At 43.9% G+C, this 60,433-nt stretch overlaps 1 protein-coding gene and 1 pseudogene across 2 annotated transcripts; one reads left to right on the top strand and one right to left on the bottom strand.

Moving 5' to 3' along the window:
* Positions 1-18,215: 18,215 nt before the first annotated feature.
* NANOG (Nanog homeobox) lies at positions 18,216-22,615 on the bottom strand. Of its 2 annotated transcripts, none has more exons than XM_046010619.1 (4): positions 22,465-22,615; positions 19,611-19,876; positions 18,773-18,859; positions 18,216-18,635 (listed from the first exon to the last, which is right to left on the bottom strand). In XM_046010619.1, exons 1-4 carry the CDS (start codon positions 22,613-22,615, stop codon positions 18,216-18,218), a joined length of 924 nt encoding a protein of 307 aa, XP_045866575.1. The 2 variants fall into 2 exon arrangements, with proteins under 2 accessions (XP_045866575.1, XP_045866576.1); XM_046010620.1 differs by having other exon boundaries at positions 18,216-18,587; positions 22,465-22,543.
* Positions 22,616-30,213: 7,598 nt separating this feature from the next.
* LOC123946462 lies at positions 30,214-37,814 on the top strand (annotated as a pseudogene).
* Positions 37,815-60,433: the final 22,619 nt, after the last annotated feature.

The following is a 60,433-nucleotide window of genomic DNA, read 5'->3' as shown; positions in this document are numbered from 1 at the left end:
GGGTGGCTCAGTGGATTGGGCCGCTGCCTTCGGCTCGGGTCATGGTCTTGGGGTCCTGGGATGGGGCCCCGTGTTGGGCTCTCTGCTCCGCGGGGAGCCTGCTTCCTCCTCTCTCTCTGCCTGCCTCTCTGCTACTTGTGATCTCTCCTCTGTCAAATAAATAAAATCTTAAAAAAAAAAAAAAATCTTAGGATTACTCTATCTAAAACGTTTCCTTCAATTTCATCTCTGTTTCTCTGTTTACAGAAGTCTAGCCCTGCTGAGCCTTCTAATTCTCAAATACTTCAAGTTCATTATTAGTAGGTGCTTTGCACTCATACCCCTGTGCTTAGAATATTCTGCCTCGGGCGCCTGGATGGCTCAGTGGGTTGACTCTGAGGTCATGATCTCAGGGTCCTGGGATCGAGTCCCATATCGGGCTCTGCTCAGTGGGGAGCCTGCTCCCTACTTTCTCTGCCTACTTGTGATCTGTGTCAAATAAAATCTTAAAAAAAAAATTGTGCCTCAGAATTTTGTATGGCTCAGTCTATCTGGTGAGTTAGGTCTTAGTTAACAACCTCTGTAGAATATAAGCTTAAAAGCAAGTACCTTGTCTGTTTCGCTCCTGCCCGGAACACTGCTGGACATCAACTGATTAAGTGTTATCGAACTGGTTGGCTCCTATCAGAAGACAGAAACTACACAATGGTTTAAACAGAGAAAGTGTAATACAAAGAATGTTAAGCTGGGCCACCTGGCTGGCTTAGTCAGAAGAGCTTGTGACTATTGATCTCACGGTTGTGAGTTTAAGCCTCACATTGGATGTAGAGATTACTTAAAAAAAAAAGTCAAGGTGTAATAAGTAAAAAATAGCAAGGGTACGGGCTGGATCTGTCAGTGGAGCAAGTGACTCTTGATCTTGGGGTTATTTCAAGCCCTACACTGGGTATGGAGCCTACTTTTTAAAAATATAAAAAAAGGAAAATAATAGAACTAAATATGGTATTCTAGAGCTGAGGTAGAGTATCCAGGGAGAGACACCCTTGGAAGAGGGGCCACCTCCCCAAAGCTGAGGCTCAGTTTTTGTTTTTGTTTTTGTTTTTTTTTCAAGATTTTGAGAGAGGGAAAGATAGAGTGTGATGGGGGGGGTGGGGGGGGAGAAGCAGCAGGAAAGGAAGAGGAAGGCTCCCCCTGAGCAGGGAGTCCAAGGCAGGGCTCAATCCCAGGACCCCAGGATCATGACCCCCGCCAAAGGCAGTCACTTTACCGACTGAGACATCCCAGGCGCCCCTAAAGCTCAGATCTTTGAAAAATGCAGTTGTAGTCTACTGAACAGCAGAGAAATTTGCTGGATTGCACAGGCCAGAGCTGGTGTGGCCTGAGAAGTAGGGGACAACTGCTGGTGAGCCACAGCTGGTGGCCAGACATGTGAGTGTACAGAGGGGGTCAGGGCACCAATGGGGGGGTTGGGGGGCGGTCCTTGGAGCCTGTGGGAAATGATTGCCAGACATGGACTGGGGCTGTGAGGTGACTGATGGAGCTTGTATTCTGGGTGCATGACTGGGGCAGGGTGCCACCAGATGTTTTGTCATCTATGGTATGGCCACTGGAAAGAGCAGGAAAAGCCCCATTCTTCCTAGAGTATCCTAACAGCACCATCTACTGAGAAAACTTCACTGTGATTAACACTCTCAAGAGGAAATGATCTAAAGGCATTCCACCATTACCAAAAGGATGAATTTGGAGCCGAGAGGCAAAAACTCAGTAGCTGGCAGAATAAATGTGAGATGGCTGGCTGAAGTGGTCCTGGGCTGAGAGAATGACTCTTTCCACACCTCCCAAAGTCTACCTGTGCTTTTGATAAAATTCAAGTTAAACGTACAAAGGTACCACCTTTTTCAAGGTTCCAACTGGATGGCTGCAGGGGAAGTTAAGCTGGTGGCCCCCGCCCAGGGTTGAGAAAGGGAGACGGGGAGAGGTAGAAGTGCCCCTGGGCCTGGAGCCTGGCGCTGTGAGATGCTGGGGAGTGGCCGCAGGTGGGGACCAGACCACAGGTGAGCCCCAGTCCTCCAGCTCTGGCTCTACGTTCCCGGGGCTTCCCTATGCCATCCTATCCATCCTATCACCAGGGAGAACTACTTTTGTGTATCCCTTTCGATTCCCAACGAATCACCTAGTGTCAAATTTGTGTCCTGGATCCGGGCCCTGGTTGCGATGGCACTGATGTAACCGCCGTCGCGCGGAGCGCCGACCTTGCCTTAAGTCGCCGCCGGGCTCGCTATGGGACCGCTGCCCGAAGCTGGCTTCTTGAGCTCGCAGGTTTCGGGCCTGAGCCTCTACAGCCACAGGCGTGGCCCTGTGGCGGCCACCGCCCACTTCCTCCGCCCTTCCCCCCGCCCTCCCCCGCCTGGCGCCAGAGAAGCCGCAGACCCTGCGGGAGGCGGGGCTTCAGACGCGTCTTCACTGCGCAGGCGTGGATGGGGGCAAACCTCTAGTCCGTGTCCCGTTTGGTTCAAGATCTTTGAAACCATTTCTGGTTTTAGTACAGGTCGTAACCCAGAAACCTTCCAAAGCAGGTATTTCTCACCTGTCTTATTATGAAGTGAATTTAATTACCCTTCCTAAGTTGCTCTAGTGACTTAATTGATATGCCCGAATTACATGAGTCACATTAGATAGATTTCAGAAATTAAATCCAAATATATATATATTTTTTTAAATGAGGAAATTGATAGCAATGACTGAATTGGCAAAACTGGAGCTGGCATGGTACCTCTGTCTCTTGACTAAATGCTCAGGGACTGGAATAAAGTTAAGTAGCCAATAAGGTGTAAGGGTGCCAGTTTCTACATATATTTACCTAAATATTATAAAAAAGTGTTTAATTTTTTAAAGGTTTTATTTATTTATTTGAGAGAGAAAGCATGGGCGGGGAGAGGGACATAGGGAGAAGGACAAGCAGGCTCCTGCTTGGTGGGGGGCGTTCTGGAGCAAGGGATAGGGCTGGGGCCAGGGCTGCCTACCTCTCCCTCCTCCTGCCACTCCCCCTGCCACTCCCCCTGCCTGTGCCCTCTCGCTCGGGCGCTCTTTGTCTCTCTCTCTCACTCTCTGACAAAAAGAAAAAAAAAAGAAACTCTTTAAATATATATATACATATAAAGCAAAACTGAAAAAATTAGCAAATCAACCTATCAATTTCAATTAACCATAGGCTAAGCAGATTAAAAACCTGCAGTAGTCGAATACTTTACCATGGACTCTCCTCCTCTGTATATGAAAGAAGTTAACATTTCGTTTGCCATATATTTTGCAGGGTTTTTTTCCCTACAGAATTAAAAAAAAATTTTTTAAGATTTTATCTATTTATTTCAAAGACAGAGATCACAAGTAGGCAGAGAGGCAGGCAGAGAGAGGGGGAAGCAGGCTTCCCACGGAGGGGAGAGCCCGATGTTGGGCTTAATCCCAGGGCCCTGGGATCATGACCTGAGCTGAAGGCAGAGGTTTTAACCCACTGAGCCACCTAGGCGCCCCTTAAAAAAATTTACTAATCAAATTAAACAGTCTTTTCTAACTTTTCAATCTTTTCTAACCTTCTTAAAAAACTTTTTCATCCCAGTATAAGTATTAAATATTAAATATTAATGTTTCTTCTAGTAACTTTATAGCCTTCACTTATGTTCAAATCCTTGATTTCTATGGGATTTAATTGTGGGTATGCTGTGAAATAAGGATTCATCTTTGTGTTTTTTTCCTCAATACCTAGACTCAAAAATCCATCTTTTATTCTTTGATTTGAAATACCAACTTTGCTGTATATTAAATTTTCATATGTACTTGGGGCTATTTGGGGCCATCTTTGTCCCATTGATCTGTTTTTCTGCAGAACCAAATTGTTTACATATTTCAAAGATATCTGCTGGGCTACTCCCTCCTCACTTTACTTTTTTGGAATTTTCCAAATTAATTTTTTCAACTTCCAAAAAGAAACCTGTCCTAATATTTTCATTGGGATGACATTGCATAGAAATTCATTCGAGGAGCACTAACATTTTTATGATATTAAGTTTTCCTATCTGTATATTCCTCAGAAGAGTTTTGGGTTTTTGGGTTTTTTTGTTTGTTTGTTTGTTTGTTTTTTAAGATTTTATGTATTTGAGAAGGAGTATGAGCAAGGGGAGGGATGGGTGGGGAGAGAGAATCTGAAGCAGACTCTACATGGAGCAAGGAGCGTGGAGCCCGACTTGGGGCTCCATCCCAGGACTCTGAGATGATGACCTGAGCAGAAATTAGGAGCTGGCCGCTTAACTGACTGAGCCACCCAGGCAGCCCCCTCAGAAGAGTTTTATAGTTTTATTCATAGAACTTCTCAAATAAAATACTTAGAAGATATTTTATATCATTTTATTTTATTGGTGCTTATTGCAAATGGCATCTTTCGTATTGAAAAATAGGTTTAGGGGCGCCTGGGTGGCTCAGTGGATTAAGCCGCTGCCTTCAGCTCAGGTCATGATCTCAGGGTCCTGGGATCGAGCCCCGCATTGGGTTCTCTGCTCCGCAGCGAGCCTGCTTCCTCCTCTCTCTCTGCCTGCCTCTCTGCCTACTTGTGATCTCTCTCTCTGTCAAATAAATAAATAAAATCTTAAAAAAAAGAAAAATAGGTTTAATAGAACCTAGAAAATAGGGGCACCTGGGTGGTTCAGTGGGTTAAAGCCTCTGTCTTGGGCTCGGGTCATGATCTCAGGGTCCTGGGATCGAGCCCTGCATTGGGCTCTTTGCTCAGCAGGGAGTCTGCTTTCTCCTCTCTCTCTGCCTGCCTCTCTGCCTACTTGTGATCTCTGTCTCTCAAATAAATAAATAAAATCTTAAAAAAAAATAAAAAATTAAAAGTACTATTTTAGTCTACTAGTGCATCCAATTAATGTGGGTGGAAGGGTGGATTTGTATGCCTTCTGTTTTACAATGCTAATAGGGGAAGCATTTCCCAGTCAGGCACAGTATTTATTCCTATAAATATATTCAGGTAAAGGAGACACACCATTTCACGTAAAGCCTCTTCAAACATACTGATTTCTATCCAGATTTTCACCTTAATCTCATCCCTTGAATTCTTATATCCTCCCAAGCGAACTGTAGCCCCCATTAGGGCTTCACCAGCAGATTATAGAAGAGCATGGGGCTACCGTGTCAAGGATCCTACAAATGTCATTTCTTCACCCAATGACTATTTTGCCTACTCATGTGCATATGGCTCTTGGTTCCCAACTGGGGTCAGGCCAAAGAACCTAGGCCCTCTAATCATTTCTTATTTTGATGAATTGCAAGAACATCACCCCAGGAAACTAGAGGTCAAGTTTCTTGAATTCTTCCAAACTAGGACAAATAAAGCAGGTTTGTTTAGGGCCCCTCGATTTTGAAGGACCAATAGTAGTCTCATATACTGTTCTTACAGTCCAGGTCCTCCCAGTAATATGCCAATTTTCTGTAGAAAAAGACCATAGAAGCAAATTAGAAAGAAAACATTAACTTATGAGAATTATAATGTAGAAAGTAAGGAAAATGCTTACAAGACAGGATCAAAGTACCAGCACCCCAGGCTTTAAAATGAAAATTGTAGGGTCTCCTTTTATATGTTAATATACCAAAAACCCACTCCCAGGATTTGCTGGGGCTAAGTAGAGAAGGAAGGACTTCATGACACCTGTATGGAAGATTAGACACTTTTGACACTTAGCAGGTAAGGAAAAGGTGGACCTTACTATAAATTAGCAATATCCAAAAAGGTTACTGAAAAGGCATACTGATAACATACACGTGAAAGAGATACTGATTACATATCTTTGAAAACAAAGATAACACTGCTTAGAATAACAAAAAGAATATAATATTTAATTTCTGTAAATGTACTATGATGTTTGTCCAAGGGAGTTAAACATTTACCATCTTTTCTATTAATTGAATGCTTATCTTAATAGGTGACTTGGTTATTTTTTATCATGGAAAGGGTGATTTCCTCCTTATAGTCTAGTTAAGACAAGGGCTGAGAATTGCCATTGTGTTTAGCAATATGGAGATCATAAGTGATCTTGAGAAGAACAATTTTGGTGGAGTGATGGTATTGAAAATTTGATTGTCGTGGGATCAGAACAGAATGGGAGGATTTCAGACAAAATATACTTCAAGATAAGAGAGTATTATTATTATTTTTTTAAAGATTTTATTTATTTATTTGACAGAGAGAGATCACAAGTAGGCAGAGAGGCAGGCAGAGAGAGAGGAGGGGGAAGCAGGCTCCCCGCTGAGCAGAGAACCCAATGCGGGGCTCCATCCCAGGACCCTGAGATCATGACCCGAGCTGAAGGCAGAAGCTTTAACCCACTGAGCCACCCAGGTACCCCTAAGATAAGAGAGTATTAAAGAATAATAGAGGGGCACCTGGATGGCTCAGTCAGTTGAGCAGCTGGTTACCTTTGGTTGTCATGATACCTGGGTCTTGGGATCCAGCCCTGTGTCTGGCTTCCTGCTCAGCAGGGAGTCTGCTTCTCTCTCTCTTTCTCTCTCTCTCTCCCTCTGCCCCACACTACTGCGTCTCTCTCTCTCTCAAATAAATAAATAAAATCTTTAAAAGAAAAAGAATAACAGGATGATAAATGATTTTTAAAAACAACAAAATAAATCAATATATCAGGAAGGCCTGGGGTGCCTGGGCGGCTCAGTGGGTTAAAGCCTCTGCCTTTGGCTCAGGTCATGAACTCAGGATCCTGGGATCAAGCCCCGAGTCCGGCTCTTTGCTTGGCAGGGAGCCTGCTTCTCCCTCTCTCTCTCTGCCTGCCTCTCTGCCTACTTATGATCTCTGTCTGTCAAATAAATTAAAATAAAATATCAGGAAGGCCTAATGCCTTAGTCTTGGATCAAAAAATTATTTAAGAATACATAAAGTATGGGGCGCCTGGGTGGCTCAGTGGGTTAAAGCCTCTGCCTTCGGCTCAGGTCATGATCCCAGGGTCCTGGGATCAAGCCCCACATCAAGCTCTCTGCTCAGCAGGGAGCCTGCTTCCTCCTCTCTCTCTGCCTGCCTCTCTGCCTACTTGAGATCTCTGTCTGTCAAATTAAAAAAAAAAAAAGAATACAGAGAGTAAAAATGGACAGAACTAAAGAGAGAAGTAAACAAAAAATATTGGAGGGGCACCTAGCTGGCTCAGTCCGTGGGGCTTGTGACTCTTGATCTCAGGGTGGTGAATTCGAGGCCCATGTTGGGTGTGGAGCCTAATTCAAGAAAGAAAAGTAAAGAAATATATATGGGGCACCTGGGTGACTCAGTAGCTTAAGCCTCTGCCTTCAGCTCAGGTCATGGTCTCTGGGTCCTGGGATCGAGCTTCGAGTCAGGCTTTCTGCTCAGCTGGGAACCTGCTTCTCCCTCTGACTGCCACTCCCCCTGCTTGTACTCTCTCTTCCTTTCTCTGACATGAATAAAATCTTTTAAAAATTTATTACTTATTTATTTGAGAGAGAGAAATAAGATAGTGAGAAGAGTGCATGAGTGGGGAAGAGAGGGTGAAGCAGGCTCCCGCTGAGCAGGGAGGCTGGTGTGGGCTCATCCCAGGACCTTGGGATCTGGACCGGAGCGGAAGGCAGATACTTAACTGACTGAGCCACCCAGGAGCCCCCAAACTGGCTTATTTTTCTTTATTCTTTTGGAAAATGCAAGTGGCATAAGGAAAGACACAGTGAAGAGCCACTGATGGAGTTAATAATCATCATCTCTCTCTTATCCTGATGAAGACTGTGGAGTCCGAATAGATAAAAAAGAGCCCTTGGCACTCCTGGGTGGCTCAGTCCCTTAAGCGTCTGCCTTCAAATCAGGTCATGGTCCCAGGGTTGTGGGATTGAGTCCATCAGGCTCCTTGCTCAGCAGGGAGCCTGCTTGTACTCTTGCTCTCTCTCTGGCAAATAAAATCTTAAAAAAAAAAAAAAAAGAAGAAGAAAGAAAGAACCCCTTTTCTTGACGTAATAAATAAGAACCAGTGGAAATTAGCTTATTTGTGCTTAAGGGTTCCTCGGGCAGCACCCAAGGGACCAGCAAAACCTACACAGTTTGGGGAATGTTAAGTATGACGGTAGGATTAAGTGGCTGAGGAAGGGTTTGAGATTGAGGAAATGAGATCTGGCATGTAGAGAAGGCTGAGAATCAAGGAAGATCTAGGGTTGCAAAAAGGACAGGAGCCGTGTGGCTAATCTGGTTTAATGTGCAATTACTATATTGTTGAGAATGTTCACTTCAACCGTGGGAAACAATTGGAATGTATGTAACACAGGAAGCACATTAATTAGAGGTAAGTCAGGGGGCCGCCGTGCCTCAGTGGGTGCAGCATGTGACTCTTGATCTCCTGGTTGAGTTCAGCCCCCATTGGTTGCGGATATGACTTAAGAAAAAATCTTTAAAAAATTATAGATCAATTAGTAACCAGTAAGACAGATTAGATTTGGATAGGCAGAGGACAGGTGCAGAGAGCCCAGAAAGAAATGGAAAGAGGCACCTAATACTCTTCTTTAGCCTAACCGTGAATACTCTTACACAGCTGTAACTATGAACTTAACAAGGCCAGCCATCCTTGATCCCCCATTCCAGCCCCCCCAAGTACTCCGCTCAGGCAGTGAAAATAAGTTCCATAGCTGTTCATCAAGCTAAGGAGAGCTAGGAGTGCTGGCCGCGGTGTCTGCCAAAGAGGAAGCCCGTTGGATTGTGTGCAGGAACCTTCCTTCTGCAGAAGCCCGGCGCACCAATGTCAAGTTCTCGTCCTCCGCCCTGGCGCCCGCGTCCTGCACCAGAGACCTGTCCTGGGAACATCACTTGCAACCGTCCTGAACGCGTGTATGGCATATTCGCATACCCCGTGCCCTGAGCATTTGAGGAGATGGATTGAAGACCAGTCTAGCTGGTCTTCATTTCATCCGTGAGCTTTTCTGATGGCTTGCAGGCTCGTACACGGGGAGGTGGCGCGACCGCTGTATTCCAGTCCTTTCTTACCTTCACCTTGCAAAATCCCCAAGAACGCGTTCTTCTAGGAGCACAGAGTGGTCCATCAACCACCCAGAAACTAGGACTCTTTTAAGGAGAGACCGGCCACCAGCTGCTGCTGTTGCTTTTCAATGGGGTTTCACTTCAACCCCACACAGAGGCGCCTATTCAAATGCCTACCTTCCAGCATCCTTAGTCAACTAACTTCCTGCGCCTTAAGCTTTTGTCTGCCCCAACTGGCTTCTTTATTTAACAAATTCCCTTATCTACCGCTTGAGGCGAAGCTCACTGGGCCCCAGGAGGCAAGCAATATTTACTAAAGTTCCTCCCCCACTTTCCTGCCCCGTCTGGCGGGTGTCTGCCTTTACCTTTAGGTTTGCAGTCCTGGCCTGTTTTTTTCCCTGTAGACATGAAGTTTTCTGAATAGGATTATTCAGAACAGAATGAAGCGTGTCCTTTACCCCGAGAACCAGGTGCTTGAAATTCAGTAAGCAAGGCTTCTAATCCTCCCACTCGAGAGCTTTGAAGCCAGACTGTGAAATTCAGGAGAGCCAGGCAGATCGACCCAAGGGTGCTTTTCCCTTTCAGGTAGAAACTGAGAAGGAAATGCAAGCCGAACATGAAGAAAACGTGAGTTTTAAAAACTAAAATATGGTAAAGCAAGTAAAATAGGAACCGGAAGTAACAACCACCTCCTTTTGGAAGATGGAGAGAGCAAGATTTTCCGAAAGAAAGGGATGTGAAAAGATGGAGGGTATGGCTGGTGAGGTTATAAGTAATTCACCTTTGTGCCTTATCTCTATTTTGCTAGTATATATTCTGGGTGAGTCTGTGACCAAAAGGATAAGCTCAACGGCCTTAAATTGAGTTTGCAACCTCTTCTAATTCTTCTTGGCAACTTCTTCAAGCTTTTATGTGGCTTACTTATGAAGATAGTGAATTTTTTTTTTTTGCTTTTATTAACTTTATTCTCAAACAGCCATCTTCTACCTTCCTAGGTATTTATTATATAATACATATATATTTATGTATATTTCTGTTTATATTGTTATATATTTTTATATATGTTATATATGTTTATATATATTTTTTTAAAGAACCGGATTTTTTATTTTCTTTGTATTTTTTTTTTCCTTTTTAATCAGAGAGAGAGTGGCACAAGCAGGGGGAGAGGCAGTCAGAGGGAGAAACAGACTCCTTGCTGAGCAAGGAGCCCCATGCGGGACTCGATTCTAGGACCCTGGATCATGACCTGAGCCACCCAGGTGTCCCTATATATAGTTATATATATTTCTTTTATATATATATATATATATATGTATATATATATATACACACACACATATATATAAACACAAACATACATATATATAACAAACATTTATTTTATATATATAATAAATATATATACATGTTAATAGCAACATGGTTTATAGTGGCAAATAACCAAAATGGGAGCAATTTTAAATAAGTTGTAATGCATCTGTAATAGGTAAAATTATACAACAATTGAGTCAGATCTTAATTTACTCACGTGGAAAAAATCTCTGATACATTCTTTGAAAACAAAAGAACAGGGCACTTGGGTGTCTCAGTCATTGAGCGTCTGCCTTCCACTCGGGTCATGGTCATCGGGTCCTGGGGTTCCCTGCTCAGTGGGAAGTCTGCTTCTCCCTCTCCCATTCCCCCTGTTTGTGTTCCCTCTCTGTCAAATAAATAGATTTTTTAAAACTGTTAAAAAAATTAAAAAAAAAACCATAAACAACAACAAAAAAACACTTGTTGGCTCAGTTGGTTAGCTTGCTATTCTTGATCTCTGGGTCGGTGGATTTGAGCCCCACTTTGGGTGTAAAGATTACTAAACAAACAAAAAAACCTATAAAACAAAAAACAAAACCCACTCATGTTTTTGTGTTCACACGCACCATCCTTTTGATCTTATTTATTTATTGTAAGTAAGTTCTCTGCCCAACCTGGGACTTGAACTCACAAACCTGGAGATCAGGAGTCACTCGCTCTCCTGACTCAGCCAGCTGGGCATCCCCTCTATGACATACGAATATTTTTTTTTTCCCTGATATATTCTTAAGTAGAAAAAGAAGGTTTCAGAACAAAATACATGATGGAATTCTGTATTTGGATAGGAAAATTGTGTTATAATTCTATTGTTTATCATGTATACACATGGAAATGTCTGCAAAGATAATTTGAAAGTTAACAATGATGTTAAAAAAGTTAACTTTAGGGGGCGCCTGGGTGGCTCAGCGGGTTAAAGCCTCTGCCTTCAGCTCAGGTCATGATCCCAGGGTCCTGGGATCGAGCCCCGCATTGGGCTCTCTGCTTGGCTGGGAGCCTGCTTCCTCCTCTCTCTCTCTCTGCCTGCCTCTCTGCCTACTTGTAATCTCTATCTGTCAAATAAATAAATCTTTAAAAAAAAAAAAAAAAGTTAACTTTAGGGGCACCTGGGTGGCTCAGTGGGTTAAAGCCTCTGCCTTCGGCTCAGATCATGGTCCTGGGGTCCTGGGGTCCTGGGATTGAGCCCCACATTGCCCCTCATCGGGCTCTCTGCTCAGCAGGGAGCCTGCTCCCCTTCCTCTCTCTCTGCCTGCCGTTCTTCCTACTTGTGATCTCTGTCTGTCAAACAAATAAAACCTTTTTTTTTTTTTTAAGATTTTATTTATTTATTTGACAGACAGATCACAAGTAGGCAGAGAGGCAGGCAGAGAGAGAGAGGAGGAAGCAGGCTGTCCGCAGAGCAGAGAGCCCGATGCGGGCTCGATCCCAGAACCCTGGGATCATGACCTGAGCCGAAGGCAGAGGCTTTAACCCACTGAGCCACCCAGGCGCCCCAACAAATAAAATCTTTTTAAAAAAAGTTAACTGAAGAAAAAAAGTTAACTTTAGGGGTGCCTGGGTGGCTCAGTGGGTTAAACGTCTGCCTTCAGCTCAGGTCATGATCCCAGGGTCCTAGAATCTGATCTCCTGTCAGACTCCCTGCTTAGCTGGGAGCCCGTTTCTCCCTCTCCTCTCCACTTGTGCTCTCTCTCGGTATTTCTGTCTGTCTCTCAAATAAATAAATTTTTAAGTTAACTTTAGGGGTGCCTGGGTGGCTCAGATGGTTAAGCATCTGTCTTTGTCTCAGGTCCTTGGGTCATGGAAGTCTGCTTCTCCCTCTCCCACTCCCCCTGCCCGTGTTCCTGCTCTCACTGTCTCTCTGTCAAATAAATAAATAAAATCTTAAAAATTTTTTAAAAATAGGGGCACCTGGGTGGCTCAGTGGATTAAGCCGCTGCCTTCGGCTCAGGTCATGATCTCAGGGTCCTGGGATCGAGCCCCACATCGGGCTCTCTGCTCCGCAGGGAGCCTGCTTCCTCCTCTCTCTCTGCCTGCTTCTCTGCCTACTTGTGATCTCTGCCTGTTAAATAAATAAAATCTTAAAAAAAAAAAAATTTTTTTTTAAATAGGGGCGCCTGGGTGGCTCAGTGGGTTAAAGCCTCTGCCTTCAGCTGAGGTCATGATCCCAGGGTACTGGGATCCAACCCCACATCAGGCTCTCTGCTCAGCGGGAAGCCTGCTTCCCCCTCTCTCTCTACCTGCCTCTTTACCTACTTGTGATCTCTGTCTGTCAAATAAATTTAAAAAAAAATTTTTTTTAAATAGAAGTTAACTTTATGTAATAATCTTGTTTTAATATTGTATGAGTAGGGTTTTGTTTTGTTTTGTTTTTTAAGGGAATAACAAAGCCACACCGGGAACTTAGGAAGAGTCCCCAAAACTAATCTTTCTCTTAGTTCAACTACCTCAACGTCACCTTTATGTTCTTCATATCAGAAATGTTTTGATAGAGAATATTCAAGAAAGAAACTATCTCAACCTTGGCTGATACATTTAGGAAAATAAATCTTTTTTTTTTTAAGATTTCTTAAAATTTAAAAAAAAATTTTTTTTTTAAGATTTTATTTATTTATTTGACACAGAGAGATCACAAGTAGGCAGAAAGGCAGGCAGAGAGAGAGAGGAGTAAGCAGGGTCCCCGCGGAGCAGAGAGCCTGATGCAGGGCTGGATCCCAGGACCCTGAGATCACGACCTGAGCCGAAGGAAGCGGCTCAATCCACTGAGCCACCCAGGCGCCCCTAAAAAATATTTTTGACAGGGGCGCCTGGGTGGCTCAGTGGGTTACACCTCTGCCTTCAGCTCAGGTCATGATCTCAGGGTCCTGGGATCGAGCCCCGCATCGGGCTCTCTGCTCAGCGGGAAGCCTGCTTCCACCTCTCTCCCTCTGCCTGCCTCTCTGCCTACTTGTGATCTCTCTCTCTCTGTCAAATAAATAAAATTAAAAAAAAAATAAATAAAAATATTTTTGACAGAGCCACAGCGAGAGAGGGAACACAAACAGGGGGAGTGGAAGAGGGAGAAGCAGGAAGTCCGATGAAGAGCTCGATCCCAGAACCCTGAGACCATGACCTGAGCCAAGGCAGAGGCTTAACCCACTGAGCCACCCAGGTGCCCCAAATTCTTTTTTAAAACATAATTATCAGGGTGCCTGCCTGGCTTCATTGGAAGAGCATGTGACTCTTGATCTTGGGGTTGTGAGTTCTGGTTTCATGTTGGGTATAGAGATGCCCTAAATAAATACATAAATAAATTTTTAAAAAAGTAATTATCAATATTTAAGATTCTTCCAAATAGATATACATTCTAAATTCTGACTTGCAAAGAGGTTGAAGATATAATGCTAAGTGGAAAAGATACACAACAAACTTTTAGAGGAGAATGTATGGCATGCGTAAAAATTCATATAAAACCACGCATATTATACATACTAAATACCTGTAGAAATTAAATAAACTGTGCTTACTAGGTTCACTTTATGATTCATTTCTCTATTACTTAAGTTTTTTTTTAAGTCTTTTTTTTTAAATTTTATTTATTTATTTATTTGACAGAGATCACAAGTAGGCAGAGAGGCAGGCAGAGAGAGAGGAAGGGAAACAGGCTCTCCGCTGAGCAGAGAGCCCGATGCGCGGCTCGATCCCAGGACCCTGAGATCATGACCTGAGCTGAAGGCAGAGGCTTTAACCCACTGAGCCACCTAGGCGCCCCTTAAGTCTTTTTTTTTTTTTTTTTTTTGGAGATTTTATTTATTTGACAGAGCAAGAGAGCACAAGCAAGGGGGGACAGTGGGGAGAGAGGGAGAAGCAGGCTTCCTGCTGAGCAGGGAGCCCGATGTGGGTCTCAATCCCAGGACCCCGAGATCATGACCTGAGCGGAAGGCAGGCGCCCAACCGTCCGAGCCACCCAGGCGTCCCTTAAATTTGTTCTTAATAGCAAGTTTTAATTTTGCAATCTAAAGAGTCCAGGAATCTTCTTTCTGCCTGTGGTCTCTGTCCCTGTGCTTTCATAAAAACACCCTTTTTGGCGGGGGAGGGAGGAAGAGGTCCAATCTTTTATTAATTTATTTATCTTTTGTTTATTTATTTAACATGGATTGAGCGAGCAAGCGACAGAGAGAGCAAGCACAAGCAGGGAGAATGGCAGGCTAGGGAGAAGCAGGCTGCCAGCTGAGCAAGAAGCCCAATGTGGGGGGGCGCCTGGGTGGCTCAGTGGGTTAGGCCGCTGCCTTCGGCTCGGGTCATGATCTCAGAGTCCTGGGATCGAGTCCCATATCGGGATCTCTGCTCAGCGGGGAGCCTGCTTCCCTCTCTCTCTCTCTCTGCCTACTTGTGATCTCTCTCTCGCTGTCAAATAAATAAATAAAATCTTAAAAAAAAAAAAAAGCAGCCCAATGTGGGGCTCGATCCCAGGACCCTGGGATCATGACCTTAGTCAAAGGCAGCTGCTTAACCGACTGAGCCACCCAGGTGCCCCAACTTATTATATCTTTCTTTTTAAAAGATTTTATTGATTTATTTGACAAAGAGAAATAAAGCAAGAGAGAGAACACAAATAGCGAGAGTGGGAGAGGGAGAAGTCTCCTCGCTGAGCAGGGAGACTTACGTGGGACTTAATCCCAGGACCCTGGGATCATAACCTGAGCTAAAGGCAGCTGCTTAATGACTAAGCCACCCAGGCACCCCCAACTTATTATATCTTTTAAAGATTTTATTTGAAAGAGAGCACAAGTAAGGGGGAGAGGAGAAGCAGAGTGAGAGGGAGAAGCAGGCTCCCCACCTAGCAGAAAGCCCAATGGGGGGCTAAATCCCAGGACACTGAGACCTGAGTGACCAGAGTGGAAGACAGATGTCTAATTCAGAGAGCCACCCATGCGCCCAAGAGGTCCTATCTTTTGAAAAGATAAATGCAGACTCTCTCTGGTTCCCTCCCTGATGACCCTGGGTTTCACTGTCTTCTGCCTTTGGGGTTTTGTCTTTACCTAACACTCACCTGTTGGGAAGAGTGGGTGAACAGCATTTCCAGAATTCCTTATCTCCAAAAGAGAAGGTGGAACACCAGAAATCATCTTTCTCCTTTTTCCTTCTTTCCTTTCAATCTTTTTTTTTCCCCTTCTTTTCCTTTCCGGTATTTTTTAAATTGGTGTTGGGAGCGCCTGGGTGCCTGTCGGTTAAGCGTCTGTCTTTGGCTCAGGTCGTGATTCTGGAGCCCCAGGATCAAGTCCCTGAAGTCTGCTTCTCCCTCTCTCTGCCCCTCCCCTAGCTTGTTCTCTCTTGCTTACTCTCCCAAATAAATAAAATCTTAAAAAAGGAAAATAAAAGTGTTCTTTTTACTGCTCTAAATCTTTTAATTCTTAGCCATTTCCTTGCCTATTCCCAATGTCTTGTAGCTGAACTTAATCCAAAGCAAAAACAAGCAGCAATAAAGGGTGTTAAAACATCACTTGCACAGGGAAGGTTCAGTACTGGAGAGCTAACTTTAAGTTTCCCTAAGATTCTCACTATGTAATCACTGTTTTCCCATTTCTACGCTCTGGGTCACCATTTAGTATTTCCTCAGATGTATTGGCAATTCACTACATGCAAAGAATTTTGTAAAAAAGTAATGTTTTTTTTTTTTTAATTTTTTAAAGTAAGCGCTATTCCTGATGTGGGGTCTGAACTCAGGACTCTTCAGATCAAGGGTCAGGGCTCCACCAGCTGAGGAAGCCAGGGGCCCAGTGACACAGTATTTAAGAAAAAAAAAATTTTTTTTTTAAAGATTTTATTTATTTATTTGACAGACAGAGATCACAAGTAGATAGAGAGGCAGGCAGAGAGAGAGAGAGAGAGAGAGAGAGAGAGAGAAGCAGGCTCCCTGCCGAGCAGAGAGCCCGATACGGGACTCGATCCCAGGACCCTGAGATCATGACCTGAGCCGAAGGCAGCGGCTTAACCCACTGAGCCACCCAGGCGCCCCAAGAAAAAATTTTTAAGAGAAAAAAAGTGGCAGAACAGTGAGATGCTATGAAATATCATACTCAAATCTTGCTGAATTATGAAACTAAAATGTGGGGATTTATAAGTGATTTCATGTACTATTTTAATTGTTGGATCAGTGCTTTTTGTTTTTTAAAGATTTACTTGACAGAGAGAGATCACAAGTAGGCAGAGAGACAGGCAGAGAGAGGAGGAAGCAGGCTCCCTGCTGAGCAGAGAGCCCAATGTAGTCTCCATCCCAGGACCCTGGGACCATGACCCAAGCCAAAGGCAGAGGCTTTAACCCACTGAGCCACCCAGGCTCCCCGTGATCAGTGCTGTTTTTATTATCTTCTCCATTCATAATATAGTACTTGGCACAAAACTCAAATAGCAGACAGCTGAGATTGTGTTGTCCTCAGGTCTTGGCAGAAATTATCCCCGATTTCTTGTCAAATGTCTAGACAGTTTGATTGGATAAGGTTTCACAACATTGGACAATTGGGGGAACCATGAGGGAAAGGACCAGGAAAACTGCCTGGTTACTCTCTGCTGCTTCGGGAAATGTATGTTCCTGTGGAGCTGGAAGGCACTGAGGAAGGTGGACTGACTCAACTAGACCAATTTAGGGGTGAGCCAGAATGGGAAAAGATAGTAAAAAAAAAAAAGTTTTAGTATCATTCATAGAGGTCTGCCTAGCCTATCCTAAGGTGAGAACATAACTTACCTGGACAAAAATATCTATTGCGTATTTGCCTCAGAACTTATTACATATTAGTCTCTGCAATGGTCTATGTTAACATTGATTTATACTTTCAAACATTGTGTTTTGTAGTTGGCCTGTAAATTTAATAAGGTCTTTTTTAAAATAAAAGCTGACATTTATAGGTCTTAAAAATCTTAAAACAAGGGGCGCCTGGGTGGCTCAGTGGGTTAAGCCGCTGCCTTTGGCTCAGGTCATGATCTCAGGGTCCTGGGATCGAGCCCCGCATGGGACTCTCTGCTCAGAAGGGAGCCTGCTGCTTCCCTTCCCCTCTCTCTGCCTGCCTCTTTGCCTACTTGTGATCTCTGTCAAATAAAAAAAATAAAAAACAAAAACAAGACCCATGTTGGGCACCTGGGTGCTCAGTCGGTCAAGCATCTGCTTCCTGCTCAGGTCATGATCCCAGGGTTCTGGGATCTACTCTGGCGGGCTCCTTTCTCAGCAAAGAGCCTGCTTCTCCCTTTCCCTCTGCCAAGTAAATAAAATCTTTAAAAACTAAACAAAAAACCCATTTTAGTCCAGTTTTTACTCACTGAACTACTGGTGAAAATCAAGGTAGAGACAACAAAGGGTAAAGTGGGTATTTTTATTTATTTGTACTTAAACCTATCCAACCAGCCAAACTGGTACTATTATCATGATACGTTAAAATACAAAACATCTTTCTACAAATACTAGAATTAACAGTTCTAGTAAAACTTCGCAAGGGGCAGAGGAAATCAATGAAGCACATTGTAGTTTTACCCTTCACCATTAAAAATTAAGGTTGTTAACAAGAAAGCCTCACAATCTCAGAAAATACCATTATCCTTTATCACATGTCTTTGTATCTTTACTTCCTATTCTTGAGGTTAGATTCTAGAGCCTGAAAATACACCAGTAGGACTGTATCCAGTTATCTACAGTCAGAAACACCTGTTCCATGTTGTGCACAACCAATGCTACTGAGAGCTTTGACTCCAATCAAACCCCCTCAAAAGGTACAGTAAGAATAACGGGAAACACAATATTAAGGCAAAGATACAGGACTCTAAAAGACAAAGCCTAGGAGACGTGATACAGCCATTGCCCAAACCAAGATCGAGTAATACTCGTCGTCACACATCTTCAGGCTGTATGTTCAGAGTAATTTGGGAACAAATCCATGATTTGCTGGGTACTGAAATACTTAGCGGACTGCTGTATTACACTATAGCTTTCCCCAGAAGTTTCTAAGAGGGACTCCAAATCACTGACGGAATTTTGCTGGAACTGGATCTGGGGTTGCAGGGATTCCTCTCCACAGCTGTGGAGCTGACTGTTCCAAGCTTGGGGGCACCAGGTCTGACTGGTCCAGGAGTGATTGCTCCAAGACTGGCCGTTCCAGGAGTGGTTGCTCCAAGATTGGCTGTTCCAGGTCTGGTTGCTCCAATTCGGGTTATTCCAGGTCTGGCTGCTGCTCCATATTGGAAGGTTTCCAGAAGTGTTCATCAGGTGTCCCTGGTGGTAGGAGTAGAAGGCTGGGTATTCAGTGGCTGCCGTGCTATTCTGAAAGGGAATGGCAGATTACCTGAAAAGCCTGGAGGGAAATCAGAACTGTCTGTGGCTGGGGTTGTCCAGTTTAACAATGAACAAAACTAAGAAGTCAGTGAAAAGAAACCAGAAGAATAAAAGCTTCCCATTACCTGAGTCACACTCTTGCTCTCCTTTGGCCAGTGGTTTTTCTGCCACCTTTTACATTTCATTCTCTGGTTCTGGAACCAGGTCTTCACCTACAAGAAAAAAAAAGTGACAGGAAAACATAAAATACTGGTAGTGTGCATGTACCAGGGATCAAAGAGTATTGTTAACGTTTTTTTCCCCTCTAACAAGCACAACTACCTAAAAATGGAGACTTCTAGAGTCCTTTCTGCAATCTGGAAACAACGCTCTGTGTATGAATGTCAAAACCCCTCAAGTTAGTTGGCTTTAAAGATGGTCATGAGGAGTGCCTGGGTGGCTCAGTTGGTTAAGCGTCTGCCTCTGGCTCAGTCATGATCCCAGAGTCCCGGGATCTAGACTGCTTCTCCTTCCCCTTTTGCACTCTCTGTCAAATAAATAAATAAAAATCTTTTTTTATTTTTTGAGATTTTATTTATTTATCCGACAGAGATCATAAGCAGGCAGAGAGGCAGGCAGAGAGAGAGGATGGGAAGCAGGGTCCCTGCTGACCAGAGAGCCCGATGTGGGGCTCGATCCCAGGACCCCAGGATCACGACCCGAGCTGAAGGCAGAGGCTTTAACACACTGAGCCACCCAGGTACCCCTAAATAAATAAAAATCTTAAAAAAATAAAATAAATAAATAGATAAATAAATAAAGACAGTCATGAAATCAAGATCCCACTTTCATATTAAAATTACTTGTGGGGGCACACAAACACAGCACACAGATGTTATTACTGCTCATCTGCAAACAAGGCTTTTTTTTTTTGCAAATAAGCCTTTTTATTTGTCACTGCAAGGACAACAAAACACACCTTACCTGCTTATAGCTAAGGTTCAGAATGTTGGAAAGTTCTTGCATCTGCTGGAGGCTGAGGTATTTCTGCCTCTGAAATCGATCATTGAGTACATAGAGTTGGGTCTGAGAGAATACTGTCCTGATCTTCTGTTTCTTGCCCTGGGCTGTGTCTTCCTTCCTCCCTGTTCTCTCCTCTGCAGAAGTAGGCGGTAGTTTCACCTTGGGACTGGTGGAGGAATCCGGGCTGTCCTGAACAAGCAGATCCACAGAGGAAGGAAGAGGAGAGACTGTCGGGAATAAGACATTTTTCTCTGAAACTTTCCGAAGATTAATTCATACTCACAAATTTATTGTTTTCAAAGTATTTTTGAAGTTCTCACAACCTCAGAATTAGGAGTAAATAAAAACTCTTAGAGACCCTGAAACACTTGGCTCACCTTTGTATGATGCCAACCCACTAAGTGTATACTAGTTGTGGCCATTTCACATCCAATGGACATGGCCAATAGCTTACCTGCTGGGAAGCAGAGTGGGACTCAAACTTTTTTTTTTTTTTTAACGATTTTATTTTTAAGTAATCTCTACACCTAAGATGGGGCTCAAACTTACAAGATCAAGAGTCACATGCTGGGGCGCCTGGGTGGCTCAGTGGGTTAAAGCCTCTGCCTTAGGCTCAGGTCATGGTCCCAGGGTCCTGGGATCCAGCCCTGCATCCATCAGGCTCTCTGCTCTGCAGGGAGCCTGCTTCCTCCCCTCTCTCTCTGCCTACTTGTGATCTCTGTCAAATAAATAAATAAAAAGTCACATGCTCCTCTCACTGAGCCAGCCAGGAGCCCCCTCGAACCTCTTTGACAAAAGCTTTTTACTGCAAATTAATGCTTCAGAGCCCACACTGTGACTGCTTAGAAAGCTGGGAATGGTCACTGCACTCCTTTCTGTAAAATTAGTCGTTATCATCTACATCAGATTCTGGGGACCCTCTAAAATCCAGTTTAGGGGCACTTGGGCAGCTCAGTTGTTAAGCATCATCTGCCTTCGGCTCAGGTCATGATCCCAGGGTCCTGGGATGGAGCCGGGCATGGGGCTCCCTGCTCAGGGGTAAGCCTGCTTCTCCCTCTCCCATTTCCCCCTGCTTGTGTTCCCTCTCTTGCTGTCTGTCAAATAAATAAACGAAATCTTTAAAAATAATAGTAACAGAATAAAATCCAGTTTACCACTGCCCAGTTCCAAATACCAGGACTAGCAGGAACTGAGAATTGACAGGCTTCAGTTTCAGTACAAACTCTACCTTTACTAGATCTGGGACCACATTTCCGAAAGTGTTTCTGTCCTTCATGGAGTTCCTTCATTGATTAACGCAAAGTGACAGAGAAAACTGCTTAGCACCAGGACTTCGCATATATCGACTTACTAACTAAAAATTTCTTTGGGATGCCTGAGTGGCTTAGGTCATGATCCCACCATCCTCAGATGGAGTCCTGCATCAGGCTCCTTTCTCCAGCGGGGAGCCTGCTTCTCCCTCTGCCTTCCACTCTTCCTGCTTGTGTGACAAATGAAGTCTTTTTTTTTTGTTTTGTTTTTTGGTTTTTTTTGACAAATGATGTCTTAAAAAAATAACAAAATAAGTAAAAATGAATTTCCTGTATTACCTATATTTGGCAGCCTCTTAAACTCTCAATTGCACAGAGGTATTTATTCCCCATGCTCAATTTCAGTTGTCATGGAATAAAGACAACCTGTATGGGGCAAAAATTCACAAACTTATGCTTCCTCTAAGTAGATCTAGAAGGAAAGAAAGTGGGGCATCTCCTAACAACTCTCTCTACAAACTTGCACTTGGCTTACTAAGGAGGGCATGCCCACCTGCTGACGCCTACTTGCTCATACCCAAGCTGTTTCTCACGACTCAGCACTTTATTTCCAACGTTTGAAATTATGAAAGGACATCAACCTGAAGTTTAGGAAAACAGGGTAACATTAAAATCTAACATTCCATTAAAGTAGTTTCCTACTTCCTCCTTCTGCACAGCTTAATTTTAGGGACAATCATCATGTAAAGAACTTTTAAGTCTTAAAAAAACGATTTTTACCACAGATCTTTAAAAAAAATGGTAAAGATTTACATTTTCATTTTCAACCACCCCTGCCCGATTTACAAAAAGTACTACCTTTACAGTGTCCTGAGCACTGTCCCCCCCCCCCCCACCTGTGGTCACCATTTAGAAGGCAACCAGAGTTTCAAATTTGGGCTCTAGGCACTCGGTCAGCAGAGTAAACCTAGAATTAGCTACCATAAAATGGAATGAACATCTCCCCGGCATTAGGAGACGTGGGCATAGCAGGCTCCCAGAAACTCGAACTGCCCGGGTTAGTAACTCGCAGAGCCCAGGAGTGGGAGAAGAGCCGATGACTAGTATCGCACAAAGGCAAAAACGTTTCAATAAGGCGAGATTCACAATTACCACGCCGCTTCTGGCAGTCCCCTGAAAGAGCCTAATCAGAAAGCTCAGAATCTCCCCGCATCCCCCGGCTGCGATGCCAGGACTTCTGGCTCTAGCAGTGACACCCCTCCGGCGTATGCTCTGCATCGCGAGCAGATTAAGACGATCAGCTCATTTATTCCGACACATCTGCGCTTCCACAGTGCTAGGCACCTCTTCGTTCAAATACGCAGTGAACAGTCCAGATGCCGGCACCCCGGGGCCCTCGTCTCTCGACTGACAACCTGGGACAGGTGAAACCGAGACGACTCACTAGGGACACCTGCTAGTATGAATGGCCTGCAACTGCTCACGAGGGAAACGAAGGACCCTGACCCTCCTGCTGCTTCACGTTCCCTCAAGATCAGCTTTCCGAGAAGTCGTGTCCTCCTTACCGGTCTCCGCGTGGGGAGTCTCCGCAGATGACATCTGTAGGGACGCATAACTTTCTTCAGGCCTGCAAACCTGAGGCATTGGAGAAGAGTCCCTAGACCCGGGCGGTCTGGGGCCAGGAGGGGACTGGGGCAGAGCTGGATCCGCACTCATGTTGGGGAGTTGAGGGTAGAGGGGGAAAAAGAGCAAGATTGTAAGGAAGGCCCGGGCTTCTGGATCAGGTGGAAGAGCCGAGATGAATAGGAAGACGTCCAGGTGTAAGAGTAGGAGAAAGACAGGATGAAGGGGGTCACCCACACAGGGGTAAGAGCCAAGCAGCCCAAGGGAGCCAAAGGCGAAGATTCTAAGGCTCTAGATTTATAAGGAAAGCTCCACCATCCTCAGACCCGCCCCTCCTGGCAGCCCCACGCCCACACACACCCTTGCGAATTCTCGGTTAATCCTGTCTGCCAGTTGCACCAAGACCATTGTCATGTAAAAGGTGGCTGCAGGGTAGTCCAGACTGGGTGGGGAATGGGGAAACTGGGGGGCCCGGGACCTCGAGAGAAAAAGCAAGCCCAACATTTAAATATTTCTGGGTTCACCACTTTACCATCTTTTCAAATCAGAGATGCACCTGAGGCACGTAAGGTCATCGAATCTTCCACTAGAACAATTAATTTCTTGATTTAAGACCCCTTAGGCTCTAAAAATGGAGCCACTGCTGGCAAAAGCTTCGCCCGAGGAGCTTGGTTTTCCTCTTCGATTCCCCCTAAGGTCACAATAAAACACATATTGTATGTTGCTAAGGTGTCAGTTGATATTAAAAATAGGACTTGTTTTCAAGGTGCTCTCATTGTTTGTTTGTTTGTTTGTTTGTTTGTTTTAAGCTTTCAGAGAGACAGAGAGCCAGGTAAGTCTTTCCCCCAGGACTGTTGTCTCCTTTTTAACAAAAGCCCGAGGAAAGGAACTGTAGCCGGAGGAAAGGAACTGTAGCCGCCGACCCACTGAATTTTTGGTGCCTGCAGGTAATTACACATAGGCTATCATGGGAAATTTGTAAGTGGTTTTCATATACCTGTTGCTCAGTTTCCTCATCTGTACCTCTTTCTGTGTTGGTGTAAAAAGTAAAGAAAATAAAGACCTAAATCTTCCTAATAGTTCTCTACACCCATCATCTACAAATCGGGGCTCTTAAGAGAAATTCTATCCTTATCCTATGCTCACGATCTCCAAGTTCGGAATTACCTTTTTGTTGTGATTATTATTTTAATCCAGGGAACAACATGATAGATTGAGGGCACCCCTTCTAATTTTATCTGGGACATTCCTGGATGTAAAATAATGAAATTTCTTAACCTGGAAAGAGGGAGGCCAAGAAGAACATTTCCCTGAGCAAATGATATTCCTGTAAATGGTCTGGCCAAAGCGTTTGTGACCAGTTCCTTTTAGAATCTCTGTTGGACCCTCCTAAGCAAACATCTTCTTCTGGCCTTTCTTTCCCCTTCTGGCTCTTTTTTAAATCACTTTTCTTTCTCTGGCCTGGCATTTCTGCCATGTCCTGCAACCCCACTCCATCCCTGTTCTGAAACTTGTTTTTTCGTTTTTTGTTTTGGTTTCTTCCGTATGTTTTCCAAAGGACCAGTTGTATGGTTGGGTTTCAGCACAAACATATTTATAGACAAAGATAACAGTCTGCAGCATTCAGTTTTCCTCCCCACTCTCAAATACAATATTCGAGAAAGCTAAGATTTCTTCCTCTTTTCAGTCTCCTACCCCTCGAAGTAAACCCTTAGCAAATTTCAGTTATATCTTTTTCGGAGGTGCGAGCCAGACTAATCCTCGCATGTGCTCTGCTCCTTGGGTCTCCACCTAAAGCTGCTGGCTTTGCTATCGCAACAATTTCTATTCTTAACTCAAGGATGCCAATTCGTGAGCCTAGGAGGGATCCCAGGACCAAAGCGTGGAGATCCAGTTCTCTAATCTTTTGTCTTCTCAGACCATCATTCTGGAAGGGAGAAGAGTAAAAATAGTTTCAAGAAAGAGGTGGGTAGAAATACATTGGGTTCAGGCAGACAGTCTCTGTCTCATTACAGATAGAGTATGATTTTTTTTTTAAAGGGTAATGTGAGGGATGGATGGAGTGAACGGGATGAATGGTGGTGATCCTCTTCTAACACATACGTGTATCGGTCCCTTAAGCCCCTTGAAGGTGTGTTGTGCACCTTAAACTAATACAATGCCATATGTCAATTACGTCTCAACAAAACTGGGGGAAAAGTAAATAAAAAAGAAGAAAACTTGACTTCCTGGCTTTCAATTAGCACAGTTGGTAAACGAGTGCCGTCAAGGCCACCAAATGCCTTAGTTTGCCCGCAGCTCTCTAAACCGCAGGTCCCAGAAGCTTTGTTCTTTGCTGATGGGGGTCTTCGCCTAAAGCCTGGGCCGAATTCCCTCCCATCCCCCACCTGTGCCTCATTGTATCTGGGGTCAGAGCCTCTGGAGTGAAAGACCAAAGGGAAGGGGGCTGGTAGCTAGAAGGCAAACATACTACATTCTTTGCCCAAGAAAGCAATTTGAATAAGGTTGAGAGAATGCTTAAGAAGGTGTCAGAGACCTTGGATTTGTCAGGGTGGGCTGTGTGGGTGGAGGAGGGGTGTGTTACCAGTAGAGCCCAGGCCTGCAAATGCAAAAGTGATTTTAGATTTTGTTTTCCTAGGAGCATGATCCAGAAGGGAGAAGGGAAAAAGCGCTAAATATTAAAAATGAAAAATATTTTTCAGAAAAGATTTATTCCTCACTTAAAGTTAAGAAATGCACATCAGGAGACAGAATCTTTTAAGAGCACAGGTATCCCAGCTTTGCATCAGATTTTGCTGACCTGTCAGGAAGCGACAGTCATGATGAGTGTTAATAGAGACTTCGCTGCCCCTCGATTTTCAGGCAAGTGTATGCATCAAATGTGGAATTATCAAATTTATTATTAATTTATCACTGGTGGGATCATCAGATTGATTATCGATTTATCGTTGTTTTTACCCTTCACCCATTGTCCATTTGAGTTTACTTGAGTGTAATCCAAATTGGGAGGTGGTCACCGGTTTTCACTTAATTCTCATATAAGTTTCTGCCTCTGTTTCTCGCTTCTTTACGTTGTTTCACTCTACGTAATAAATCCAGTCTATAAGTAGCTGTGTCTTGTCCGTATAAGTACAAACGTATGTGTGTTTATAGATATAGTGATTTTTAACATTTATAGGCTAGGAACCACTTATTGCCTATTCAACTAATAGTTCATGAGTGCCTATCTTGTGCTGGAGAGAAAAGAAATAATTAAACAACATCTCCACTTCTGAGGAGCTAACAATTTATTGAGTAGATCAAAACAGACCAAAAGACAATTATAATGTCGTGTGATGAGTACCGAAAATAAAAAACAAAAAATGACATGTGCACTAGATGCTGAGGGAGAACAAACAAAGGAAGGTGTGGCCAGGGAGGGCAATCAGAGAAGACTTCTTGGAGGATTTTTGACTGAGCGGAGATGGAAGAGCTGAAAGCATAGGGAAGCGAATTCCGGAAAATGAACACTTTTGGCAAAGGCAAAAGAAAATAATGGGTCATTGGAAAAATATGGTCACAAGACCTGAGAGGTAATAAAGTGACCACAAAGAGTGAAACGACAACAAACAAACAAAAACTGCATTTTTAAAAAAGACTTTCATTTATTTATTTGACAGACAGAGATCACAAGGAGGCAGAGAGGCAGGCAGAGAGAGGGGGGGAAGCAGGCTCCCTGCGGAGCAGAGAGCTCGAGGGGACTCCATCCTAGGACCCCGAGACCATGACCTGAGGCTTCAACCCACTGAGCCACCCAGGTGCCCCCAAAACTGCATGTTTTGAATTCAACCTCCTTTCCTTAGTTTATACTCTGTTGGTGTTCCACCTACTATCCTGATGGTTCTCTGTCTCCTTTGTGGTTCTTCTCATCCCCAGACATCTAAAAGTTAGAGTGTACCAAAGCTTAGTTCTCAACCCTCTTTTCTCTTTTCCTTCCTTTCTTCTTCTTTTTATTTTTTTTAAAGATTTTATTTATTTGGCAGAGAGATCACAAATAGGCAGAGGGGGAGGAGGAAGCAGGCCCCCTGCTGAGCAGGGATCTTGATGCCTGGCTCAATCCCAGGACCCTGGGGTCATGACCTGATGACCTGAGTGGAAGGCAGAGGCTTAACCCACAGAGCCACCCAGGTGTCCCCTCTTCCTTTCTTCTTTTTTCTTTTTCTCTCCCTTTCTTTCTTCCTTCCTCCCTTCCCTTCCTTCCTCCCTTTTTTCCTCCCTCCCTCCCTTCCTTCCTTTCTTCTCTCTCCTTCCTTTCTTCCTTCCCTCCTCCCTTCCTTCTTTCCTTCTTCTGTTCCCTCCCTCCTTTCCTTCCATTTTATTTATTTGAGAAAGAGCACACATGTACGTGGGGAGAGGGCAGACGGAGAAGCAGACAGCTGCTGAGCAGGGAGCCTGAGGCAGGGTTGGATCCCAGGATTCTGAGATCATGACCTGAGCCAAAGGTAGACCCTTAACTAACTAAGCCACCCAGGTGCCCCTCAAACCTCTTTTCTATCCACACTCAGTATATTGGTGATTTTCCCGTCTTATGACTTTCAATACCATCTATACGCCTTTTTTTTTTTAAGATTTTATTTATTTTGAGAGGCAGAGAGTGAGGGAGCAAGCCCAGGCAGGGATGGGACAGAGGGAGAGGCAGACTCCCTGCTGAGGGTGGAGCCTGCCCTGAGGACCTGACTTGACTCTGGGCTGGATTTCGGGACTCTGAGGTCATGACCTGACCTGAGCTTAAGTCAGATGCCTATAGGTGCCCCCCTAACTTTTGACCTTTATATACTTTTGACCTTTAAATGTACATCTATTCCAGACCTATTCCCCAAATACAATCTCATATATTCAACTGCTGACCTAACATCCCCACTTGGATTTCTTTTTTTTTTTTTTTAAAGATTTTATTTATTTATTTGACAGAGAGAGAGATTACAAGTAGGCAGAGAGGCAGACAGAGAGAGAGGAGGAAGCAGGCTCCCTGCGGAGCAGAGAGCCCGATGCGGGGCTCGATCCCAGGACCCTGAGATCATGACCTGAGCCCCTGAGCCGAAGGCAGCGGCTTAATCCACTGAGCCACCCAGGCGCCCCCCCACTTGGATTTCTAAAAAGCATCACAAAATTAGTATTTCAAACTAATATTGAACTATTAGACGGGTTCCTCTTACAGTCTTCTCCGTGTGTGCCAATTCCATCTTTTTAGTTGCTCAGGCCAAAACTGTCAACTGTGCCTTCAAAATATGTCTTGAATCCAGTTACTTCTTTCTTTTAATCTTTTGTGTCCTCTAGTGTTTCTTTTTTTTTTCAGTTCTTGGAGTGAGTTTTGATCATATGAACTAGGGCTTGGAAACCAGCAGAGTAGCAAGAAATGGTTATTTCTTTTATTTTTATTTATTTAAAGACTTTATTATTTGACAGAGAGACACAAGTAGGTGGGTGGGTGGGCAGAGAGCCCAATGTGGGGCTCGATCCCAGGACCCCAAGACCACAACCTGAGCTGAAGGCAGAGGCTTAACCCACTGAGCCACCCAGGCTCCCCTGGTTATTTCTTTTAAGGAATATTTATATATTGTGTTATTGCCCGTGTCACAGGAGAGCTGGGGGCTTGAAGTTACCTGTGACCTCTGGCAAGTATGCCAACCTAAGCTGCATTTGACCTTTTCTGACCTCTCCAAGATTACCACTCTCTCCACACCACCATCTATCCCTTGGATTATTCCAACAGCCTCCCAACTGGTCTCCCTGTTTGCACCCTATCCTTCTTAGTCTCCACATACTGGCCAGAGTGAATTTGTGTGAAGACAAGTGGTTATCAAGCTATTCCTTTGCTCCGAATCCTCTCTCAGTGTTCTCACATTGGGAGTAACACCTCTGTCCTGTCACCTTTGTGCCTCTCCACCCTCCTGCCACTGACCTTTGGATCCTGGAAGGAGCCCGGAACTCTCCAGAATCAGGGATTTTGCTGTCACTCTTGTCTCTCGCTGATCTGTCCCTCCCCCAAAAAACCTTCCAGGCTGATCTCTCACCTCCTTTCCATCTTTTTTTTTTTTTAATTTTTAAAGATTTTATTTATTTATTTGAGAGAGAGAGTGTGAGAGAGAAAGAGCATGTATGTCCGAGAGAGTGCACGAGAGAGCATGAGCGGGGTAAGAGCAGAGGGAAAGGGAGAAGCAGCTCTCTGCTGACCAAGGAGCACGATGTGGGGCTCCATCCCAGGACTCCAGGATCATGACCTGAGCCAAAGGCAGACAGATGCTCAACCAACTGAGCCACCCAGGCACCCTCCTTTCCATCTTTAATATTACCTTCACAAGGGGCACCTGGGTGGCTCAGTGGGTTAAAGCCTCTGCTTTCAGCTCGGGTCGTGGTCCCGGGGTCCTGGGATCGAGCCCCACGTCGGGCTCTCTGCTTGGCAGGGAGCCTGCTTCCTCCCTCTCTGCCTGCCTCTGCCTACTTGTGATCTCTGTCTGTCAAATAAATAAATAAAATCTTTAAAAAAAAAAAATTACCTTCACAATAATGTCTCCTGCTCCCTATCCTTTTCCTCTTGATTTTTCTTCATAACTCTTGTCACCTTCTTGGACAATATAGGTTATCTATCATGTATCTATCTATATCTTCTGTCATCTGTCTATCATCTTCTATTTACCTACAACAAAAATATAAACTAAGGGATGCCTGGCTGGCTCAGTGGGAAGCATGTGTGACTCTTGATCTAAGGGTCGTGTGTTCGAGCCCCATGTTGGGTATAGAGAATGCTAAAATAAATAAATAAACTTCTAAAAAAAAGTTGTTAAAATATGAACAATGTGATGGGGCTTCTGGCTGGCTCAGTCATTGGAGCATGTGTGACCCTTGGGGTTGTGAGTTCAAGCCCCATGATGGGTACAGAGATTACTCAAATAAATAATAACTTTAACAAATCTTTAAAATACATAGAGGGGGCATCTGGGTGGCTCGGTTGGTTGAACCTCTGCCTTCGGCTTGGGTCGTGTTCTCAGGGTCCTGGGATCGAGCCCCGCATCTGGCTCTCTGCTCGGCGGAGACCCTGCTTCTCCCTCTCGCTCTGCCTGCCTCTCTGCCTCCTTGTGATCTCTCTCTGTCCAATAAATAAATAAAATCTTTAAAAATAAAATGAAATACATAGATAAGCTTTGTGAGGGCAATTATTTTCATTTTTGGCAGTTTTGTTTAGTGTAGTATCCCCAGCCCTAGAAGAGGGTGGTCCATAGGCCGCCATCATCAGTGTCACCTGTGAGCTTGTTCGGGACACAAATGGATGGGCTTTACCACAGAGCTATGGAATAGGAATCTCTGGAGGGGGTGACTGGGGATCTGTTTACAAAGTTCTCCAGGTGGGGCACCTGGGTGGCTCACTTGAACTTTCGACTCTTGACTTCAGTTCTAGGTCATGATCTCAGGGTTGTGGGATTGAATCCCGGGTCTGGCTCTGCACTGAACATGGAGTCTGCTTGTCCTTCTCCCTTGGCTTCTGCCCCTCCTCATGCTCTTTCTCCCTCTCAAGTAAATAAATAAGTAAAATCTAAAAAAAAAAAAAAAAAAATTCTCCAGGTGATTCTTTAGCATGCCTTTGTTTAAGAACTACAGCCTAGAATGGCACTAGGAAGATAGTAGATTTTTGATCATTATTTGTTGATGAAGGAATGGGTTTAAATGAGACCTACGCCTTTGTAAGCAAATAGAGGGTAGGAGCCATTTCCTTACATTTAAATATTAAATTGCATTTCAATGTAATATACAGAATAATCTTTAAAAAGCAACAATGCTCTTTGCCTCAAGTCTGCTGAACTAAATTCAGTGAGCCTGAAGCTCTTCTAAAAGAGTCCACTTTAATCCTTCTGGCCTCTGGGAAATAGATTACTTTCAAGTTACCTGTGTTATCAAGATGAACCACATCAAGCTCCTGTGATAGAGATTACAAATGGAATTACAAAAGCATATTCCCCACTTACTTTGCCTGTTACAGCTATAAGAGCAAAACCACACTTTTCTTCCCTTAAAAGAAACTTATTATGCAAAACTTAACACTTGGGGGGGGGCGCCTGGGTGGCTCAGTGGGTTAAAGCCTCTGCCTTCTGGGATCATGCCTCAGGTCATGATCCCAGGGTCCTCGGATCAAGCCCCGCACTGGGCTCTCTGCGTGGCAGGGAGCCTGCTTTCTCCTCTCTCTCTGCCTGCCTCTCTGTCTGCTTGTGATCTCTGTCTGTCAAATGAATAAATAAAAATCTTTATTTTTTTAAGGATGAGTGATTTTTTAAAAATGTTATTTATTTATTTGACAGAGATCACAAGTAGGCAGAGAGGCAGGCAGAGAGAGAGGAGGAAGCAGGTTCCCCGCGGAGCAGAGAGCGTGATGCAGGGCTGGATCCCAGGACTCCAGGATCATGACCTGAGCCAAAGGCAGAGGCTTTAACCCACTGAGCCACCCAGGCGCCCCAGTAAAAATCTTAAAAAAAAAAACCTTAACACTTGTGGTGCCTGGGTGTCTCAGTGGGTTAAGCCTCTGCCTTGGGCTCAGGTCATGGTCTCAGGGTCCTGGGATTGAGCCCGGCATCAAGCTCCCAGCTCAGTAGGGAGCCTGCTTCCCCCTCTCCCTCTGTCTGCCTCTCTGCCTACTTGTGATCTCTCTCTGTGTCAAATAAATAAATAAAATCTTTAAAAACAAACAAAACTGGGGCGCCTGGGTGGCTCAGTGGGTTAAGCCTCTGCCTTCGGCTTGGGTCATGATCTCAAGGTCCTGGGATGAGCCCCGCATGAGGCTCTCTACTCCGCAGGGAGCCTGCTCCCCCCACCGCCACCCGCACCCCGGCCTGCTTGTGATCTCTTCTCTCTCTCTCTCTGTCAAATAAATAAAATCTTTAAAAATAAATAAATAAATAAATAACTTATGTAGTGGTCAATACTTTAAACCCTCTGAATGTACCTGTCATCCAGTTCAAATAATTTATTCATGACCACTCTTGTTTCATCGATGACTTTACCATGAGCACAAGTTTTGAAGTTCAGTAAAAAATTCACCCAACATGGCTCAGTGGGTTAAAGCCTCTGCCTTCGGCTCAGGTCATGATCCCAGGGTCCTGGGATCGAGCCCCGCATCGGGCTCTCTGCTCGGCAGGGAGCCTGCTTCCTCCTCCCTCTCTCTGCCTGCCTCTCTGCCTACTTGTAATTTCTGTCTTTCAAATAAATAAATAAAATCTTAAAAAAAAAAAAAATTCACCCAACAAAATATGTGAGACATCACTGACCCCCTTTTCCACCATCCACACTTCTGTTCAGGCGATCAACAGCTATGTCACCATAATCTTACTTCCCAGCACTTCTCCAGGCTGCCATCTAAACGTTCAACACCACTCCCCTGATCCTGGTTCTGAGCACCATCTCTTGCATAGACCTCTGCACACTTCTAGTAACCCTTCCATAGACGGAGCCAACTGTGTACCAGAGTCATCTTTCTCCCTCCCTTTCTTTCTTTCTTTTTAAGATTTTATTTATTAGATGGGGACCTGGGTGGCTCAGTCTTTAAGCATCTACCTTTGGCTCAGGTCATGATCTTACACTCCTGGGATCAAGCCCCACATCCTGCTCCATGCTCAGCAGAGAGCCTGCTTCTCCCTCTCCCTCTGCCTCTTGCTCCCCCTGCTTGTGCTCCTTCTCTGTCAAATAAATAGAATCTTTAAAAAAAAAAAAAAAGATTTTATTTATTAGAGAGAGTGCACAAGCTGGGGGAGGGGCGGAGGGAGACGCAGACGCAGACTCCCCGCTGATCCGGGAGCCCGCGGGAGCCTGATGTGAACCTGATGCGAGCCTGACTCCAGGCAGACTCCAGGCTGCAGGATCATGACCTGAGCGGAAGACAGACAACCCAGTGCGCCACGGAGGCGCCCCTGGAGTGATGCCCCACCATCCCTCTGCTTAAGTGTTGTCTAAGGAAGCTCGCTGTCACTCTCTGCCCGCTTCTGAAGTCTGTTCTGAGCTTTGGTAAACTGCTGTACCCAAGCAATCCCGTTTATCCTGAATGCTTCCCTGCCCCCTTCATTTGGTTCATTTTCAGTTTTTTTTTTTTTTTTTTTAAGTATTCCCCGCTCTTAGTTATCCTTTTTTTTTTTTTTAAGATTTTATTTATTTATTTGATAGAGATCACAAGTAGGCAGAAAGGCAGGCAGAGAGAAAGGAGGAAGCAGGCTCGGTGCTGAGCAGAGAGCCTAATGCGGGGCTCGATTCCAGGAAGCTGGGATCATGACCGGAGCCGAAGGCAGAGGCTTTAACCCACTGAGCCACCCAGGCGCCCCTCTTAGTTATCTTTTAAGATTCGGGTCAGACGTCACCTTCCACAGTCCCCTTCTCGCAGTGAATTGTGTCTCTCTTCTGTGCCTAAATCTTCCTATGGCAGTGGTCACTGTGTATTTTAGTTACGTTTTTGTGTTTAGAATAGTAGCTGGCTGGAATAATAACTCCTTACGGGCCTGGTTTGTTACTATGACCCAGTGCCATGTTATTCAAAATGTAGTCTTTTCTGGCATTATCAACATCACATGAGAGCTTGTTAGAAATTGAAATCACGGGCTCCGTGTTATCCCCAGACCTAGTGAATCACAGTCTCTGGGAGCGGGACTCAAGTATCCATCTTTTAGGAATCTGTAATTCTTGTACGGTATGAAGTTTGAGAACTACTGTTCTCAAGAGAATACAGTGCTTAGCTGTAGCAAAAAAAACAACCAGCCAACCAACCAACCAACCAAACCAACCCCGGGGTGCCTGGGAGGCTCAGTGGGGTGAGCCTCTGCCTTCCTCTGGGGTCATGATCTCAGGGTCCTGGGATCCAGTCCCCCATCGCCCCTCATTGGTCTCTCTACTCAGCAGGGAGCCTGCTTCTCCACCCCCCACCTGCCTACTTGTGATCTCTGTCAAATAAATAAATAAAATCTTTAAAAAAGAACCAAACAACTAGAGCGTATCATGCTTAGTGAAATAAGTCAATCGGAGAAAGACAACTATCATATGATCTCCCTGATATGAGGACATGGAGAAGCAACATGGGGGGTTAGGGGGATAGGAGAAGAAAAAATGAAACAAGATGGGATTGGGAGGGAGACAAACCATAAATGACTCTTAATCTCACAAAACAAACTGGGGGTTGCTGGGGGGAGGTGGGATTGGGAGAGGGGGAGGGGGCTATGGACATTGGGGAGGGTATGTGCTATCGTGAGTGCTGTGAAGTGTGTAAACCTGGTGATTCACAGACCTGTACCCCTGGGGATAAAAATACATTATATGTTTATTAAAAAAAAAAAAATTGGAAGGGGAGGCGAACCATTAGAGACTATGGATTCTGAAAAACAACCTGAGGGTTTTGAAGGGTCAGGGGTGGGAGGTTGGGGGAACAGGTGGTGGGTAATAGGGAGGGCACGTTTTGCATGGAGCACTGGGTGTTGTGCAAAAACAATGAATACTGTTACGCTGAAAAAATAAATAAAATGGAAAAAAAAAAAGAACCAAACAAAAAAACCCTCAATACATATTTATTGAATTAATGAAACAGCTCTTGTGTTTAAAACACTGATAATCAGATAAATGGGGAATTACAAGAATTCTCAAAAGAAAACAAATCCCCAAAGAACAACTTCCCTGTGATTCTGTTTTGTATTTGTCAAAGTTTAACTAAAAGCTTTTAATATTTAAGAACTAAATTATTATGTGTAGCAAATTCTAAGGTCTCCCTGCCGAGAGTTCAAAGGGTAAACTGAATTGTCAAAGACCCTGACCCTGAGCAACACAGTTGATAGCAAGGCGGTACTCCCTCTTTCCCACCCTACCCTCAGGGGATCTTTGACCCCATAGGGATTCCTATTTCACCCCCTATTTTGGTAAACTCCCAGAGAGGGGAGGAACACCTAGGAATGTCTACCAAAATTTAACAAAGTATAAAATTGCCCTGGAAGGATGTGATATAAGTGGCCCCAAAGAGAACAGGCTCCTGCGGCTTCTCAGTAGGTGGGAGAGCAGGATAAGGAACTTGGAAAAAGTAAGCAGTAGGAGGGGCTGAGAGATGTGGGGTTTGGTGGTAGCTGGTGGGGGTTGGGGGGAGAATAAGGGAAGAATCTAGCACCTTAGTTGTTGCTCTAGTTGGCTGGTAGTGGGATGAAATAAAGCTGTTAACCCTCAAAATATCACACCTAAATATTGTACTTATAGTACCTCAGGACATCTGAGTATTCTAATATTGTAAAAGGAATAGAGGAAGAGGGAACAAGAGGGTCCTGCCTTCCAAGAGTAAATAAGTTTAATCGTATAAAAGAGTTCAAAGCTGAGACAAATAGTGTGATGTTGAAAAAGGAACTTTTTTTTTAAGATTCTTTTTTTTTTTTTAAGTAATGTCTAGGGCGCCTGGGCGGCTCAGTGGGTTTAGCCTCTGCCTTCAGGTCAGGTCATGGTCTCAGAGTCCTGGGATTGAGCCCCGCATCAGGCTCTCTGCTCAGCAGGGAGCCTGCCCCCCCCCCCCTTCTGGTCTCTCTGTCATATAAATAAGTAAAATCTTAAATAAATAAATAAATAAAGTAATGTCTACACCCACAACCCCCAGAGTCACATGTCCTTCTGACTAAGCCAGCCAGGCACCCCAAGAATTCAAATTTAAGGAAGCATTTGTCGAATGTACTATTAAGGGTGAGGGTGAGAAAATGAGGCAAAGCTTTTTTTTTTTTTTTTTTTTTAAATTGAGAAATAAGGGGCACCTGGGTGGCTCAGTGGGTTAAGCCTTTGCCTTCGGCTCCGGTCATGATCCCAGGGTCCTGGGATCAAGCCTCTCATCCGGCTCTCTGCTCAGCAGGGAGCCTGCTTCCTCCTCTCTCTCTGCCTGCTTCTCTGCCTACTTGTGATCTCTGTCAAATAAATAAATAAAATCTTTTTAAAAAAGAATTTAAAAAAATTGAGAAATAATTTGCATATAAGGAGCAAATCTCAAGTTGTACAGCTTGATGAATTTTTTACTTATATATACAAATCCATTGAAGAGACAAGCCAGTTCCAGCACCTAAGTAGGCTAGTTTGCAGTTTTGTTAAATGCTCAGAATCTCAAAATCCAATGTCCCTTAGACCTTTGTCAGTTCCAAAAGAAAACACAAAAGTGTTTCCAACATGAGGTAAGACAACGTGATTTTTTTTTTTTAAAGTAGGCTCCATGCCCAGCATGGGGCTTGAACTCACGACCCTGACATCAAGAGTTGCAGGCTGTAGGGACTGAGCCAGCCAGCCAGCCCCCTTCCCCCAGCCTGAATTTGAATCCCCATTATACCCACTCGAAAGTGACAAGTGGTTTCCCATTTCTATGCCTGTTTCCTTCATGTTAGTAACAAGTGAGGATACATACATACAGACTGATCAGATGTGGGCATGGCATGCAGGAAATGCTCCGTCCATGTTTGCCGCTGTATTTTCTCTACGCAAGCTGTGTTTTAGGGAATGCATTAATTCGCTCGCTCAACACGTATGTATTAAGCATGTCTGACATGTCAAGCGCTAGGAAAAGGAAACGGATTATGCATGCTTCCTGCACCAAAGCATTTTATTAGTGTGGTATAGAAGAGAAGCCACGCGGACAGAGCAGTGCATGCAGGTGTGACAGAACTGTGGTGTATGTGCACAACACAGCAGGAGTACGCAGGAGGGTCTTCTGTCTCGGAGGGAAATCAGTTAAGAAGACAGTATCATCACACCCTGCGGCTGTCGGCTCCCTCAGGGTCTGGCGGAGAAGCGGTGTACGCTGAAGCTGAACCGCAGTGGCCGCGCCACTCGCAGCACGCCACGTGCTGGAACCGCCTTTTGCAGACCTTGGTGGAACCTCGCTCTGCCGACCTTGGCGTTCGTCCTCCGCGGGCCCGGCTCCGGCCTGGGGACCCAGTGCGCCGGTACCCGCGAGAAATAGGGCTACACACAGCCTTCTGCGGAAGAACTTAAGGATGAAAAGGAAGAACCCAGATTCACAGGACTCTGAGCTCATGGGAAAGCCCATTAAAGATGGAAAGATTGTGCCAGTTGAAATAACCATTGGTTTGTTCAAGAGGGAAAGGGATCCGATGCTGGCTGCCCTTGCTCAGAATAAATTCATGATTGAGGGTTTTCCAAGAAATCAAAGACAACCTTCAAGGTTGGGACAAGACCGGGGTGGGAAGGCAGGCTATAGCTTTCTGTCTGTGTTTTGATTGTGATAAGGAGATCTGTATGGACCCATGTCTTGGGAAGAGAAAGAGAAGTGGTAGAAGGGAGCTTGGAAAAGAGAATTCAGACCTATAGTTAGCTGACCAAGCCAATTACTGACTTACGTGAAGGAATGGGGAAAGTCAAGCAAATAGATGCCTCTAAGTCAGTTGATGAAGTTGCTGGTGGTGGTGTTTTAATATTTATTTATTTAAGTGATCTCTACACCCAGCATGGGGCTTGAGCTCTGGATCAAGAGTCCCATGATCTGGGGCGCCTGGGTGGCTCAGTGGGTTAAAGCCTCTGCCTTTGGCTCAGGTCATGATCCCAGGGTCCTGGGATCCAGCCCCACATCAGGCTCTCTGCTCAGCGGGGAGCCTGCTTCCTCCTCTCTCTGCCTGCTTCTCTGCCTACTTGTAATCTCTGTCTGTCCAATGAATAAATAAAATCTTAAAAAAAAAAAAAAAAAGAGTACCATGATCTTCCCACGGAGCCAGCCAGGTGCCCCATAAGAGTGTCTTTTTTCTGTGTTTTTTTTTTCTTTGTTTTTAAAGATTTGTCTTTATTTAAGAGAGAGGCAGAGCACAGGCAGGGGGAGCAGCCCGCAGAGGGAGAAAAGGACTTTCTGATGAGCAGGGAGGTGATGCGAGACTCGATCCCAGGACTCTGGGATCATAGTCTGAGCCGAAGGCAGGTGCTCAACCGACTGAGCCACCCAGGCCCCCCCTGCCTTTTTCTTTTTTTAAGATTTTATTTATTTGACAGCTAGAGAGATCACAAGTAGGCAGAGAGGCAGGCAGAGAGAGAGGAGAAGCAGGCTCCCCACTGAGCAGAGAGCCCGATGTGGGGTTTGATCCCAGACCCTGAGATCATGACCAGAACCAGAGGCAGAGGCTTAACCCACTGAGCCACCCAAGCACCCCTATTTTTTTTTTAAAGGTTTTATTTCTAAATCTTAAAAAAAAAAAAAAAGTTGCCTGCTCCACCTATGAGCTGGCTAGGCACTCCTGTTGATGAAGTTTTTGAGGAAGTTGTGAAGATTTTTGTTTGACAAAGGAAGCTAACTCTAAAGCTGAAAGCATCCTTGGAATCATGCTTGAATTTTGCCTTCATAGCTGCTATTTCAACCCCCTTTTAAGGCAATTTTAATCTTTCATAGTTACATCTCCCTTAATGGCTGGAAAAATATGTAATAAGACAAATTAAGCTTTTTATCTTCAATTTTTCCGGTCACAGGAGTTGACAGCAAATTTGGGTCTCTCTTCATCTGAGCTATGGTGACAAAACCAAGGATATCAGCTAGTTCTTTGTTTTTACTCAAAAAGCACCTCCCATTTATAGTTTGTATCTTGTGTAAGCAAAACTTTTTTTTTTTTAAGATTTTATTTATTTATTTATTTGACAGATCACAAGCTGGCAGAGAGGCAGGCAGAGAGAGAGGGGGAAGCAGGTTCCCTGCTGAGCAAAGAGCCCTGCAGGGCTCAATCCCAGGACCCTGAGATCATGACCTGAGCTGAATGAAGGCAGAGGCTTAACCCCCTGAGCCACCCAGGCTCCCCAGCAAAACTTTTTGATATGTGTGTATATCCCTTTAGTAATTACACGTGATAGGATTAGGGATTTTCCACTTCCTCATTTACTTAAAGGTGGGTTTTGGTTTGTTTTTTTTTTTGTCATAGAGAGAGAGAGAGAGCGCGAGAGTGAGCACAGGCAGAGAGTGGCAGGCAGAGACAGAGAGAGAAGCAGGCTCCCCGCCGAGCACAGAGCCCCATGTGGGACTCAATCCCAGGACGCTGGGATTATGACCTGAGCTGAAGGCAGCCGCTTAACCAACTGAGCCACCCAGGCGTCCCTTACTTAAAGGTTTTAAATTTAAATTTAAATTTAAATTTCCAGCCTGGTAAGTGAATTTGTGGACCAAATTCCAAAGGAATTTTTTGTGTAGTGAGTTCTTACAAAATGTGTTTGATAAACGAACTCATAAAAATTCCTAGAAGTGGTTTAGTCTTTATCACGTGACTGGCCATTTTCTATAAAAAGGTAAGAGGGGTGCCTGGTGGCATAATCATAGGAGGCAAACTGAGGGTTGCTAGAGTGGAGGAGGGTGGAGGGATGGGGTAACTGGGTGATGGCAGCATGTGGAGCATGGAGGGCAGCATGTGATGGAATGAGCACTGGGTGTTATATAAGGCTGATGAATCACAGGTCTGTATCTCTGAAATCAATAATACAGTACATTTTAATTCATTGAATTTAAATTAAAAAAAGTAGGGAATGATATAATCAGTCTTTTTTTTTTTAATTTTTAAAAAAGATTTTATTTATTTATTTATTTGACAGAGATCACAAGTAGGCAGAGAGAGAGTGGGGGTGGGGTAGGGTGGGGAAGCAGGCTTCCAGCCGAGCAGAGAGCCCCATATGGGGCTCGATCCCAGGACCCTGGGATCAGGACCTGAGCCAGAGGCAGAGGCTTTAACCCACTGAGCCACCCAGGCGCCCCGATATAATCAGTCTTTTATTTATTTATTTATTTATTTATTTATTTATTTATTTTGACAGAGAGAGATCACAAGTAGGCAGAGAGGCAGGCAGAGAGAGTGAGAAGGAAGCAGGCTCCCCTCAGTGCAGAGAGCCCGACGTGGGACTCGATCCCAGGACCCTGAGATCATGACCTGAGCCGAAGGCAGCGGCCTAAACCACTGAGCCACCCAGGCGCCCCCGATATAATCAGTCTTATAAGAACATCTAAAGGGAATTTGTGGAAGAGGATGGAGCAGGATCCTGTTTATGTAGTCCATGAATACAAGAATAATTCCTACATTTTAATTAAATTAATTAATTTTTTAAAGTTTATTTATAATCTCTACACCCAACGTGGGACTCAAACTCATGACCCTGAGATCAAGAGTCACATGCTCTACCAAATGAGCCAGCCAGGCCCCCCATTTTCTTTTCTTCTTCTTCTTCTCTCTCTTATTTTTTTTTTTTTAAGATTTTATTTATTTGTCAGAGAGAGAGAGAGCACACAAGCAGGGGGAGTGGCAGGCCGAGAGAGAAGCAGGTTCCCTGCTGAGCAAGGAGCCTGATAGGAGACTCAGATCCCAGGATCCGGATCCTGAGATCATGACCTGAGCTGAAGGCAGAAGTTTAACCAACTGAGGCACCCACGCGTCCCCAGGTACCCCATTTTCTACATTTTTAAATGGTTGGGGGATAAAGTCAAATGATTAATATTTTGTGACTTGTGAATAGTATCTGAAATTCAAATTTCAGTGTCCTTAAATAAAATTGTATTGGAACACAGCCGCGCTCATTTATTTGTATACTGTTTATGGCTGCTTTCTTGCTACAACAGCAGAACTGAGTAGCTGTAACAGAGACCATACAGTTTGCAAATCCTAAAACTTGACCCTCTGCAGACAAAGTTTGCCGGCTCTGGATGTGGGCAAAAGTGATCAGAGTCTCTGGAAAAGTGGGAGCCATGCAGAGAGAAGTGGGAGTGAATGTGTTTGAAATACATTTATACAAATTACATTGATGGGTAGAACTGAGGGGCGCCTGGGAGGCTCAGTCATCTGCCAGATATCTTTGCTACTGAAATGTTTACCCCACCCTTATATAAAAATTAGGGGGAAAGTGAGGGGCGCCTGGGTGGCTCAGTCGGTTGGGCCTCTGCCTTTGGCTCAGGTCATGATCCCAGGATCCTAGGATCGAGCCCCATGTGGGGCTTCCTGCTCAGCTGGGAGCCTGCTTCTCCTTCTCCCTTTATCTTCTACTCTCTCTGCTTGTGCTCTCTCTCTGTCAAATAAATAAATAAAATCTTAAAAGAAAAATAGGTAGAACTGGATCAGGGCTGGCCACTGATTTGATGTAGGTGGCAAGACGAATGGGGATCTCCAGAACACTCTTTCTTGCTCGAGTATCTTAGTAGACATAGTTGTCAGTCGCTCGATTTTATTTCATCTTACTTTTTCAGTCGCTCAATTTTTTTTTTTTTTAAGATTTTATTTATTTACTTGACAGAGAGAGATCACAAGTAGGCAGAGAGGCAGGCAGAGAGAGGAGGATGCAGGCTCCCCACCGAGCAGAGAGCCCAATGCGGGGCTCGATCCCAGGACCCCGGGACCATGACCCAAGCGGAAGGCAGAGGCTTTAACCCACTGAGCCACCCAGGCGCCCCTGGTCGCTCAATTTTTAATTATAAGTAGAGAAATAGAATTAATTAGAGTTCAGGTGTTTTTAGACTGGTGTATCTGAGATACATCCAGATATTGTTGGAATAAGATCTCTTGAGAGAGATCTCGTCTTACACAGATTTGTGCATTCATGGTCTGTAACTGGTAATGAAAGCTGTAAAGGGAACCAGAGTGGACAGGCAGAGCAAGGCTGCAAACTTAAACATTTTAGGGACCAGATAGACAGAGTGTAAGAAAAAAATGGATAGACATGGTTGTAAAAAGTGACTCACTTTCCCCTTAAATTTTTTAAAAGACTTTATTTATTTATTTGACAGAGATCACAAGTAGGCAGAGAGGCAGGCAGAGAGAGGGGGAAGCAGACTCCCTGCTGAGCAGAGCCCCATGGGGGGCTTGATCCCAGGACCTTGAGACCATGACCCAAGCCAAAGGCAGAGGCCCAACCCACTGAGCCACCCAGGCGCCCCTCACTTTCCCCTTAATTTTTATATAAGGGTGGGGTAAACATTTCAGTAGCAAAGATATCTGGCAGATCTCAGGTTAAGGTCAGGCAGGGAGTCCAGGAGACAACGGGGCATGGTGGGGACTAAAATGATGACAGGGATGGAGGTTATGTATAGACTCAGCAACAGGGACTTTCACTCACTGAGACTCACCTGGCTACAGCCACCGCTGAGTGCCCCATCTGCCAGCAGTGAAGACCAAGACTGAATCCCCAACACAGCACCATTTCCCAGGGTGGGTCCTCAGCCATCTACCTAGTGACAGGTGGATTACATTGGATCACTTCCATCTTGGAAAGATAATAAGACTTTGTTCTTATTGAAATCAACACTTACTGTGTGTACATGAATTTGCCTTTCCTGAATGCAGTGCTTCTGCCAAAACTACCATCTGTGGACCTACAGAGCGCAGTATCCACACAGCATTGCTTCAAACGGAGGAGCTCACAGCCATTGCAAAGGGAGTGCTGCACTGAGCTCATGCTTGGGGAATTCACTGGTCTCATGGTATTTCCCTTCATTCCAAAGGAGCTGGGTTGGGGCACCTGGGTAGTTCAGTTGATTAAGCGTCTGCCTTCAGCTCAGGTCATGAGCCGGGAGTCCTGGGATCAAGCCCCAAGTCAGGGAGCCTGCTTCTCCCGCTTCCTCTGCTGTTGCTCCTACTTGTGTTCTGACACTTGCTCTCTCTCTCTCAGATAAATAAATAAAATCTTAGGGGGGAAAAAAAGTAGTTGGGTTGATAAAATGAAGGAACAGACTTCGGAAGACTCAGTTGCTGTGCTCAGCTAGGTAGCAATACCTTTCCAGTCTTGGGCAGTGTCCTCCAGTAGGCTGCGTGTGCTCTAAGTCATCATCCAATTCCTGGCATTGTCTTCCCATAGCCAGAATTTACAAGCCCAGGAATCCAAGGGGTAGAAATAGGAGTGTATCCGTACTGTTATGTCTAGTGACCCACTAGCAAAATGTTGGCTTCCAGTCCCAATGATGTTATGTTCTGCTGGCCTAAAGATCATGCTCTATCCTTAGGGTCAATAGAAAATGACAATAACCCAATCTAGGAAGGACCATTAATGGTCCCTGAAGAATATAGGTAAGTTTAAGTCACTACCAGGAAACCAAATTGCTATCTGCTGGAGTGCTTGTTGAGGACAAAGGGAATACGTGCTAGTCTTTTAACGAATTTGATGATTGTAATACAGTATTGTCGTCCTTATTCACGAGCTTTAACCTCTAGCATTTATTTGCCACTCGTTGGATTCAAAGGGAGTACGGAACGAGTCATGAAATTAGTAGATACAAATACCACCTACGACCAGTGACCAGTTACAGAAACAAAAACTGTAGTTGTTGTAGGTGTTTCTGAGCTTTTTGTTGCTGTGTGAGTCTACTCAGGCTGCCATAACAGACTAGCCCAGACATGGTCACTTAAACAACAGATATTCATTTTCTTACACTCTTAGAAGCAGAAAGTCCTAGACTACGGTGCTTGTATGGGTATGACAAGGAGGAAGAAATTACCTTAGTCCACATTTCATCTAGCAGGACTAAGAATTAAATTTACATGAGACCGATTAACAGGAGAAAAACTTAAAAGTTTTTTTTTAATGGGCACACAGAGGCCCAATGACAAGATTGAGACCTAAAGAAGTAACCAAGACAGGTGGTTCTTTTTTTTTTTTTTTTAAGGTTTTATTTATTTATTTGACAGACAGAGATCACAAGTGGGCAGAGAGGCAGGCAGTAAGAGGGGGAAGCAGTCTCCCTGATGCGGGGCTCTATCTCAGGACCCTGAGATCAAGACCTGAGCTGAAGGCTTAACCCACTGAGCCACCCAGGTGCCCCAGACAGGTGGTTTTTATACTGTTTAGACAAAGAGACAATAAATCTGTGAGGAAATGACAGGACAAAGAAAACTCAACTTTTAGAGTTTCTATCAGTAAGGAATTCTAAGCAGACTTTGGGCTGGGGTGGTGAATTAGTATAAAGTAACAAAGGTTGTTTCTACAGCCTTCTGGGCTTTCCATTTCCTATTTCAGGTGAAGGCTGTCTCCTTCCCTCCTGGTACAGGGAGGCTACCTTTCACATGGGAGATTTATTTCCTGCTTTCAGGGGACAGAAGAGGATCTGAGTGTCCTCATTGCATAGCTGTCTCTTCAGTAACTTTTATTCAAAATGATCAATATGCCAAAGTGGCACATTTGGGGACAGTCTGCCTCTGGCCCCTACAGTTGGGTTCTGGCCAGAATTCTCTTCTGGGATTGCAGATGGCAGCCTTATTGGTGTGTCCTCACATGGCCTTTTCCTCTGTGTGTGTGTGTACTCCTGGTGTGTCTTCCTCCTCCCCTTCTCTCTTTTTAAAAAAGATTTTATTTGGGGGGAGGGGCAGAAGAGGAGAGAAAGAGAATCCCAAGCCAACTCTGCACTGAGAACAGAGCCCACAGTGAGTCTTGATCCTATGACCCTGAGAGCATGATCTGAGCCAAAATCAAAAGTTCATCCTTTAGCCAACTGAGTCACTCAGGTACCCTCTCTAACTCTTCTTACAAGGACATCAGCCCTGTTGGATTAGGGTCCTACCCATTTTTTTTTAATATATATTTTTTAAAGATTTTATTTATTTATTTGACAGAGAGAGATCACAAGTAGGCAGAGAGGCAGGTAGAGAGAGTGAGAGGGAAGCAGGCTCCCTGCCGAGCAGAGAGCCCGATGCGGGACTCGATCCCAGGACCCTGAGATCATGACCTGAGCCCAAGGCAGCGGCTTAAACCACTGAGCCACCCAGGTGCCCCTTTTTTTAAATATTTTTTTTTTTAAGTTTTTATTTATTTATTTGACAGACAGAGATCACAAGTATGCAGAGAGGCAGGCAGAGAGTGAGAGGGGGGAAGCAGGCTCCCCACCGAGCAGAGAGCCTGATGTGGGGCTCCATCCCAGGACCCTGAGATCACGACCCGAGCCCAAGGCAGAGGCTTAACCCACTGAGCCACCCAGGTGCCCCGGGTCCTACCCTTTAAATCTCATTTAACGTTAAAAACTGAAAGGTCTTGGGGCGCCTGGGTGGCTTAGTGGGTTAAAGCCTCTGCCTTCGGCTCAGGTGGTGATCTCAGGGTCCAGGGATCGAGCCCCGCATCGGGCTCTCTGCTCAGCGGGGAGCCTGCTTCCCTTCCTCTCTCTCTGCCTGCCTCTCTGCCTAGTTGTGATTTCTCTCTATCAAATAAATAAAATATTAAAAAAAAAAAACAACTGAAAGGTCTTTTCTGCAAATGTAGTCATGTTGGGAGTTATGGCTTCAACACATTAATTTGGGAGGATATAGTTCAGTCCATAACAGTTATAAATATGTGTGTGTATGTGTAGCAAATATTTGAATTTGCTTCCTTTTTTTTCCAAGATTTCTTTATTAGAGAGACAGAGAGAGAGTTGTGGGGGGAGGGACAGAGGGAGAGAATCTTTAAGCAGATCCCCACTGAGGGGGGAGCCTGATGCAGGGCTTGAGCCCATGACCCATGAGATCATAACCTGAGTCAAAACCAAGAGTTGGGGGTCGCCTGGGTGGCTCAATGGGTTAAAGCCTCTGCCTTTGGCTCAGGTCATGATCCCAGGGTCCTGGGATTGAGCCCCACATCAGGCTCTCTGCTCGGCGGGGAGCCTGCCTCCCCCCCCCCCCCGCCTACTTGTGATCTCTGTCAAATAAATAAATAAAATCTTAAAAAAAAAACCAAAACAAGAGTTGGATGCTTAGCCAACTGAGCCATCCAGATTCACTAATTTACTTCCTTCTCTTATCCCTGTATCATCTAACATAGGATGTATTAATAATCATTAACTTTTTAAAATGATTTTATGTATTTATTGGAGAGAGAGTGAGAGGGAAAAGCAGACTCCCTGCTGAGCAGAGATCCTGATGTGGGACTCGATCCCAGGACCCTGCCATCATGACCTGAAGCTGAAGGCAGATGCTTGACCCACTGCGCCACCCAGGTACCCAATAATTGTTAACTTTATAGCAAAGTATTTAAGTTATAGGATATCAAAGAGAAGAATGAATATCACTCAAAGACTTTGTTTCATCTCATCAGGAGAGAGCATGCTTTTGGTTGTATGCAGGCTAGTTGTACTATGTTAGGCAGAAGTATGACTTTGCTGTTTGCCTTATTTGGAGATTAAATATGGTTTAAGATGTATTTGGGTGCCAAGGTGATAGGATTGTTTCCAGTTTAGGGCTATTGCTAACAATGTTGTGACATTCTTATATATTTTTCCTGATTATATACAAGTATTTCTTTTTTTTTTTATTTTTATAAACATATAATGTATTATTAGCCCCAAGGGTACAGGTCTGTGAATCACCAGGTTTACACACTTCACAGCACTCACCATAGCACATACCCTCCCCAATATCCATAACCCCACCACCCTCTCCCTAACCCCCTCCCCCCGGCCACCCTCAGTTTGTTTTGTGACATTAAGAGTCTCTTATGGTTTGTTTCCCTCCCGACCCCATCTTGTTTCACTTACTCTTTTCCTACCCCCAAACCCCCCACGTTGCACCTCCACTTCCTCCTATCAGGGAGAGCATATGATAGTTGTCTTTCTCCGATTGACTTATTTCACTAAGCATAATACCCTCTAGTTCCATCCACGTTGTCGCAAATGGCAAGATTTCATTTCTTTTGATGGCTGCATAGTATTCCATTGTGTGTGTATGTGTGTGTGTGTGTATATATATATATACACACACCACATCTTCTTTTTTTTTTAAAGATTTTTTATTTATTTATTTGACAGGCAGAGATCACAAGTAGGCAGAGAGGTAGGCAGAGAGGGAGGGGGAAGCAGGCTCCCTGCAGAGCAGAGAGCCTGATGCAGGACTCGATCCCAGGACCCTGGGATCATGACCTGAGCTGAAGGCAGAGGCTTTAACCCACTGAGCCACCCAGGTGCCCCACACCACATCTTCTTTATCCATTCATCTGCTGATGGACATCTAGGTAGATTCTTTCCATAGTTTGGCTATTGTGGAATTGCTGCTATAAACATTCAGGTGCACGTACGTGCCCCTTCGGATCACTACGTTTGTATCTTTAGGGTAAATACCCAGTAGTGCGATTGCTGGGTCATAGGGTAGCTCTATTTTCATCTTTTTGAGGAACCTCCATGCTGTTTTCCAGAGTGACTCCACCAGCTTGCATTCCCACCAACAGTGTAGGAGGGTTCCCCTTTCTCCGCATTCTCGCCAGCATCTTTCATTTCCTGACTTATATACAAGTATTTCTAATGACATATACCGGGTAATGGAATTGCTGACTTATAGGTTAGGAATATTTTTAGCTTCAAAAGACACTGTAAAACATTTTGTTTCAAAATGGTTTTGCCAATTTATATTCCTATTAACAGTTGATATGAGGTAGTTGCTGCATCCTTGTCTATACTTGGCACTATCAGTTTTTTAAATTTAGCTATTCCTTGTGAGTATATAATTATGTTTCATAGTGTTTGCAACTGGCATTTCTTTGTTGGTGTCGGTAAAATTGGGCATTTGCATTTCTGTTGTGAAATGTCTGCTAAGCTCATTTGTCCATTTTTCTATTGGATTGTTTGACTTCTTATTGATTTGTATTAGTTCTTTATATTTTTTAATGAACAGAAGATCTTAATGCAGTCTAACTTATTGATCTTTTTCTTAATGCTTTTGGTGTCTTGTTTGAGAAATCTTTCTCTGTCCTGAAGTCATTATATTTTTCCATATCGGTTTTTTTCCCCAATTTTTTTTATTGTGGTAAAATACATATAACATAAAATTTACTATTTAATAATTTTTCAGTGTAGAGTTCAGTGGCAATAAACACATTCATAAGGTTGTGCAGCCATCACCACTGACCTCCGTACCTCTTGGAAAGCTGAAGCATTACACCCAGTGAACTCTGCATTCTGCCCTTAGTCCAGCCCCAGGCAACCACCATTCTACTTCCTGTCTATGATTTGACTACTCTATCTCATATAACTGAACTCAGACAATATTTGTCTTTTTTTTTTTTTTAAGATTTAATTTACTGGGGCGCCTGGGTGGCTCAGTGGGTTGGGCCGCTGCCTTCGGCTCGGGTCATGATCTCAGGGTCCTGGGATCGAGTCCCGCATCGGGCTCTCTGCTCAGCGGGGAGCCTGCTTCCCTCTCACTCTCTCTGCCTGCCTCTCTGCCTACTTGTGATCTCTGTCAAATAAATAAATAAAATCTTAAAAAAAAAAGATTTAATTTACTTTTTGACAGAGAAAGAAAGAACACACACAAGCAGGGGGAGCAGCAGGCAGAGGAAGCAGTCACTCTGCTGAGCAGGGATCCTGGCACAGAGCTTAATCCCAGGACCCTGGGATCATGACCTGAACTGAAGCAAGACACTTAACTGACCGAGCTACCCAGGCGCCCCAATGTTTGTCTTTTTGTAATTTTTTTTTTTTAAAGATTTTATTTATTTATTTGACAGAGAGAGATCACAAGTAGATAGAAAGGCAGGCAGAGAGAGAGAGAGAGAGGGAAGCAGGCTCCCTGCCGAGCAGAGAGCCCGATGCAGGACTCGATCCCAGGACCCTGAGATCATGACCTGAGCCGAAGGCAGCGGCTTAACCCACTGAGCCACCCAGGTGCCCTGTAATTTGTTTTTTCACGTAACATAAATTCCTCAGGGTTCACCCATGTTGTAGCATATGTCAGAATTTCCTTACTTTTTAAGGCTGACTAATGTTCCATTGGACATATGTATCATGTTTTGCTTATCCATTCATCTGTCAATGGACATTTGAATTGATTTCATGTCTTAGATACTTTGAATGATGCTCCTATGAGCATGAGTATACAGATATCTGTTTGAGACTTTTTGGAGTATAGAAGTGGAATTGCTAGAAGAGATAGCAATTCTACTTTTAATATTTTAAGGAGCTGTCATACTGTTTTCCATAAAGGTTGTACCATTTTACATTCCAACCAACAATGCACAAGGGTTCGGGTTTCTTTACAAGCTTGCCAACACTTGGGTTTGTTTGTTTGTTTGTTTGTTTGTTTTAAGATTTTATTTATTTATTTGACAGATAGAGATCACAAGTAGGGAGAGAGGCAGGCAGAGAGAGAGAGAGGAGGAAGCAGGCTCCCTGCCAAGCAGAGAGCCCGATGCGGGGCTCGATCCCAGGACCCTGGGATCATGACCTGAGCTGAAGGCAGAGGCTTTAACCCACTGAGCCACCCAGGCGCCCCTGTTTGTTTGTTTTTTAAAAAATTTTGATACATAATCATTTTAATGGGTATGAGGTGTTATCTCATTATTGTTTTGATTACATTTCATTGAACATCTTTTCATGTGCTTATTGACCATTCATGTATCTTTCTTGGAGAAATGTCTATTCGAGTTTTTTGCTCCTTTTCTCCTTAGGATTCCCCCTCACAATCCCATTTTTCTATTAAAAAATTTTTTTTAATTGACATATAGTTGACACACAATATTAATCCTTTGTCTGTATCTTTTTAAAGTTTTTTTTTTACGTAATCACTACGTACAACATGGGGCTCGAACTTACAACCCTGTCATCAAGAGTCCTGTGTTCCACTGACTGAGCCAGCCAGGTGCCCCTCCTTTGTCTATTTTGAACTGAGTTGTTTCTTTTTTTGTGGTTAAGTTTTAAGAGTTCCCTATATTTTCTGAATCCTTATATATGATTTGTAAGTATTTTTTTCTCATTCTGTGGTTTGCCTTTGTACTCTGTTGATACTGTCTTCTGGTGCAGAAATTGTTACATTTTTACAATTTTAGAATTTTTTTAAAAGGTTTTATTTATTTATTTGAGAGGGAGCGCAAAAGAGAGAGAGCATGATGGGGGAGCGGTGGGGAGGAAGGGTAGAGGGAGAGGGAGAAGCAGACTCCCTGATGAGCCCAATGTGGGACTTGATCCCAGAACCCTGGGATCATGAGGTGAGCTGAAGGCAGGCACTTAACCGACTGAGCCACCCAGGTGCCTCTCAATTTCAGAACTTTGAATTGAAGTCCAATATGTGTACATTTTGTTGTTGTCTGTGACTTTGGTGTCATAGCCAAGAAATCACTATGCAATTCCAATTTCATGAAACCTTGGTCTTGTTTTCTTCTAGGAGTTTTATGATTTTAGGTCTTAAATTTAGGTATTTGATCCATTTTCTTTCTTTTTTTTTTTTAAAGATTTTATTTTTTTATTTATTTGACAGACAGGGATCACAAGTAGGCAGAGAGGCAGACACAGAGAGAAGGAGGGGAAGCAGGCTCCCCGCTGAGCAGAGAGCTCGATGTGGGGCTTGATCCCAGGACCCTGGGATCATGACCTGAGCCGAAGGCAGAGGCTTTAACCCACTGAGCCACCCAGGCACCCCTTTGATCCATTTTCAGTTAGTTTTCATATATGGCATTAGGTAAGCATCCAACGTCATTCAATTATATTGCTTTTTAAAAATTTTATTGTTTTGCTTTTCCCAATTACATCTATGAAATGCCTGGAATTGATTTTTGTGTATGGTGTTAGGTAGAAGTCTAATTTTGTTACTTTTCATAGGGATGATTATATGGATAAACAAATGTCCTAGTACTAGCTAATGAGATGATTTCCCCATTTTTCTTCAGTGCTAACTTTATTGAGTCTCCATATGTATATAGTTTATTCAATTTCACTGGTCTACTTGCCTACCTATGTGCAGGATTACACTGTCTTGGTTGTTATAACTATAATAAAAAATGATATTGAACAGAATAACTTCATGTATTTTACTCTTTTAACCCAGTGTCTAGGCTATTTTTTGGGCCCATGTTATTGACTCAAAGGCCATCACATAAATTTGGAGTCAATTTGTCAAATTTTTAAAAAAAATTTTAAGGATTTGTTTGCAATTACAGTGAATACATAGAAATTTGGAGGATATTTATGCATTTAAAATATTGAATTTAAAAAAAATATTGAATTTTGTAGTACAGCAAAGATTTACCACTCTCTTATCATCTTAAATTTTTAAAAGATTATTTATTTATTTATTAGATTTTATTTATTTATTTATTAGTGAGAGAGGGAACACAAACAGGGGAAGTGGGAGAGGGAGAAGCAGGCTTCCCGCTGAGCTGGGACCTAGATACAGGATTGGATTCCAGGACCCTGGGATCATAACCTGAGCGGAAGGCAGACACTTAATGACTGAGCCACTGAGGCGCCCCTAATTTCTTTAATTAAAATATAATTTTCTATGTAGACGTTACTTATCTTTTGTTACATCTAGTTCTAGGTCCTTGAGACTTTTTTCATGCTATTGTACATCACATTCTTTTCCTGAATTTTTTTTTTTTAAGATTTTATTTATTTATTTGACAGAGATCACAAGCAGAAGGCAGGCAGAGAGAGAGAGGAGGAAGCAGGCTCCCTGCTGAGCAGAGAACCAACCCAATGCGGGATTCGATTCCAGGACCCTGAGATCATGACCTGAGCCGAAGGCAGAGGCTTTAACCCACTGAGCCACCCAGGTGCCCCTCTTTTCCTAATTTTTATTTTCTTCTCTTACTTGTAAGTTGAAATATGTTAGAATTTTATATATTGATTTTTGATCTAGCAATCTTTCTAATTTTTTTTTAAAGATTTATTTATTTATTTATTTATTTGACAGAGAGAGAGAGAGAGATCACAAGTAGGCAGAGAGGCAGGCAGAGAGAGAGAGGAGGAAGCAGGCTCCCCGCGGAGCAGAGAGCCAGATGCGGGGCTTGATCCCAGGACCCTGAGATCATGACCTGAGCCGAAGGCAGGGGCTTAATCCACTGAGCCACCCAGGCGCCCCATCTTTCTAATTTTTAAAAAAAGATTTTATTTATGTATTTGACAGAGATCATAAGTAGGCAGAGAGTGGGGGAAGCAGGCTCCCCGCTGAGCAGAGAGCCTGATGCAGGGCTTGGATCCCAGGACCCCAAAATCATGACCTGAGCCAGAGGCAGAGGCTTTAACCCACTGAGGCACCCAGGTGCCCCGATCTTCTTAATTTTTAAGTTCTAATAATTTATCTGTAGACTTAAAACTTTTTTGCATACATAATTATCATGTAAATAATCACATTTTTTCCTTTTTAAAATTCTTATACCTTGTAATTCGTGTGCGTGTGTCATTATTGTACTTATCAGGATTACCAGTACAACGCTAAACAGACGTAGGAATCATGGGCAACTACAGATTATTGTCTCAGTCTAAAAGGGAAAGCTTTGAACGTTTTACCATTAAGCATGTTACTTGCCATGGCTCAAACTTACACTATGATTAAGAGCCATGCCTGTTTCTAACAGAAGAACACCCAGTCCCCAGCCCACTTGGTCCAGAAATGCAGCGCAAGTAGGCCCTGTAAAACCAAGAAAATTCTCGGGGCACCTGGGTGGCTCAGTGGGTTAGGCCGCTGCCTTGGGCTCAGGTCATGATCTCAGGGTCTAGGGATCGAGCCCCGCGTCTGGCTCTCTGCTCAGCAGGGAGCCTGCTTCCTCCTCTCTCTCTCTGCCTGCCTCTCTGCCTACTTGCGATCTCTCTCTGTCAAATAGATAAATAAAATCTTTAAAAAAAAAACACACACCAAGAAAATTCTCCAAATGCCCCACCCCTATTCCTGTGGTGACCCCTGTAGCCCGTAGAGAAGGAGGGGGAGGGGAGGAATTCCCGCTAATGCTTTGTTTACAGATCTAGTGGGACCTTCTGCTTCTGGGGACCGCAGTGGCTCTTCAGCCCAACACTGACACCACCTGGATGGAAGAGGAATGAATTGTAGCCGCCCTTGGGTTGGACTTAGAGCAGTTTGGTGGGACCACTCAGAAACCCTGGCCAGTAATCCTTTGTCAGCTGTGCTGACAGCTGGCCTGCTCTAAAGTGATCTTACCCTATGGCTCAGGCCAGTGAGAAGCCAAGGGGTGGATATTTAGCAATAAGCCCTTGTAGGGTCAGAATATGTGGAAAGATGGGTGCTTGACTGACTCAGTTGGTGGACCGTGAGACTCTTTTTTTTTTTTTTTTAAATATTTTTATTTATTTATTTGACAGACAGAGATCACAAGTAGGCAGAGAGGCAGGCAGAGAGAGAAGGAGGGGAAGCAGGCTCCCTGCTGAGCAGAGAGCTTGATGTGGGGCTTGATCCCAGGATGCTGGGATCATGACCTGAGCTGAAAGCAGAGGCTTTAACCCACTGAGCCACCCAGGCGCCCCAAGGAAACTGAGACTCTTGTCCCGGGGGTGGAGACTTTGAGCCCCATGTTGGGTGTAGTGGAGATGACTTTAAAAATTAGAAGAATATGTATGTGGAAAGACTTTTGGGTTCTCTTGCAAGAACCTGAAGTAGTTGTTACTGTCTTTCCCTGCGTAAGGGACTGACACCCTCTGGCAGTCGGGAAGCTACTGCCCCAGTTCTGGTACAAGTCCTAGCAACTGACCGTTCTGTAGACAGAGCAAATTGGGTGCATGGGAAGAGTGGCCACTGAGGTGTTTGGGTGAGACGGCATTTTGCCAAGGATGCTGGCTTGCTTTTGAGATATAGTGACTTGGTTCATGAAGTAACAGCATGCCCTTTGTGTTTGGAACAACACCCAAGGCAATTGCCAGAGGAAGTGTGATCTACCTACCACAGTACCCAACCACTAAGTGGTTGGCAAATTGATTATAGTGGCCCCGCCTTCTGAATGAGCTTTTTTTTTTTTTTAGGATTTCATTTATTTATTCGACAGACAGTGGAAGAAAGAGCAAGAGAAAGCACAAGGCGGCGGAGAGCAGCAGAGGGAGAGGGAGAGGCAGGCTCCCTATTGATCAGGGAGCCCGATTCAGGGCTGGATCCCAGGATCGAGACCCAAAACTGAAGGCAGAAGCTGAATCAACTGAGCCACCCAGGAGCCCCCTGAAGGAAGGTTCTAAATGAGCCCTGGTTTGTGCAGACGCTGCATTGGGTTGAACCCAAGCTTTTCCCTGTCACCGTGCAAAACCAGGCTGCCGCTGTTAGGGAATTAGAGACGTTGAGTCCCGAGTACTCCCACTCAATAGAGTTGGGAGGTCACGTTCCAAGGTCATGATATGCAAGACTGGGCGAAAGAGCATGGCACTGAATGGAGGTTTCATCTTCCCTATACCCTGTAAGCAGCAGGATTGGTAGAAAGGAAAAATAGAATATTTAAGTAGCAGGTTGCATTTTTTTTTTTTTTAAGATTTTATTTGTTTGAGAGAGAGAATGTGAGAGAATGTGAGAGTGACAGCATGAGAGGAGAGAGGTCAGTGGGAGAAGCAGACTCCCTGCTGAGCAGGGAGCCTGATGTGGGACTTGATCCCGTCCCTGGGACTCCAGGATCATGACCTGAGCCAAGGGCAGTTGCTTAACCAACTGAGCCATCCAGGTGCCAGCAGGTTGTATTATTAACAAGTAAAACCACCTGGGCTGGGTGGACTGAAGTACTGCCCCAGCCTTTAATACATTTGAATGATCAGCCAGTAGGGCCTATTGCTTTGTGTGCCCGACTGGGGACTCCTGCTGAGACACTTGGTGTCATAAAAGTGTAAAAATCATGGGAAGCAGCCAATGCCCAACTCTTACTGTGGATCCATGTGCGATGCTACTGAGAACACCAAGCCCCAGTGGTGCCTGAAAAAGGAATGATCTGCTAGAATTTGCAATGGGAGATCCCACCAGGGTGGGTGAGTTACTTTTCACCCCTGGGTGAGGGGGGACTACTTGATCTCACTGGGGTCAGTGTCGTTGTTGTCTTGCTACAAGCTGCACCTGTTGAAACGCACCCGACCTGGATTGGAACACCCCAGGGATGAAGAGGGGAAGCGTGAGGATGGAGGTCCTGATCGGGCATATCTCACCCCTAGTCATCTCCTCACACCCGACAGCACTGTCTGCCCCCAGGTAACATGTATGAACAATCAGGTCAAGTTCCTAAAGCTGCCAACTTCCTTTTCCTCAAGTTCAGGTGGGCACATTCTGTTTTCACATGTACAATTATTTGACTGCCATCTTTGTCCCTCTCTGTGGGCCTGGAGAAAAATATGGCACTCATAGAAGTCCTTATAATATTTACCCAAAAGCCTTAAATGATAGCTGGCAAAGCCTGTGTTTACTGACTACTGAAATGTCTCTCATGAGAAGACCTGTCCCCCACAATAGGATGGACTTGGACATCATTAGTGCCTTGCAAAGGTTATCCGAGGAGAATGTTGTGTGGTCATACCTGATGAGTCTGCTAATGTATCATCTTTATTAAGTCATAGGAGGGGGCCCCTGGGCGGCTCAGTCAGTTAAGCATCTGCCTTCAGCTCAGGTCATAATCCCAGGGTCCTGGGATTGAGCCCCACATCTGGGCTCCCTGCTTAGCCCGAGCCTTCTTCTCTCTCTCCCTCAGCCTGCTGCTCCCTCTGCTTGTGCACGCTCTCTCTCTCTCTTTGATTGTCAAATAAATAAAAATCTTTTTTTTTTTTTAATAAAAATCTTTAAAGAAAAAAAGATTTTAAGAACCTGTCACACAAGGAGCAGAGTGAGGAATTCACGGAAGAGGGTGTGATTGCTGGTTGACTTGTGACCGAGGCCTGGGCAACTGGAGGCTCTTCATCCCCTCCCAAATCCTTGGAATGTATATTCTGTCCACTGTTCCCACAGTTCTTTCCCACAATTCTTTGACAATTGCCTTGGGTGTTGTTCTGAACACAAAGGGCATACTGTTACTCCATGAATCATTTTCAAGAGAGTGAGGTTTCATCAAGACCATCTGGATGGCATAGGTTACTGAATCCACTTAAGGCCTCCATATAACTTTGAAGATCCTGGAAGGCAGATGCAGAGATCTATTCATCTTTTTTTTTTTTTTTTGGTAATATCTATGCTATTGTTTTATATTCATTTTTTAAAAATTAACATATAATGTATTATTTGCCCTGGGGTACAGGTTTGTGAATCGTCAGGATTACATGCTTCACAGCACTCACCATAGTACATACCCTCCCCAATGTCCATAACTGCTCCCCGCCCCCTGCCGCAACCCTCAGTTTGTTTGTGAGATTAAGAGTCTCTTATGGTTTGTCTCCCTCCCGATCCCATCTTGTTTCATTTTTTCCTTCCCTACCCCCCAAACCTTCCACTTTACCTCTCACATTTCTCATATCAGGGAGAGCATATGATAATTGTCTTTCTCTGATTGACTTATTTCGCTTAGCATAATACCCTCTAGTTCCATCCACGTCGTTGCAAATGGCAAGACTTCATTTCTTTTGATGGCTGCATAGTATTCCACTGTGTATATATATACCTATATACCATCTCTTCTTTATCCATTCATCTGTTGATGGACATCTAGGTTCTTTCCATAGTTTGGCTATTGTAGACATTGCTGCTATAAACATTTGGGTGCAGATGCCCCTTCGGATCACTACATTTGTATCTTTAGGGTAAATACCCAGTAGTGTGATTGCTGGGTCGTAAGGTAGCTCTATTTTCAAGGTTTTGAGGAATCTTCATGCTGTTCCAGAGTGGCTGCACCAGCTTGCATTCCCACAAACAGTGTAGGAGGGTTCCCCTTTCTCTGCATCCTCGCCAGCATCTGTCGTTTCCTGTGTTAGGTCCATTATTAAACGAAACAAGACTGAGATGAAGTGAAAGTTATTTAAAGCTTTATTTTATGATAAGTATTAGAAGTCAGACTGATTGGCCAGGGGAATGAGACTGAGACAAGGTGAAAGTTATGCAAAGCTCTATTCTATGCTAAGCATTGGAAGTCAGACTGACCGTTCAGGGCCACCTCTGAAGAGAGCGACCATCCCCAGTTTATAGGCTTAAGAATTGACTGCCTGACCAGTCAGGGCTGCCTTTGAAGAGAGCGACCCCTCCCAGTCTCACAGACTACCTTTTATAGAGCCAAAGCCTGGCCACACATAGGTGGCCAATGAGATTGTAACATTGCATAGTCATGTTAGGCCACACGCAGGTGGTCAATTGAATTACAATTTACCCTTTAGTAGCTGTTTGAACTAACCTGTTACTCTGGTCAGAACTGGCGCTCAAGTTTGGTGCCCAAAAGGCAGGGTTTACATTCTTTGGTGGTTAGGGAGACAATATGTGTACTTTTAGTGTTTAGATGTCTCCACCTGGCCTGACTCATCCTTGTATTCTGGACTCTGTTATCAGGAACTGGCTGACCTGGCCTTGTATTCTGGGCTCTGTTACTAGGAACTACCCAGCCATATTTTACTGGTTTCCCAGACTTGCTTCTAAGTAAGTTTCTCTGTGGCGGGGAGGGGGGACGGGGGGGCAGGGACAGCAGGGCAGGGTCAGTTTAAGTTTTACTGCACAAACAACAAAGTGGCTTTTAACCAAGATGGAGTCGCTCTGGCTAAATAGGCCCTTACATCTTGACTTATTAATTTTAGTCATTCTGACTGGTGTGAGGTGGTATCTCATTGTGGTTTTGATTTGTATTTCCCTGATGCCGAGTGATGTGGAGCACTTTTTCATGTGTCTGTTGGCCATTTGGATGTCTTCTTTGCAGAAATGTCTGTTCATGTCCTCTGCCCATTTCTTTTTTTTTTTTTTTAAAGATTTTATTTATTTATTTGACAGATAGAGATCACAAGTAGGGAGAGAGGCAGGCAGAGAAAGAGAGAGAGGAGGAAACAGGCTCCCTGCCAAGCAGAGAGCCGGATGCGGGGCTTGATCCCAGGACCCTGGGATCATGACCTGAGGGAAAGGCAGAGGCTTTAACCACTGACCCACCCAGGCGCCCCTCCTCTGCCCATTTCTTGATTGGATTATTTGTTCTTTGGGTGTTGAGTTTGATAAGTTCTTTATAGATTTTGGATACTTGCTCTTTATCTGATATGTCATTTGCAAATAAATATCTTCTCCCATTCTGTCAGTTGTCTTTTGGTTTTGTTAACTGTTTCCTTTGCTGTGTAAAAGCGTTTGATCTTGATGAAGTCCCAATAGTTCATTTTTGCCTTTGCTTCCCTTGCCTTTGCCGATGTTCCTAGGAAGATGTTGCTGTGGCTGAGGTCAAAGAGGTTGCTGCCTGTGTTCTCCTCAAAGATTTTGATGGATTCCTGTCTCACGTTGAAGTCTTTCAGCCATTTTGAGTCTATTTTTGTGTGTGGTGTAAGGAAATGGTCCAGTTGCATTCTTCTGCATGTGGCTGTCCAATTTTCCCACACCATTTGGTGAAGAGGCTGTCTTTTTTTCATTGGACATTCTTTCCTGCTTTGTCGAAGATTAGTTGACCATAGAGTTGAGGGTCTATTTCTGGGCTCTCTATTCTGTTCTGTTGATCTATGTGTCTGTTTTTGTGCCAGTACCATGCTGTCTTGATGATAACAACCTTGTAATAGAGCTTGAAATTATCTGGCTTTCTTTCTTTTTTTTTTTTTTTGGCTTTTCTTTTTCAACATTCCTCTGTCTATTCGAGGTCTTTTCTGGTTCCATATAAATTTTAGGATTATTTGTTCCATTTCTTTGGGAAAAAAATGGATGTATTTGATACAATGATATCAATGTATTTGATAGGGATTGCATTAAACATGTAGATTGCTTTAGGTAGCATAGAAGTTTTCACAATATTTGCTCTTCTAATCCATGAGCATGGAACATTTTTCCATTTCTTTGTGTCTTCCTCAATTTCTTTCATGAGTACTTTATAGTTTTCTGAGTACAGATTCTTTGTCTCTTTGGTTAGGTTTATTCCTAGGTATCTTATGGTTTTGGGTGCAGCCCTGGAATAAATCCCACTTGGTCGTGGTGAATAATCCTTTTAATGTACTGTCGGGTCCTATTGGCTAGTTTTGGTGAGAATTTTCACATCTGTGTTCATCAAGGATATTATATTGGTCTGTAATTCTCTTTTTTGATGAGGTCTTTGTCTGGTTTGGGGATCAAGGTAATGCTTCAATCTCCTTACTGGTTATGGGTCTGTTCAGGTTTTCTATTTCTTTCTGGTTCAGTTTTGGTATTTTATACGTCTCTAGGAGTGCATGCATTTCTTCCAGATTGTCAAATTTGCTGGTGTATAGTTGCTCATAATATGTTCTTATAATCGTTTGTATTTCTTTGGTGTTGGTTGTGATCTCTCCCCTTTCATTCATGATTTTATTTATTTGGGTCCTTTCTCTTTTCTTTTTGATAAGTCTGGCCAGGGGTTTATCAATCTTATTAATTCTTTCCAAGAACCAGTTCCTAGTTTCGTTGATTTGTTCTACTGTTTTTTTGGTTTCTATTTCATTGATTTCTGCTCTGTTTTTTCCTGTTTCTCTTCTGCTGGGTTTAGGCTTTCTTTACCGTTCCTTCTCTAGCTCCTTTAGGTGTAGGGTTAGGTTGTATACTTGAGACCTTTCTTGTTTCTTGAGAGAGGCTTGTATTGCTATACACTTTCCTCTCAGGACTGCCTTTGCTGTGTCCCACAGATTTTTGAACAGTTCTGTTTTCATTTTCATTTGTTTCCCTCTATCCCTACACTTTGAAGAGTTTTGATCAAGAAAGGATGCTACACTTTGTCAAATGCTTTCTCTGCATCTATTGAGAGTATCAAAATGAGGTGGGGAGATGATGAATCAAGGAATAAGGATATTGTTTACATGAGTGATAGTACTACAAGGTGACTCTGTTGATAAAGAAATATGTTTCATACCTGTTTTACTGTCATGTTAAATTCAAATGCAAGTGATTGGCTATCTCCTATTGTGGGACATTTGTTTAACTTAAAGTTTGCCCAGAGAGTGTCCATGAGGGGTTTGCTGAATAATCTTTTCTGGGGATATTGTTCTTCATTTTTCTCTTCTTTTTCCTGTTCCTCTTCCAGTCCCTCTTCTACTTCCACTTCTTTTTCTTCTCTTTCTCTTTCTTTCCATTTTTTCTTTCCCTTTCTTTAATCTTCACTATGATTCCTCTTTGCTTGCCCTGGATTTTGATCACAAAGCATAGTTGGTTCTTTCTGTATAGCAAAATCTGTGGAATAAACTCAAACTGCAGCTAAATTTGACATGTCGATCATAGTCCACATTCTTCAGTGTGAGACTCTATTTGATTTTCATAAAGTAGCAATGTTGTACATTGTTGGAAAATAAGAAAGAAAAATTAAGGTTATCAAAATCAGTGAAGATTTTCATAAAAAGATCAGTTTATTTATTTTTAAAGATTTTATTTATTTACTTGAGAGAATGAATGAGAGAGAGAGAGAAACAGAGAACAAGTGAGAGAGGGAGAAGGGAGCCTGATGCAGGGCTTGATCCCAGGACCCCAAGATCATGACATGAGAGGAAGGCAGATTCCCAACCCACTAAGCCACCCAGGTGCCCCAAAAGATCAGTTTAAAAATAATTTACTTTTGGATTTAAATATAGAACGAGTAAAGAAAGGGGCTGTAAATTGAAATTAATGTTTCCTTGTGATGTTAGTCAAAAATAAATTACCCTCGGGTGCCTGGGTGGCTCAGTCAGTTAAGTGCCTGCCTCTTGATTTTGGCTTAGGTCATGATCACAGGGTTGTGAGATCAAGCCCCATGATGAGACCATACTGGGCTCCGTGCTCAGCATAGAATCTGCTTGAGGTTCTTTCTCTCCTTCTCTCTCTGCCCCTCCCCCTGCTTGTGCTCTAAATAAATAAATAAAATCTTTAAAAAAAAGTTAGCTTTAAAAAAATTAAGTTATGAGTGACCTTACTTAAAGGACTATTCAGGCTTAGTTCCTCTTGAGAGAATTTTGGTAAGATATATACTTTTATAGAAATTTGTTCATATGTTTCAGTTTTCCCAGGATAGTTCTGGCATATGCCCATAAATGGACATTATTACTATTATTTTATTTATTATTATTATTAATTTTTTAGGTCTTGTTTATTTATTTGACAGACAGAGATCACAAGTAGGCAGAGAGGCAGGCAGAAAGAGTGGGGGAAGCAGGCTCCCTGCTGAGCAGAGAGTCCAATATGGGGCTCA

Source organism: Meles meles, chromosome 7, assembly GCF_922984935.1.
Source record: "Meles meles chromosome 7, mMelMel3.1 paternal haplotype, whole genome shotgun sequence".
In the NCBI taxonomy this organism is placed as follows: domain Eukaryota; kingdom Metazoa; phylum Chordata; class Mammalia; order Carnivora; family Mustelidae; genus Meles; species Meles meles.
This window is presented reverse-complemented; position numbering and strand designations above follow the sequence as displayed.

Excerpts from the sequence above, each read along its gene's own strand:
- NANOG (XM_046010619.1), bottom strand. The coding sequence starts at position 22,615 with ATGAGTGCGGATCCAGCTCTGCCCCAGTCCCCTCCTGGCCCCAGACCG. Across the intron at positions 19,877-22,464 it reads GACTCCCCACGCGGAGACCG|TCTCTCCTCTTCCTTCCTCT; the intron begins GTAAGGAGGACA and ends TATTCCCGACAG. Across the intron at positions 18,636-18,772 it reads AGAGCAAGAGTGTGACTCAG|AATAGCACGGCAGCCACTGA; the intron begins GTAATGGGAAGC and ends ATTCCCTTTCAG.